The 72089-nt window shown below is 40.8% G+C and overlaps 1 protein-coding gene across 2 annotated transcripts; it reads right to left on the reverse strand.

Annotated features, from left to right (window-relative positions):
* Nucleotides 1-9606: 9606 nt before the first annotated feature.
* Nucleotides 9607-59060, reverse strand: BCAS1 (brain enriched myelin associated protein 1). Of its 2 annotated transcripts, XM_086474842.1 has the most exons (12): nt 58992-59060; nt 58805-58886; nt 48764-49347; nt 43105-43260; nt 42500-42544; nt 37645-37785; nt 34478-34513; nt 33930-34133; nt 25347-25514; nt 19048-19113; nt 15056-15322; nt 9607-9681 (listed from the first exon to the last, which is right to left on the reverse strand). In XM_086474842.1, exons 1-12 carry the CDS (start codon nt 59058-59060, stop codon nt 9607-9609), a joined length of 1893 nt encoding a protein of 630 aa, XP_086330968.1. The 2 variants fall into 2 exon arrangements, with proteins under 2 accessions (XP_086330968.1, XP_086330969.1); XM_086474843.1 differs by lacking the exon at nt 19048-19113.
* Between the last annotated feature and the right edge of the window lie 13029 nt (nt 59061-72089).

Raw genomic sequence — 72089 nt, forward strand, 5'->3', positions numbered from 1 at the left:
TTCTGATAATGAAAGTTAAATATCCCATCAAATGCAACAGGAAAAAAAGAGAAAAAGAAAAAGTCTGTCTTGCCTAACTGTGGACATATCTCACTTGAACGACAGCTACATGTGAATCAGGGCTACGCTGAGTCTGGAAACATCGTCGCCTGGAGACAGTTACCCAAACCCGTCTTGTGGAGAAATGTCTGACGTGTAATATACTTTGGGAAAAGTGAAAGTAAACACATATATATAGCTATCTTTTTACATGTTCCTTGCATACTGGTCTGGGAAGAGCCTGGCTTGTCCCTTGGATGGTTCAGGGTGTTCCACTTGGCTTGGAAGTCCCAGGTTCTGGGAGCTCTCACAAACAGCAGAGGATAAGCAAGCCCCACAGCCTCATTTTGGCCCCTTTGTGAGAGATGGTGTATAAGGCCTCCATCTGTCTCACACTGCACTTCGAGGAGGCTGTGGGGAAAACTGCCATCAACAGGGAAAGGCCCTGAGGGTGTCCTGGGTTGCTCTCATGGCACTGCAAACTCCCCTCTCTTGGGCAGTATTTCAGTGCTTTCTGTATCTCTGGCTTTAATATAAGGAAGCCCAATTAAATCTATGAAGTACAAGTTAAGTGTAGGAACAATAATGCACTATCTTACTGGAGGTGTCTATTTTGAAGGTAGATATTGCATTAACTTGCAAAACCTGATCCTTCTAGCAAGAGAAGATTTTTTTTTCCTCTACAGACAGTTAACAGCAAGATACAAATTCAGACTAACTGGAATAAAGATCCCACTAAATATCTGAGATGTTTATCAGTGATAACAACAGGATTACTCACATTAATTACCTCAGATTGCAAATTGAGATCTTTCAGAAGTACTTCAGTACTTCACGTTCTCCTGTTGGTAGGGCAGAGATCAACTAAATATATTAAGAGGAAGTCAGATATAAAAAGGTACTTAGTTAAATGCGATCAGTGCATGGAGTCTGACAAAAAACTTTGATCCTTAAATCAAAAACTATTCCTCAGAAACAATAGTAAATTGTCCCCAAACTTAGAAATCCAGTTCCAAACTAACAGCTCCCATGAAAGTTGAAAAATATAACACTACAGTCTCATGAAGAGTCAACTTGGGGGAGTAAATTCAAAATAAATAAGAAGGTTGAAAACGTGCTAATAATGTCAATTTGGGATGACCTTTACAATATCTCACTCCCAAAGAACCAGCATTCATAAAATGTTAAGTTCTTTGAGAAGTTACAAGTCGGAATACCCCAAAATTGAAGCATGCATAATTGTTAGTTGCTTAGGAAATTCTTGGCAAATGTGTGTACATAAGAACAAAGATACATCTGTGAACAAAAAGCTTAAGCAACACTTTCTGCAAAACCCTGAATACTATTTCCATCCTAGAATATAGACATTTACAAGTAATTCTGCCAGTAACCAGTAGTAATTTTAGTATAATGTTTGTTTCCAAGTACTTAAAAGCACCTACTCTTGTGTAATGGACTAGGAATAGTAACTACCATCTTTACCCTGTCTACAGCAATTACTTCTTTTTTTCCCCTTGAAGCTAGAAAAATGAGGCACAGACTTGATGGAAAGAGAGTAAATTTTTCTAAATTCTTCCACTTTCAGCATATGGTTTGGTTTCAGTTTTCTCCAAGTTAGAACAATATGCTTTACAGGAGACAAGATGATGAATGCTTAAATTTGGGTTCAGTTAAAACAAACAACTTTCTCTAAAAGCACATGCTTTGTTTCAAAGTGACATTTGTTAAAAGCCTCAGTGTCCATATTATATTACATCACTGCAGGTCCGCTATCATGACTGACACAGTGACATGGGACAATGAAAGAAGGCAGATTTGCCTTAACCCTCGCCACACCACATCTCCTGTACGCTCTGAACACACCACAGACCCACAGACTTCAGGTTCCTTTCACACTGTTTCTAAACCTCTTTGCAACAATCAAGAGAGACTACAAACTTACGATATGTAGAGATTTTTGCTTGTTGAGAAAGGAAAAAAAAAACCCCACAAAGCCACCCCCACCCCAGATTAACGCAAGAAACGATATTTCATGCTGTCTGGCACAGGCAGGCTTTCTGATGCTGACGTGCCAAAATCCAGCATCATTCTCTCACATCAAGATACTCAACACAAACCCTGCTTGGGTCTCTCAGTGATGCTTTAAATCAACATATCGCCTACGTAAGAAACACCAGCACATTTTACAGGGAAAGTCAACTTTAAAAAGTAACTTGTTATTTCTGTGATGAATGTACCTAGTACTTCTGGGCTTCAGTAAATTTACATTTTAGCATTGCCACTTACCTTTAAATAAATACTGATGGAGGTCAAAGTCGTTTGTGTTTTCAGCGTTGAAGTTAGGTGGCTAAGTCCGCATTTAGGCTTCTAACAAAAAGGCGGGACAGCATATTGCTTCCCTGGGTTAGAGGTGTACAACACTTTGAAAGGTCAGTTTTTAACAAGGGCTTGAACTAAGGCATTAACACAGCTCTTTCAGACAAGTCACACCGCAAACTCCAGAGTAGGCTGAACCCAGAAAAGTTTATCAAGGACTGGTGTCTCCTTGGGAAGTCATAAATGGATGCCATGTGAAAGGCTGAGCACATACTCCAGATTGAAGAGACAACAAAACAGTCTCACACTGGCCTGTCTGCTTGAGGGATGGTTCAGTAACTCGCAGCTCCTACCTTATCCTGTCCAAACCTGGCCTTTCTTATAGCAGCTACTGTGCTAGCTCTGTCTTCTTTCCCAATCCTTTTGAGAGCTTAAGAAAAGAGCTTAAACCTTCTCAAAACTCATATATGAAAATCAACTGGGCTGACTCCCCCTACTGCAGTAATTAACCCTTACTAAGTCTCTGTGGGACCTGCAGACCCCACCACAACAGCAGATTGATGGAGGAAAAAACCTAACTTTTACTTGGCACTTTTACTGGCAGGATTGCTTGGCAGGCGAAAGGGTGGGAGAAGAGAGCCAAGAAAGATTTTCAGGTATAGTCACAACACCAATTAAAGCCTTATCGTGGATTTAGTCACACTGGAATTAAATTTGTCTCTGGCAGGTGTGCTCTGCTAGCACAGTTGCAAGCACTTAGCTGCAATCACCAAAATGCTTCTAGTGTGCACCATTAGTGGGTTCTCTGTCTACAGGGAATTGTTTCTGTAACATCTAAGACCAGGTTCTGCTCTATGACTGGGCTTTTGAATATAGATATAGTCATTTTGTGTCAATAAATAGGTACTAATAAAGTTAACTGTCCTTGATTACTGAATTTGATGAAGGATGCCTGGTAATTTGTGCTGCAGTTATTTAAGAGGTTACTGTCTCCACCTACTTGTTCTCCTACTCTTCTGATAGCTGAGTGAGAGGATACTTTTCAGTCATCTTGGGTCACACCCAGGGATTTTAGTTTACAGAAGTAAATACTAAAGGCTGTGAAATACTCCAGCTGAAGAGCTAGCACAGGTTTACTTCTGCAAGTCTCCTATAGTACTTCCAGTGAGAATCACCAGGCCTTAGGAACTCACCAGGTATCTATTTATCTAGGTGTTTATATGAAACTGATCTCCTCAGCAACAAAGCCTGATGTGCATTCATTCATAACAGGGTATCACCTCCAGTGTGGTGACAACAAGTGCTCATGTTCGTATATTTACTAGAAACAGTGTAAGCTATACAGAGAGAGGAATTTATGGTCTCCTATACAGAGGCTGAGTGAGAAAGCTTTGAGAAGGAACAGATAGAGGATCAGAAGCAAGCAGCAGGACATCTGCAAGCTAAACTCTTGCTGTTCCTACAAGCCTTGCATTGCAGCAGCGATTACAGCACTGCCCACTGCCCTGTTAACCCACGCTCCTTCCCAGCCCACACAGGTGGAGGCTGAAGTTGGCTGCTGGCAAAATCCCACGGTTTCTTCCCAACTCTCTGTTTACATCCTTGAAGGGAGGCACTTCCTGAATTCAGAGCTCTATGACAACCTGCCTGAAGAGGAATCTTGACAGCAGTGTTTTGATTTGGGCCTTCTAAAGTGAATGAGTGATAGGAAGATTTTCAGTTCTGCCAGACAGACATATGTTCTTATTTCTATCAGTCTTCTGCTTATCAGGGGTTATATAATCTATTAGTGTAGGAACAGGGCATTTGATAATTATACGCTTTTCTAATACTGTGACTCAGTGGTTAAAAAAAAGGAGAAAGAAAAAAAGAAAAAAAGAAAAAAGATTTCAGAGGCAAACTCAATTTTACAAGCAAATTTTTCACAAGCAATTCTTCTCCCCCACTTATGACAGTCACTGCCAGTGCTCAAAAGCTGCAGAGAAAGCTTTCTGTGATGACAGTGCCTCAACATACTGGGTTACCTCAATCTCATTTACTCAAGTAATACAATTTCAGTTTATACCAACTAAGAATCTATTTCTCCAATTGCCTAGAAACTGCTGACTGGAAAAAAAAAAAAGTGAAAACTCTGTAACTTAACCCTCACTTCCCTTATGTTTTCCAAACGACTCTAATGAAGTAATCACGAACGTCCTTAAAATTTGTGAAGTACTGCAACAAAGATGAGGCTGCAAAATCTAATCATGTTTTAAATGTCCTGAAGAGTGTGTCCAGGGTCTGTCTTTATCGTTCCCCATGTATTGCGACAATCATAAAGGACCTTACTCCTACTCTGTGTAAAGGTAGGTAAAGGGGTAGTGTCCAATGCCGCATCACCTGCTTACAGTGGGATGCGATAAAGAAGGAATTTGGACTTTATACTTTTCCGGTTTAAAGTCAAATCGCTAATGCTTCCTGTGCAGGAGGCTGTTTTCCTGTGCAGTTTAGTAGGTGACAAATTTAATAGGAAATGATTAAGTAAAAGCAAAGAGTGTTGATAAGTGTTTTATTCTTCTTCAAGGCTTTTGATAATTTGTTTTCAGAAAATAATACAATCTTTAAGGAATTTATACGCATCTTCAACCTCCATCAAGGCTGCTGCAGAATTTCCTGTTTTTGTGTTCTCAGAACTACTAAACTGCTGAAGTTGCCAGTAAAGACCTGGGTGTGTTATCCAGAAGAGGTGGAGTCTAAAGCAAATCAAGATTCTTCACTAGTGTTCTCAAATGAGTATACTGAAGTATACTGAGCTATGCCATCTCTAACCTCACAAATGGTGTCAGTTCCCACAGCTACAACTCATCTGTGCACTAACCTTTTCTGTTTATCTTCTGTCATGCTATCTTTTCTATGTATGAAACCACGGATTTTGTTGCATAAGTCACCTCAAAGCCAGTTGTAAACATTTACATGTAAGAAGGTATTAAGGTAGTCTTAAAACATGTTCTAAGCCTTGCGTTCAGAGCTAGCAATGTGAAACTCACGAACCCTGGAAGCAGCTTTGTTACTGCCTTAGATATCAGATCCTGGTCTCAGCATGAGCAGGCTGACCCCTCGTCTCCTGAAGTGAAGACTCTCATAAGGGGCAAGATCCTAATCAGATTCCCAACTGGAAAATTGCTCCAGCTTAACACCAAGCTGAGGGTAGATACATGTCTGGCATGGTCAACAGGGAAAAGTCTGTGCATTCTAGAGGCTCTTAGAGGTGTTTATCACTTTGCAAACCTCCCTGGGAATGCAAATGCAGCGTGACTGATAGATGCACACAATTCAACAGAAGAAATGCTTTCAGCAGACAGGTGGCCCAACAGGAACCTCCGAAGATCCTATTATGCAGGAACAAGAGTGTAATTATGATATTTTCAGGCATATATTCTGCAGGAGCTGGGACCCGCAGAAAATCCTCAGCAGTTCCCCTGCTTTGTCGTGGACAGGAGTGACAGGTAGAAGAGGCAGAGAGGGACCAAAAGCATGTGGACAAGGTCACAGGGCACCGAGGTGTGGTGTCTGCCCGCACAAACAGCTGGCACTGCTCTGGCGTTAGCCTTTAAAGCAACACTTCAGCTCCCATATGTTGTATGCAGCAAGGTCTCTTTCTTTCTGTGACCCGCCAAATCATTCCTCATACTTCATGGCCCTTTTGCAGCTGCCAACAGGCCCTGTCCCAGCACTCCTGCCAGAGAAAAGCAGGTAGGGTCACGGCAGCCATCACAAACCTACTGCCCCTGAGCACGAACAGAGGCCAGGCCCAGCCCTCAGCACTGCCTCGGTTTCCCTCCCCTAAAATGTGTGTGGGGGGAAGTGTGACAGCTCTTCCAATCCCTCTCCCCACCCTGGGGACAGGGACAGGTGACTTCAGGCCAGGTGGCCGCCTGGACGTGGAGACAGGCCTGGCCACTGAGTCAGGCCTGGCCATGGAGACAGGCCTGGCCAGGCCTCGTTGCAGCCACCCTGGCCGCGGCCTCCAATGGGGCCCCCTCAGAGCGCGCTCTCTGAGACACACACAAGACAACCACTGGACAGTGCAGGCTGAAAAACCACCAGGCTTTTGGGTTGGTTTTTTTTAGGCAAGGGTCTATAGACAGTGTTTACACCAAATAAATAATAGCTGCTAAAGTGCCATTACCTGTTTTGTGTGTGCTTGTAATTAACTGCTGGTTATGTGCACAATTAATGGGCGGACTGTTTAATACCGGAAATCACATTGTTCTACTCGGGCTGAGCATTGTAAGAGCGCAGGGCAGTTTTGCCAGGAGTTATCTATAAAAACCTTCTTGAAGTGCAATGAAGTTAAACATCTGGATTGCTTCCAGAGAAGAACAATTGAGCTCGGATATACTTTCGTGGGAGATAATTTGCTTTCAGGTTACAAAGACCTGCAGCACCCAACCTGTTGCAAAGCTGCTCGCTTCTCTGTGCTGTGATGGCGATCTTGGACAGCAGGACACGTCCTGAACCTCACCTGGGAATGTGCTCTTTTATGGAAGGGGGGGATAAACACCTGTCTGTTGGAGGGAAGCATTTCTTAGACAAAAAGTAGCAATTTTAATCCAATTCCTGGGATTTTTATATTTATGAGATTGCATTAGCTTGTTAAAATTCTTCTGAAATGCCTACATGAAACACATCTTAAGGTCCTTGAAGCAGTCTGATCTGCTTCGGTTCCTTTCAAAAGATCCTGTGCATAAAACCAGAGCATATTTGTTGACAACAGACTCTAAATGCAATGTATTGCTTTGGCTGCTCTTTTCCTTTGTCTTGGATTGCAGCCTCTTCCAAAGCTTTGATTTCCAAATAACTTGTTAAGCTTCACCTTGCCTGAACATAAAAGCTGTACTTTTATGTTTCTTATATGGCATGTGGAATGCGGAAGTTCAACATAACTGTGGATGCATCTCCCAAGACCTTTCTTCCTCTTGGGGCTCCATGTGTTGCTGCTTTATGAGAAGGCTGACTCCCTTCTTCAAAGCTTGTGTTGTTCCTGTTATCAGAGAGGAATCAAACAAAACAGGGAGTTTCTACGTGGGAGGCAGTGCCAACACTAACCGTTATTTCATCTGCAATAATAGCTCAGTGGCATAAGGGGCATGCACAGCCAAACTTACTGTTTTTCTTGTTTTTCTGCCAAGAGGATTTCCTGATTCCTGAAATTAGCCCCATTGCCAAGTGATACGGTCAAATCACGTGGCCAGCAGTCCTAATAGTCTCGGGAATACAGAATTCAATTGACGCAGACCTGCTCCTGAAGCGTGGACTAAGGAAGAGTTGTTCTCTTCCACAGAAGGCCTGATCTAACCACAATATAATATTAATATCTACACTGTCTATAACATAATATTATACATACAGTTTATAATGTAATTATTTAGCCAGAGCATACTTTTGTTTGAAAATTGCTTAAATACCATACTAACACACAGGCAACTACAGGAGTATGAAGTCAGCAAATAGCATGATAGCTTATTCCTCTTTTCTGGTAACAGTCACTATGCTGACATCTGGCACTTTCATACCAGCATGTAACCATGGTGGTTGTCTCACTGTATGTGGCTTTACATGCATTGATTTAATTAAAGCTGCGTACTCTTGTAGTGTAGACAAAGCCTAAGACTTTTTTGTGGAGCAAAGCTGGATATAACAAGCCCAATTCTTCTCTCATGCTACCATAAATGGGGATGCACAGAAGTCACTGGTCCCGCACAGATGTAGAAGTAGGTCATTATGAATCAGGTTTGAAATCTGGAAGCAGTCACTCTTGATTGATATCACTTTATATGGCATCAAAGGCCCATTGTGCTAGGGAGGAGAACAGAAAGTACTATTATAACTAAAAGACCTTTTGTCTGTGTTCTCTGTGCACAGAACCAGTGGCAAGTTTTGGTCATCCACCACCAAGCCCACAGGTTTGCAGGGGCCGGTGCAAAAATACCACCTACTTACAATGGCTTGTATGGAGAAACAAGGCTCTTTTACCTCCGTCTTCTATGACTAGTTAGAAATGTAATTCTGCAGATTTTACAGAATTCTCATGTGATTTCCAGTTAAAATCTTTACTGAAATAAAGAAAGAATGATAGCTATTCACTCCACAGGCAGGGTTTTTACGTGTTGATTTATGCCTTAATGTCACATCAATCATCAGAAAACAGGGATGTAAATAACAAACTTTTTTCTAAGATTAAAACAACAAATTATTCTTTTGAAAGGATAAGTATTCGTTTATTTAATATAAGGAGGTCAAAATATACAGTACTTTATCATTCAGATGCTAGTGTGGATTAAAATGGCAGGCCCATGGTCCAGGTTAGCCCAGGGCTGAATAAACAGAAATCTTAATTTTCTGTAAAATTTATTAACTACAGTTATTACAGGAGTCTTGTGAAGCAGGGAGGTGCCTGGACAGCCTTGATTTTGGTTTTTATTAGGATTAATTACAAGTATGGATATAAACAAATATCTAATAAAACAACTAAGTTTCCTATGATCTGAAAAATATTAATAACAGGATTGTAGGTACAGCCTTGGAGTTAGGACTACGGTGGGGCCGCGGGTGCCCCCTTGTGTTCCTATTACAACCTTAAATAGCTTTTAATTTGTTATCCCACCTCACCAAGACAAGAGAGAAGTCGTCTCAATCATGTAAAGCCTTTGCATTTTAGCATTTTAATTTACATTAATAACCAATATGAAGCATAACTTTATAACCACTGATTCTATTATACTGCAGACTTTTTGCTAATTTCAGCTCTATGGAAAGCCGCAAAAGGTGACTTGGTTGTTTTTACATTTAAGTATAACATTTATCAAAGGAGAATTTTTTTTTCCTGGCTGCTTTAAAACTCTCTAAAGCTGAGGATTTGTTGCTCATGCCTTGCTGCACAAACTGCATTCCTTTGTCACATGCATTTTTTTTTTCTGCCATTTATTTAATTCACTGCCCCTCTCTTACCTTACATACTCTACCCTCTATAGACTTAAAACCATCCACATGACCTTTCTTTAAATATCCTACACGTTGCCTGATGATCTTTAGGGTTGCTTTCTAAATCAAATGAACAAACCCTGTAAATGATATACCTTAAATGATACACCAATGTTTGCTTTAGCCTCAGGCATTTGATGACAGCCATGAACAGGAAAATAATGCGTCATCTCTACTGCAAGGGAGCTTACAGAGAGCCGCTGATCCTTCAGCAGCCAAGTGGACTCATTACTTGGATTTCCCAGCAGGTAGGATAGACACTGGATCTGTTTGCACTTCCGCATCAGACATCCTTTTGGAACCCTGTGGAATAAGATACAGAAATTTATAAAAATTTTCAAGCATTTCAGAACAGTTAAGTTTGGGATTGTGTGTTAGAGTTTTGCTACCAGATATTTTCCACTCATTTCACCTCTCTGCTTTTCTTAATTTGCCCTTTATTTAATATGCATAAGTATATGAGCACCATCTGTATCATGACAATCCCAGAAGGCTACTGCTTGCAACTTTGCCTAAATGTGTTGGTTATTTTAACATACTTTTCCCAGTCAGCATGGAAAGCAATTGTCTTTAGAAACTGGAAACAGACTTGTTGCTGTGTACTTGTAGTATTATAGATTTGGCATAACTTTCTCTAGAATTTCCCTGGCCCAAACGGTTCACTGAAACCATGCTAAGAGTCCTTCGGGCATGATTAATAGTGTATAACAGCCAGCCTTGGTCTGCTCTAAGTTAAAGGAACATTAAATACTTTTATGCATGACGGGTATTTGACAATTTAGGGTGATAAAGATTTTTTACACTACAAGTATAATCCTGGTTTTGGAAACATTTCAAGACACTAATCCAGCTTAGAAGAAGGATATGTATAGATCTGGCTATACCAACTAGATTTTTTACAAGTAATTGATAAAAACTTGGCTTTATTTTAAGATGCCTTCCACTAATTTTACTGGCCTTGAAGGCACGGAAACTTCAGAACATGACAACAAAATGGATTCACAAACACTGTTTCAGAGGCCTCTGTTAACATTGGCTAGGATGCCAATCCTGTTTGTAGCCAGATGCCTAAATCTTTACATGCTAAACAGAAAAAAAGAGCATGACAAAGCTAAAAGTGACTGCTATGTGCCTTCCCTACAATAGGAACTGTGCAGAATCATATGCAAATTGTCACACAGTATGTTTAACACTGGAAACCTGACTCATCACTTCAGGGCACCCTAGGAGTATTCTGTGTCAGACTGGGAGAGTGAAAGATCTCAACTTCCTCATCCCATTCAGGGAAGTAAAAACAGTGGGGTTTTTATACTGATTAGACTCCACCTCACTGATAAGCTTTTAACTTTTCACCTTTGGAAATCTAAGCATAAAAAAAAAAGCAGTCAAAACCCACAATGGACTAAAAGAATCCCCTGTCTTTAACTGTGCAGCTCAACTGGCTGCAACGGGTTTGCTTCTGCTGATACTGATGTTGAGCTTGGAGGAGACTCTAGAACAGAATAATTTTTTTTTTTGCCACTTACATGCAGCAGCGAATGAAAGACACATGAAGAAATGTAACAGGTTCTAATATCCATCACACAATACCAAACGAGCTAGTCATTCCAAATCTTTCCAGCAACCCTAAAAGCCCACACATCAGTTAAAAGATTTCCCACATTACAAGAGGAACAGAGTCTGTCAGCTGTAGCTGTTCTCTGATGCATGAAGCCATTTTTAGACTGATCTAGGAAACAGGATGATGTTATTTGCCATCCTTCCTATAAATGGGTGGAGGGAGGAGTAGAGGAGGGGGACCTCATTTGAGATAATCCCCATTTTGACTCATTTAGCATATTTGCAGAAGTATCGTATGTTATTTGCCCATACTACAGTCTCCCTGCTGCACCCATTTTCAAGGTGGTTGCTGATTAAAGCAGGAGGCTTTGAGGCAGACTGGCTGATGATTCTTGTTAAACTGGAATTTCCAAGCCCAGTGTGAAATAAAGAACTTTGTTCCTCCCCTTTTAACAGACAAATTCCAGCTCTGCCCTCAGATTCAGAAGCACAGGTACCACCGGCTCACATCTTGCTTTCAGTTACTTTGCATAACCCTTTCAGTGCAGTGGAAGTTGCCTGCGTTTGTGACAGCTAAGCTGGAACGTATTTTGGGCAGAGCACTTTAAAGTGCATGCACAGGAATGTCATGATATTGGAGTATATTTTTTATTCCAGCTTGTGCTCAGGAGAAATTTGTGTCAGTATACCAGATACTCTGAACAGAATATGTCAGAATAGTTTCCACATGCTAAGAACTCCCAGCTTCTGACAACTTAAGTATGAGTTATTCCAGCTCAGAAAACAATGCCATTAATCTTCTTTTTCTTTATCTTTCTAATCTAATCTTTCTAAGATTCACTAAATAGCTTTGCATTTTATACAGCTTATAAATTAACCACTGGACCTTGTTGTCTGTGCTAAAACCACGCAGCTGGGCTGTAACACTGTTTGCTTGCATAAGTGGCTCCATTTGTATTGCAAGTTTCAGCATTTGTTAGCCCAACTGGGAGCAGATGCTTGAACTGCAGTGTTCTCATCATCTGCGTTCCTGCGCTACGGCCTCCTCTTACTCTGTGCCCGTTCCCAGAGGAATCAACAGATTCCGGGGAGAGCGGTGTTAAAATAGCTGCTATTGAAATAGCTCACCAGAATTTAGAAGGAGCTCGGTGGGCACAGGTTATGTGAGCAAGTAAGGTCTGATGGATCCCCTGTTATGTATCTCCTGCTTCCATTTTATCAGATTAATATTTCTGCTTTGTTACCAGATATTTGAGCTGTTATCCTGAAATGGAAATTCTGGCATTGGTTTGTGTGTGATCTAATACTTTTAGATTAATGATTACACCTTTCTAGGACTTAGTATGATCACCAAGGAAATGTGTAGATTATTTTTTAGAAGCATTGCAGAACTAGGTTTCTTAGGTGTGGGTGATCTTGGGGATGTTCAAAAGGAGGCAGTAATTTTCTGTGAGATGTTTTCCATACAGACCTCGTTGTGTGTGCGTGTGGTGGTTTTTTTTTTTTCTCTTCCAACTCAAAAGCACAATAAACTGACCAAATCAGCTATACTGTTACTAAAAACTTTTTTTTTTTTTTGAAGTGCCGTCTTCTGTTAATGGGAGAGGGAAGCTGTAGGAATGCTATCGGCCTCTATAACTGCAACAGAAGATAAGGGACTATACAGTCAAACTGTCTGGCTTGCTTGAGCAAGCAAAAATACCTCACAGGACATCTGCACTTCCTCTACAGTTATTCTGCATTTTTTTCCCCAAATGGTCTTTTTACCTCTTCAGTCTCCCCTCTTGATCAAAAAGCATGTTTTCTTGCCCTTTGAATCTGAGACACCTTTCCTGCCTCCCTCTGTGTCTTTCATGAACTTGCACTTGAAAGCAAGTTTCCTTTCTAGCTTGCACTTCCTCCTATCTCCCTTTCTAGAATAATTCTAAATTTGTATCTATTGTTAAACTCTATGAAAGATTTTTGGATACAGCTTGGATGAATGACACCATACAAAATAAAAGTGCAATTGTCAACAGACAAACCCTTTCTCACACAGTGGCTATAGTGAGAATTTTAACAAAAGAGGACTATCAGTGTTGAATTCCAACCAATCTCCAGACCAGGGAAACAAATCTCAATTATCTCCAGAAATAATAGAGGTAGTTAACATTTGCCCCATTTCTAGATAACCTATGCCAGAAAAATGTGGCTGTCTTCCTCCCCTCCAGTTGAAGCAAGAGAACTGTTACCACCATGTAAGTGGTTTGAGTAACAGAACTCCCGACTTCACTGCTCGGAGGAGGTTGCCAATACCCAGAGCAGAATATGACACCTACACATCATGCTTGTGAGCGTGGATCAGACGTTACACACGTGCACTAATGTTGTGAACAAAGGAAATTTCGTACAGAACTTGGAGGCAGAGGGGGTGAGGAAAGAAAAGTGCACATGAGCGTGCGTTTCATAACTTCAGTAAGATAGAGTAATTCACAAATACGTATAAAACAATACCCTGGCTTTGTCACATTGTGTTAAGCAAAAAAGATTTCTCCTCTTGACTTCACTGGGAGCCAAGGTGAGGGGGAGACAATGAAAGTTGTTATTTACTTCAGGTGAGATCCAGGGCTTCCTTGCTCCATTGAAACTACAGGAAAATCACACTGATTGTTGTGGTGGACCAGGATTTTACCTCAGAACAATGGGGTGAAACAAAGCAGAAGTGGCTGAACTGTTGCTAATCAATACTGCACAAAGTTATTTTTCTTTTGTTCTTAATTCCCCTTCTAATATGTAATTATTTCGGTAATGCAAATCGCCTTCTGTAGGATACATAGTAATTCTGTGAAATGTGTGCAAATTAAACACTACTTATGATGTGGAAAAACATCTGCCTTTGAGTGAGTCATACTGGTCTGCATGGCAGCCAGTGTCCTAACAGGGCTAATTTTCAAATCTGCATTACCATTTCAGTCTATGTCGCTTGACTTTTTTCCTTTCAGGCCTGGAGGATTGCCTAGCTGTCGTTTTCTTTCCGGACAGCCTTAGAAGGAGGGTAGGGAAGAAGGAAGAAAAGCTGTATGTCTCTCAAGGGGCCAGATTCACTAGGAATCATTGCAGGCAACAGTCAAATCTGTTTAGGCTCGTTACATCACTTGAAATTTGTGATGAAGCTCAGTTTACGCACAAGGGTTCCAAAAGATGCTAAAAATGACCCCATAGCTCTGTGGATTGATTGCTGTTCTGACCACGTGAGGGAAGAGGAGCAAACTGCATCCTTCCAACTGATTTATGAAAAGCAATGGAAATCTGCCCTCTTGCAGAGGCTGGAGAGGCAGTCCCAGGCCTAACCTGTGGTTTTAGTTCTACATTGGCCCCTGAATGTGGACAAAGGAGAAAAAAAGTTTCCATCTATTTAATGCTCTGAGGAACCAGTAGCTGCATCAGTAACACCAAGCCTTATAGAAACTGAGATTTTTAGTACACTGAATTCTTTCATTTCTACATTTCAGGCTTCATTGAAGGGGGCATAGCAAATTTAGGGTAAGATTTGACAAAATAAAGCAGGAAGAAAAAATGCTAGATGCTTTTTTTTTTGTGTGCTTTAACGAGTCTGTAACTGATTGCTAACACGAGGCACTTATGACCACTACGCTGGTTGCCACCCACCCAGTGGTCCACCTTGATTTTTTTTCCTTGCAGGGCTCTCCCACCTTGCAGGGATGCCCCAGCTGCTCTGAAGCAGCAGCTGAACCACCATCACGGCAGGCAGGTTACTCTGGTAAACCAGCATCACCTCCTCCACTTTTCCTTCGCAAACACACTGTAATTTGTAGGTGGTTCAGTACCTGCTACAAGAACAGTTGAGTCATCCCCATAGCCAAGGCATGAACCTCTAAACCAGGGGTGTGGGAGCAATTATAGCTCTCCCATAGTAAACCTGCCTGTGAATCAGTACCCTGAGGCCCAGGTTTTCCTACCTTTGCCCAAAATCTTACTGTTGTTTGGCCCTAGTCCTGCAAGCTGCTTGTGAAGTTGCACTCCATCCGAGCACAAATCTCACATGGTTAACAGCTTGCAGGCTGGGTCCTTAAATCAGCTGAAAAATGACTGAAAAGATAAGATCAAGTTAACGTACAAGGCCCTTAAAAAACCCTCCAAGTGACTGCCTCTTCTCTGTCTTCTTGAAGGAAGGTTCCTTTGAAGCATCTCCTCCGTTCTGGATGGAGTCGGTCTCGGCTGCTTGCTGCTCCCTGGAGTCTGGCTGCTCCCTGGTTTCCTGTTTGCTGCCTTTCTGCTTGCTCAGCTCCACGGAAGACTTCTTGTCTTTTGAACTCTCTTTGCTCTTTTGGCCCACAGGTTCACTTTCAGCTGGGGCAACTGGCCTCTCTGTGGAGTTTAATGTCTAAAGCAGTTTCAAACAATAGTTATTTTTAGTGGGAAAGGTAAACATTTTGGAAGGCAATCCATAAATACATTAAAAAATGAAAGGCCACCTAGCAGGGAGAAATCCTGCTGCCCAACAGGTTTTCATTTACAGAGTTTAGGACAAGACCCTGCAGCCTTGACTTAGGGAAGGACTCCCAGGGAGCCGATAGGATTACTTACATGAGCAAAGACTGCAAGACCACGCCATCCCTGCATAGATTTGCTTTATTTACATATGCATCTATGCTGAAGCTGTGTTAGGAGGCAGGGAACACGCATGGAAAGATGCACAGTCACAAGCATGCACTGGGACTCCCAGTTTTTGCATCCCAGGCTGTGGAAGCACCCAAAAAGTGCAAGGAGAGAAAAGAAGTAAAAGACACCATGAAGCAAGGGATAAAACCAACTCCACTACAGAACTGCAATACTCCACCAAAAAATTAACAACATAGGGTTTGGCTATGGAAGGCCACAGCATCATAGAAAATTTTACATACAAGTGTAGAAGAAGAGAGAGCAAATACTTCAAATACAAACACTATGACAGAGCACCTATTTATAGTAAAGGAAGAGATTCTGAAACTCAGAGAAGTACGGGATATGCTTGAAGTTCACAGGAGAAAAATCAGATCTGGCAAACAAAGGATAAGACAATCAAACTGTCACCATTTACAGAACAGTAAATGACTAGATACATTTTTTGCTAGAAGATCTGTTTGCAAATGGGGTTTTCTTTTTTCTTATGCAAAAAAAAAAAATCACAGTGCCTTATTTACTGACGTAATAATTAAAACAGCACACAAATTTGCCATGTTGAAAAGATGGAAATCTTACATTTGCCCTCAGGGCACAGCCCAGAGCTTAATGGGGATTTTTCCAACTTTGGTGATTTTACAATTAGTCTTGAAATATTTGGTGTTCTTCTAAAGGCGTAGGGTTATACACTTACATGACAAGCTTAGCTTTCATTAAAAATAAATGAATTTTTAGACATCATGACTTCAGAGAAAAACCTTAAAGCAGAAACTCTAAAGAAACAGAATGCAAACACACCCTTCATACCATCCAATTTTGGGGAAACAAGAGAGAGGGGGTAGCAACACTACCACTGGCCTTTTTCACCTTTCTTCCCCACTTAATCTTAAGAAAAACAGCACATCTAAATTCTAGAACCTGCACCATTTAATACATCGTCTTGACCAGCTAGTCCTCAACAAAATATGTGCTTGTATTTAACTATTTCCTTTTCCAAAGGACAGAACCTAAGTGGGTATATATTTGCTTACATCTGAATTTGTCTTCTTTTAGACTTAAAAAAAATACAATCATGAAGCTAGTCTTTGCTCTATTTCTGCAGGAAATACGTTAAAACAGCACAGGAAATCTGGAGATGCAGGTGATCAGTAGCCCCGTACACAACAGGCAGGCACTAGTGTCAATAGTTATTAAAGCAAATTCAACAGCCTCGGAGTAGAGGAGAACTGTTGTCTGGGGTTGCACAGACACCACACACTACCTGTGCCTTGTTCACCTTGCTTGAGGAGACATACCTGCTTGGATGCACTTCTGAGTGCCCAAGTGATGCAGGAGCTCTCCTAGCACAAGAACCAACACAACTTCATAAACTCCGATTTAGTTCTGTCTCTTTCTGACTCATTTTAACTAGCAGATGGGAAGCTCTCAGGTGCTGGCCCCATCAGTTAGTTTGACAAGATGCTTCTTACTCTTATTTGCCTTCACTCGCTTTTGAAATGTTTCTCTTTGGTATAATTGCAAATGTGCACATTCAATTCAAAAATAACCACAGCACCCACAGTACAGCTATGAGACTGGATGCATGTCTGAGTTCAAAGGTGCCAGAACAACTTCTGACCTTTATTAACACTCTGTGAAATCTGTGGGTTTACTCTGCAGGTGTAAAATTAGAGTCGAGTCTTCCTCACCACCACACGTGTTTGATTGTGTGGGTGCCTCATAGTTACAGCATTGCAGCCAAACCCGAACTGGATGCAACAGGACTATTTCTGTGAGCACATTTCAGCCTTTGATGTTAGTCAAACAAAACACTTTAAAAAATATTCATAATACATTTTCCAGGCAAAATAAGAAAAAAAAAAATCCAATCAGATAATCTCTTTGAGGTGTTTCATATTAACCTTGAAAGGCAGGAAATTGGCATATTTTATATTGATGGGAGCAGCTGAGGAAATACAAAGTGAAGCCTATGAATAATGAAACATGTTAACGTTTCCTATTCTAAAGCATGATCTGCACCTGACAGATTGCTTTTACTCTCTCAACATTAACAGTGCCATGGAAAAAAAAGATTGTCAGGATAGTATTTTTCCCCATCATGTTACAGGAGACCTTAATCCACAGCTGCTTTTGAAGCGCGAAAGGCAGACCCCTAAATTTCCACAGATTTTTGGATCAGCGTTGTAAAGCATTTCTGTAGCATACAGAAAGGCAGTGATGAAAAGCAAGCAAGAATCACAGCATTCCAGAGATGTGATAGCATAATTTAAGGTGATCATTTCACAGAAATTCTACAAACGAAAAAGTCAACAGCAGATACAGTCTTCCTTGAGCTCTTCTGTGTAATGAAACTGCTAATTTACACCAGTGCGAGCAAGAAAAGAAGGAAGACTAGTGAGTTGATTTAAAAACTTGGAAAGAAACTGGCTGCTAATTAAAACAATAAATTAATAAAAAGTAGATCCAGGACTGACTAATTTTTACTCACTTACCCAGAGCATTTCACAAAGCTACTGTATGAGATAAGGAATAAATGTCACAAGACAAGACCTTCTGTATTTGGGATGCTTTTAGAGAAATAATTCATAAAGATTAACCTTAGTATCATAGGACATCATGGAAATAGAAAGAGTGAGAAAATTTTACTAGTAATTAAAAAAGGAAATAAAAAAGGAATTATGAAAGGTCAGTTTTCAGTACAACTTCAGTTTTGCTCTCAGGTTCAAGGAAACCCTATGTTTATACCCAGAACCCGTGTTTTATCTCTCGTTACTGAATGCAGTTATTCTGGATATCCTGACTTGCAACAGGTGAGTGTTTGACTCAAAAGGTAACAGTATTTTTATTTCTAATGAAAATGCGATTTTTCTGAAGCATTTTTAAAGCCATAAAAATATAACATGAAGGTCACATCCAAAGTTTTGGCTTCGCTTTTATGAACACAGAATGAAAGAAACAAAAACAGAATAAGAAAAAAGTATTTTCCCCGCTTTTGTTAAATTGCAGTGAATAGTTCTCATTCTTACATTAACTTATCCTTTATAGAGTTTGCACCTAAACGAACCTTTCCTCATCAGACAAGTAAATCGACAGAGTAAAAATTATGGTAGCTGTAGTTAGTTTCACTGCCTAAGCCAAGGTACATGGGAAAAGTAAAGTAACAGCAAGAGAAAGAGGAATAAAATTGAACATAAAACCACTAATTATTTTAAGAAAAGCAACATACCTGGAAAAAAGCATTTTAAAAAATCTGATAGTGACCCTTTAAATTCTTATTTATTAGTATGAATAGGTAAAATAGATAAGTAAAAGAAATATGTAAATATATGAAGCTCAAAAGTGTGTAGCACTTTTCTTTCAGTGATTTTTACATTTCAAAACCTAGAGTTGTACGGAAGTAAGTGGCAACAACCCATCACCAAAAGATGAAAAAATCCAGGCACTTACTTGGTGACTAGGGCTTGGGCCATTTACCTCTTCTGAACTGGTTTTCCCTCCATCACCCTTGACTGACTAAAATAACAAAGGATTATAGGACTTCTAACTGGGTTCCTGTTTGAGGCATTAATTCAAAATGAAAACACACATGAATCAAAAATTGCAAGGTTTGATTTAAGGTTACTTTTTACAACACTAAAACAAACCCAGACATTTCAGAAACTCTACCAACATTTTTGAAATACCCACGTCTCCAAGGCAGATTTTTGCTCGTTCTTTTCTGTGTGAAGTGATTGTCTCTTGCAAGCCAATTTTCCCATTAAGGCCGGAGAAATATGAATGAGGTCTCAGTGGGCCGGAGATCATATCAGCCAGTAAACAAGACAGTGCTATCAGCCCCGCCACTGCCGTTTTCTAGGAACGAGCTTTTGCTTGCTTTTCAGAAGCAAATCTGTCTTACAAGATCTAGTGGGACTTCCCTTCTATTTAATGATCATACTAAGTGCATATCCCGTGAATAATTAAAACCTGCTCAGCTTTACGGATATATTTTTATATTTTATCATCAACATCCATTTTTTGCAATTTTTGCTTTCCCAGTTGATGCCTTTTCTCTCTATACATTTAAGTAACTGCCCTTGGTCCCCCCTCTTCCCAGCCTGGACAATCAGAGCAGACCCTGAGGCTGCAGGTCATTCAGAGCAAACCTTGACTCTGAAGTGCGTTTTTAAGGTACAATCCCCAGTTTCTATCTAGATTTAAAAATGAGAAAAACCTGATTGACAGAACTAGCTCAATATGAAAAAATTACAAGATTTGTGACCATTAAATTAATGTTTAGTTATAATTAGTAACATAAAAGCAACAAAAGGAATAGTGTGTACATGTTTAATTAAAAAGCATGGTGGGGAGTTCAAAGTAGTATTCTCCCGAGTACCATATAAGCCACAGAGCTTAGCAGTAAGGCATAAAATAAACTCCGGAATTTCAAAGTGCCCAAATTTAAATGTCATTTTTCATTGCAGAATTTCAGTGAAAACAATGAAAGGATGTGACTTCTGTTCTAAAGATAGATCAGGCGGATTTGTGGTTTTCTGCAGCTTGTAGATTTGTTACTTGAAGCACAAGAGTATCAGCTTGATCTTAGGTCCTTGCAATAACACCATACATATTTCAGTCTCTGATTTTCCTATAAAACCACAGAAAATCAAAATGTAGCAGCAGCGTGATAGAATTTTTTCCTACAATTTGTAACAAAAAATGGATTGTCATGGAATGGTTTAGTTTTCTTTCTGGAACATGCTGCTGTGCAGTCTCTTGCATGTTTATGCTCGTGACTGACTAGCTGTGTAAGAGGTTGCAGAAATCGAGGGGAGGAAACACAGTGTGGTCTGTCTTAACATTACAGGATAGGAACTCAGTCCAGAGTGTATGAAGATGTATTGTGATAAGATCTTGTTTGCACTTCTATTTCAGCAAGTCTTTAAATGCCTTCAGAGAAAAAAAGTTCATGCTGTAACAGCAACCACTTTGTTACTTTTCTTCCCTTAAAAAAAGAAAAAAAAACAACAGAAAAAAAACCTGCTTTAGCCAACCTTTAGTAATCCATCTCTTCTTTTTTTTTTTTTTTTTTTCTTTTACCAGAACATAAATAACAAAGACCTTGAGGTCTTTGCCTCGGCAAAGTTCCGTCTTGCCTTCAGTGAAATGTATATGTAACGAGCACAAGGATTTCTCTCTAGAGCACTGCTGACCTCTTATCCTTGCCTTTGGTCATTTAGGATTGCTGCTGCTGAAAGCTTCCTGAAAGGGTTTTCTACAGTAATAAGAGTGGATCAGCATATCTTTAAATGGAGGAAGGTGGGGACAGGCAATAGACTTGCTACATTTTCATGAATAATGAAGGAAAATTAAGGTGGGACAACATAAAATAGTTATTCTTGATTCAAAATGTTATTTATTATGTAAAAGTTTATTTACTCGGGGAAGTAGGACAGCACAGAAACTACGGATGATTTGGAAATAATCTTTTGTTATTCCAGCAGGATATATTCTCCATGGGAGCATCTTCATTAATCTAGAAATAGGACATTTTATTTGCAGAGACGATACTCAATGCTATCTCAGACCAACCAGCCAGTTGACTTCCTGGCTGCGGACAAAGGGTACAGCCTCAATTTACAGTTGGTAATTCTGCTCATTCTGACTTTAAAAAAAAAAAAAAAAAAGCCATTTTACACCCCTATCTCCACAAAATATCTGAAAATATTGAAAGGATTTATCTTAGCGAGCTTTGCATCTGTTTATATTCTATGGAGAAAAGCAGGAACTTTCAGGGCTCACATCATCTGACATGTCCTAAATCCTAAAGGGCTCTCAGACCTGCTCATCTCTACTCAGTGCCCTTAAAGGGAACCTGGGGTGACACGCTCAAGTGTAGCCATTTCTATCAAGACATCTGCATTGAGTCTGATCTATCCCATCCTGTAAATAATAAGATAGTATTTGATTTTGATTAATGAGGCATGAGTAATTTTCATCTGGAAGTACAGGATTTGACATTCATGTAGGTGTGGCTTAGATAAAGGAGCGGTGGCATTTCTTCATCTCTTGGTGAATCATGGGGTTTTAAACTAATACTTTATATTTTTCTATAATTTCCCAATAGCTTTTATAGCATTAGCCAACCCTCTCCCATTTTAACCAGAGAAATTACTTTTGTGACCTTTGCAATTGCAAACAATTCATCACAAATGAGAAGGGACATCTGTACTGAGAAAGTCAGCAGGCAGTCTTTGAGATACACACTGCCTTTTCCAAAATAAATGACTCCTAGTTCTCACAATGGCAATCCTTGTGTCAGTAGTGACAACTACAGTGCTATGGATCTAAACACGTAATTGCTATCAGCCTGTGCTTGTGCTCTCTGAGCAGAATATGTCAAAACTGAGGCACATGGAGAATGACTGACTTGCCTGTCTGAGGCTCACAGTAGACTGAAGTAGAATTAAACTTAATTTCTGAGTCCCAGTCTTGAATCCTAAGAAGAAAAGCTTCCTTTTCTTAGGCAACTGGGTGATTCATCTGTGTAACATAACTGTGGATATTTTCAGAATACCTTGGGATCACCTTCTGCAGTCAAAGAGAAACCCAGTAAACAATCATATTAATGTAAAATTAATAGTAAATTTCTTTCAGCAGCCAGAGCAATAATCCATCTATTGCCAGAATGGAGACTAAACAATAAAGGGTTTCAGTAAACAGGAACCTGAGTTTTATCAAAGAAGTCCTGCCACATTCCTTCTCACCAACAAGCACAGGTTTGTTTCAGAGACCATAAGTACCTGTGCTTGTTAAGATTCTATCTTATAAGAATTCATGGCTCTCCATCTGCAACAAGGCAGGAGGAACGCTCCAAGAGGACCTGCTGGATGAGTCAGCGACCCAGATCATGTGGGTGGCATGGTTTGTACAGGCTCTGATAACACTTCAAGGCATTTCCCGCACCTCCAGGAGCCTTCTGCCCCAGAGTCACCTGTAGGAGGTGGAACACCAGAAGGTACGTTTAGGCATTGGCTGAAGTTTGTCCAGACTTGCAAGTGAAAGATGTTGAATGGATGCAGCCACATGAAGATGACATTTTATCCCTAGTGCTTCTAGGTAAGAGGTGCTAAGGACTGAGTTCTTCACATAGGTAGAAAGCACAAGGGGATGGTCTGATGTCAGGCCCGTTGCTGTGCTTCTCAAATGTTTCTTGCAGCCAGAGCTGCAGCACAAACTCTCTTATGGCTGAGTTAGTTTTAAACGAACTAGCATTAGTATGAACAGCAGACTAATGACATTAGCATGAGGACTGGGGAGGCTGCAACTGGCAGCCCCCCAAAATGTGCAAATTACTCTGCTCTGAGCTCCATGGTGCCAGAATGACGTTGCTACCAGGACGTGAGCTAGCTATTGCAAAGCTGGCTTGGGAATTCCTCCACTTTAGGGCTGTTACTGTAGGGTAGCCAGACCTCAAGGAAAAACTACAGCGGAAAAAAAACCAACTCAGACCTTTTCTGAGTGGAAATTATACCTTCCAGTACACTGTCTGCCAGGATAGCTATTCTGAGCAAAAGGGCCCCATTAGACATCTCTACAGTACTAAGCCCTCCGATCCATAGCACTGGAGGTTCCCTTCCTTTTCCTTGTGAGAAAATCAAGCCTGTGTTGGAGTCTTAAACATTTCATGCACTTTCAGCGCTCACCACTAGTTCAAAAGCTCTACAGAAGCTAGTTGTTTAGCAGTGGCTTAAAATCCTTCTGTCTGCCTTCGGAATCAGAAACACTGATAGACCAGTTGGCACGAAGTTGTAGGGCAGCTACATAGCTCCGATTGTGCGCAACAGCATAGCAGTGATCCAGTAATCCGAAAGTTATTCAAAGGAAACAGCCTGGAACATACTTCAAGGACAATAAATATATTCAAATAATCCTCAGTCTGTTTGGAAATTGAGAGCCAGAAGAAGAGCAGATGAACACTAAAGGTTTCAAAAAGCTGCAAAACCAGTTACACAGTTAATACAATTCTGTTTCCCATGTGGGTGTACGTTTGCCTACACACTAGTTCTGTCTTTCTAGGCCAAAATCTGGATTAAACCTATGCTCTGATTAGAGCAGCATTACATTTACTGCTTTTAACACAGCTCTGTTTTCTTCCATGGTGACAAAGACGGGTGTGGAACAGCTTTATTTTTTAATCAGTGCTTCTTTTTTTTTTGGTAGGGTGACATGATTTGAAGTCATGGTTGCCATAGACATTGGTGCTTGATAGGCATTGCTCCTGAGTCACCTTCTGCATGCCTAGCGCATGCCATGGTGACAATCCTCTATGTCAAATGACCACAAGCCCCTTGGATTTAAGAAAAATCTCAACCTTATTCCAAGTTGACTAATTTTGTAAAATCTTATGTGGAAATAAAGGCACATTAGGTGCACCATTCTCGGCTGATACTAAGAATTTTAGCTTGGATCCTCAAATACACCAGAGTGGCTATGTAGTAAAGTAACTCTGAAGAACAAAAAGTAAATGCACCCATCAAGGGTTGGGCTGAGGCTAACAAACAGCTGGAAATAAAAGAAATACCAATCTTTTGGAAATAAAAAACAAATCAGGATTTGGGTTGTTGCATGTACCTTCTACAGACTGACTCAGAAAATTTAACCTTTGACAACGTGACAGTTCACAGCCTGTACCTGTGAGGTACAGCATGTAACAGCGTGTACCTGTGAGCAGATAACTTGGGCTATTTATTATATCATGTTGTAAGAAATTACATGTTTTAATGTATAAGCTACTCACACCACGCAGCTGCCCAAAAATAAACCAGCACTGATTAAAAATAGAAATCTTCCATACACTCTTGTAAACCTTGCCAAAATAGATCAATTGCTATATAAATCCTCCAGGCCTGCTAGAATTTTATTCAGGGAAGTGTTAGTTCTAGATTTGGATTTGGTTTTTTCTTTCTTGGCCACTTTTCTAGACTCTTTTGAGGAACACTGTCCGGCTGTGTACAGTACACAAATCCATGGGGATAGCTCTTCACACCTATAACCACAGGATGATGCCAACCACATTATCACCTCAGCGTTTCCTTCTTTCCTCCAGCCTGCTTCTGGGGGGGAGGATTACGTTCTACTTTATGTCTGTCTTTTTTTCCATCTAACATGTAACATCTCTGAAGCAGTAATGGTATCCTTTTACAGGCCAGTTTAGCTAACCTACACGAGCTGCCAAAAAAAAAAGTTTCGCTACTAAAAAACACGACCCCCTGAAGCAAGCGCGGGACGGCACAACGAGGCAGTGCCGGGACAGCTGATGCTGCCGCCGCTACCAGCGGACGGCTGCCTCCAGGAGCCCCTGCCCACGCCGCACATCGCCCGGTGCAAGCGGTTCGTGAAGCTGAAGGCTGCCCCGGTGGCAATCGCGACCGCTGGCTCAAGCCCCTCGAGCTGCCCGGGCCCACCTCGGCGGGGGAAAAAGGGCCCCGGGAGCGGGGAGCGGCCCCGGGAGCGGGGAGCGGCCCCGGGAGCGGGGAGCGGCCCCGGGGCTCTGCCCGGGCGAGCCACGAGGGGGCGATGCAGAACGCGGAATGCGCGGGGGGCCGCGGGGTGCGGGGGGCCGCGCACGCACCGCCTCTGGAAACGGGCAGAGCCGCGCGGCCGCACCCTCACAGTTCGTTTTCAAAGGGTTTTTCACGAATTACCACCCCCGGCCTTGCAGGAACACGTCACTCCAAGCTCTCGAAGCTGCGCGCCGTGCTTACCAGTTTAAAGAACTTCCGCAGGTTCGCCTTGGGGGTTTTGCTTTCTTCTCTCCGAGGTTTCACTTCTGCGGCTTCGGGGCTCTTGCTCTCATCTTTGTCAGGAGCGACAGCTTCTAGAGATGCATCTACTTTTTCATTGCTTACGATCTCTGCTTCTTCCGATGCGTTCTGGGGTTATTTTCGGTAAATAGTAAGAAAGTGGAAAAAACCATTCAGACTTAATCAATGAGTTTGGTTTGGTTTGTGTTGGTGGATTTTTTTGTTGGTTTGGGGTTTTTTTGTTTGTTTTTTTTAAGGGCTTACAATCAAAGTGCTTCAGCAGTGCAGTAAGGTGGTATGTCAGGAACAATTGTGGCATGAAAGCATTCTCAGCTTCACTGTGTCTGTGCAGGTTTCTTCTTGGGTTAGTCTTTCAAAATAAGGTTTTGAAATCTTCCTAAAACCTTATCAAGTTTTTTTTAAACCAACCATCACCACCAATTTCTCCTTCACAGGAAAGATTTTCACTATTTTTCTGCAAGAAAATGTTCCCTTCTTACATGCAAGATTCATCCCAATTCAGACAAGTGTATAAACTGGTACAAATCTAAGCACTTGTTTAAACTGAAGAAATAGCTATTCTTGAATTGCAGTACCAGTTCCCAAACACAATAATTTATCTTTGATTACAATTTAAAAAGAAAATTTAGATGAAGTTACATATAATAACAAGTGCCCTGAGTAGATTACACTCAGGTAAAACCAGTAAAAATGAGAAAGATTGTACTCGGGAGTTTGCACACAAAAGCAGGAATAGGATTAATTAAAACACACCATGGATATTATTAATTGCTAAATCTCTGTTTAGCACCCTTCTTGGCAAAATACAGAAGTACAATGTCCCAGCCACAGCGTTCTCAGGCTGGTCACGCAGCACTAGCTCCTCTTCCCGGTTGCAAAGATATAAATGACTTCTTGAGGTACAAGGTGGTTAAGTAGCTCATCTATTACTCCACCTAATCCTGTGATCACAGTCACCCTCTGATAGTGCTGACCGTCATTTGAGTTCAAGAAAAGCTGCTGGCTGCTCAGCAATGTTGCCTTTATAGAAGGACTTTGGGTCCCACTGAGCTTTTGTGAATTACTGGGAAGTTCCTTCTATTATAATAGTATTTCAGAAGCATGCGGTTTGTAAATTCCTCTGAAATATGGATCCCTGGAAGATTTATTGATTAATCTCCTGCATGTCTCATTCCACAGCCTTCTCAAGGCTATCCTGGGAATGCTCCATGTGTTTAACTGAACAAGACCTGTGCAGAGCAGAATATGTGAACAGAAGGCACGTTTCTGCTGTAGGAGGTAGAGGCACAGCAGGGTGGGAGGCTGAACATGCATTTCCTTAGCTGACTATTCTGCCTCTTATAAATCCCCTGGTAAATAACATTCTTCTGTGCCCTCAAGAACTAATTAGTTCCCATCGCACTGTAAATGTATAAAGAAGTATCTTCCTTTATAAAGAAGCTATTATGCTAGCAACCAGGTAATTTGACCTGGAGCAAGTTCTTCATAATTCAGCCTATTCCAGAAAGGTGCAGAACGTTATAAAAGCAGGATAAGTTACACCCTCAGCCTCCAATGCCGAATCAAGTAGAAGCAGTTACCCTAGATACTGGCATTTCAACACATGCTACTGCTTAAAAATGCAGCCCAGTTACAGATGAAACGTGTACTATGGTTACTATAGGAAAGAACTGCTGTAAATAAAGCCTCAATGATATTTCACAATTTTTACATATACTTACAGGAACTCATATGTGATTCATGCTCATAGTTACTTTGACCAAATTAATTTTAGCCACATGAGCATGAGAACAATTTAAAAGATAATACCAAAGATTCACCCTAGCCCCAGATCCTGACTCAGAGTGGCAAAAAATGGATACTGCCTCCAGCAGCAGCTTACAGTACAACTGCCCTCATATACTTTTCCAGTTGTCTTCAACTTGGTGATTCCCATGTAGTATCTTTGGTTTAATAGCCTTTGATAGATTTTTTTTTTTTTCTTCACCTACAGAAATTTAGCTAAACATTTTCTGAATTGATACAAATTCCTGACATCCAGCAGCAGGCTATGGAAAAGGATTCTACAGCTAAAGTATGCTTTTTTTTTTTAAAAAAAGTATTTTTGTTTGTCACCAGATAGTTTTATTTGATACTTTACTTCTTTTATTTTGAGCAATAACTGATCTTTCCTGTTCACCTTTTATATTACAGGAGTCATTCTGTATGCTGCTGTCATCTTCGTTTCTGCCAACACCTTTCTGAGACAAAAAAAAAATAAAAAATCCTGATTTCTGTAGTTCTTCATACAGAAGCCATTCAATATATTTATGCATTTTTGTCTCAGTATTATACCTTTTAGTTCTATCCTATTCTTTTTGAGTTAAAGGGGACCCCACATGCAAGATGGGGACTCACCATGGACTTCTACAGCAGCATGAGAGATTTTGCTTTGTTCTTTACTCCTCTCTTGGAAGAAACACCTTTGAGGGTGAGGTGGGAGGGGGGAAGAATGATGAGGGAATAAATATCCCTTGTATCCTGCTGCCTGAGATGACTGCAGCACAGCCCACTTCCCCACAGAATTGTAGATTTAATTTATATTTATGAACATTTCTGAGATAATCAATCTATAATAATTTTAATCTATATTTCTGCCTATTCGCACGTACATATAATCAATTCACGATCTATTTGCTTGAAGGAAGTGATTCATTGCATGAGTTGAAACAGTGGCTCAATAAAGCAGCAACCTAGCTTCTGGGAGCTCATCATTCACAGGTTGCAGTTTGCGATCATATTACTGCTGTGCTGCTGCAGCTGCAGCCCAAATGAGTTTTGTCTCTCAAGCTATGGCTATGCAATGGCATTAGTGTCACTGCTGAGAACAAATGCATCCCGGAATGAAATGCCAAACTCTGAAAAGCATTACTTATTTAAATAAAGAGCTAAGTGATAGCCAAATATTGAGAGATTGACTTGTTTGAAGTAGTCAGTGACTTTTTGTACATTTCTTGATAGATTCTATAGGCAGCTTTAGGAAAGTTTAAATCCTGTTTTAGAATATTTATTTTTACTTTTTTATTTTAAACTTAGATATCCAATGTGCCTATACAGTCACTTTAATTTGGTACTATTAGGCACGTCAAAGTTATTCCAGAAGTTACAGGTTATCTTGTTTAAGATTTTAGGCTTGCTGTTAAAAGTTTTATGATAAATTTATTGTGATTGCCTCCAGGAATCATTCTTGTATACCCATCTCCCTCTGTAAGACCGTACTAACTGATGCTGAAGATTTTCTTTTACAATTTTGTGATCCCAAAGATATCTCTGGAGGCCTAGTCCAGCCTCCTGCCCAAAGTTGCTGAGGAACTTGTCAAAATGAGCTTTTAGTATCTCCAAGGCTGGAGGCTGCACAACTTTTGTGCAATCAGATCAGGGTATTCAGATATGCTGGGACAAAAGGAAACTCTAGAGACATCACAAAATCCTCTTCTCAAATAAGACCAAGGTGGCAGATTCTTGGAGACTGATGACACATGGCCATGGTATATTGAATACTTCAGAAGGGCGAGGAGTGCCTATGCATAGTCTCTCAGCAGATGGGAAAACCCCTTCCAGCAAAGAAGGTTTCTGACATACGTTTAAGAACAGAGTTTTTCATCTTTGTTCCTATTTCCGCTAAGAAACTAGAAGAAAAATTTCCGTTTGTGCATTCAAGAGAATCACCAAGGTGTTTTTGGCAGGAATTGAAAGTGTAATAGGAAGAGCCTGACAAAGATGAAGTCAAACTTTGAATGATGTTACATTAACCTAAACTGTTCTCTAGAGCAACGGGCTCGGTTTCTTCACTTCACCTGGGAGAAACCCAAAAGTTCTATCAAGTTTTGTGACAAGTTTTAGAAAGAAACAGCAATTTGTATATAACAACTGGCAAACAACCCAGCTCTATCAGCTTTGTCTTTGATACGTAAATGTTCTCATAAAAGTAAGTTATCTCCTTATACCTATAAGTTGTACCAACCAAAGTTGCTGGATTCATGGGTCCAAATTCTGCCTCCACTTTCCTCAGACACAAATTGTAATAAATTTAACCTAAGTCAGCAGCTATTGTTGTTATGCAGTGCAGAGTCAGAAGTGCCATTGAGTTATTTTTCTTTTTTTTAAAGGCACTCTGTCAAGCTTAGAAAACATTTAGCAACCTGGTTTAGTGGGAGGTGCCCCTGCCATGGCAGGGAGGTTGGAATGAGATGATCTTTGAGGCCTCTTCCAATCCAAACCATTCTATGATTTCAAGATACAATTGTCTGAGGGAAGATAAGCACCATCCTTCATTCTTCCCGTTGCAAAACTACTATGTTGTTTTTTTTTTTTTTCCAAAATAATATTTTATTTTTACTACTGGTGTTTTAAGACTATTTCACTAGGCTCTTTCACTGTGTTTGGGAAGCATTTTTCCATCTTTTAAATTACAGTGTCCCTAATTTTGTTTTAGTAATAAGCTTACTTAAAACACTTGTGGGGAAAGCTTGTGTCTACTCTGAGTCATCTTCTGGTTCTCACAAACCCGCCTATTGTTTTGGGGAACTATTACTACACCATTTTCTCATCTAGGTTCCTGACCATACAAATTGTTGCCTTATGAGAGTGTAACTTATATTGTGACCTGATAACTTTGATAGGAGTTTTCCTTTTGCTTGCTGCATCTTTCTCCAAAATTGAGGTAAACACTGTGCCCTGCTTTGATCTTGTGCCAGAGTCTGAACTGGTACTCTCCACTGCATTTCTTCTGTTTTTCCTGGGTCGTACCTTCTTTACGAAGCAGCTTTTCTTTTATCTTAACAATGTATATGAGAGATGACCTTTTGCTCAAGAAATTTCCACTTAAAAGAGTAGTCATGCTTGAGATCTGTTCCTGCCGCTCACAGACTCACAAGCAGGAAGCAGAGAGGGTTAGAGAGACTTTAACCCACCTTCCTGCCCTCCTTTGCTAGTGCAAAGACCACAGAGGTTGCTGCAGTTAAGGTAGCTGAGCTTTAGCCACCAACATGCTCTTGGACCTCCACCCTAGATCTCCCTGTGACCTGCAGCTGCTGCCTGAAGGTGCCACTCAACAGATCCTGAGCTGTAACAGCTCAGACTATTAACCAATTAGTATTAACCGCTGTCAGCTTATGGTTAAACCACACTGGTCTGTAAACAGCCCACAAGCATGGTTCCGACTCACAAGTCCTATTGGTTTTATTTGGTTGAGGAGGTTAAGGGGTTAAGGCCCCTCCCTGCTGAAAGGATGGCAGCTATGCTGGTAGTCAGGTTGTGAGATGAACCCCAAAAGCCAGTTGCTTATTGTCTTCCTCACTCCCTCTACCAGGGGGAACTCTCACGTTCCTTCATCCATTTACCCAGCAAAAACTGGCAAGAATCTCCTTCTCTCCTGTCTGATAGGGGATATATTCCAGGATGGGAGCAGGTAAAATTTGGCTTGGTAGGTCCTGGGTAATTTTAACATTCATCTCCCACACTCCACCCAAATATTTATCTTTGCTTTCCTATGGCAGTGTATGGTTGCAGGCTCAGCAATAAAGGGTGTTATTCTGCTTCACTTAATAGCTAAGCAGTTTGCTGTTGTATTACCAGTGCATAAATACCCCTCACTAAAAAGGGCATGATTTTTCTGTGTTCGTATGGCAATAGAATTGCAACAGCTTAAAATTCTATTTAAAAAAAAAAAAAAAAGATGATTCACAGAGTGGTCTAAATAGTACTCCCTCAATCACTTTCTTCCATCATTTACTGGCATGCTTTGATCAGATATAAATGAAGCGTCATGTTTCTCTGCCCTGATCAGATACCTACAAGGTCTTGAAACCAGGTTTCCAATGCAAATATGTGAAATTACTAACTGTAATTTTCCATTAATATTCCTTAGTGTTAAAAAAGCTACCATGACAAATATTTGAGTAAGTCATGAAATTCTTGTGCAGACTGATCAGGAAATGGGGCAAATACAGTCAAAGTGGTTTCCATTTAAGGAGCTGAATAAGGATTTTTTCTCTGTTACGTATTTATTTGTCTGTAGTCAGAGCAGCAGCATTAACTGCAATGTGTTGAGAGGCACTTCATTAGCTTTACTTTGAAGTGAAAGCTCATCAGAAGAGACATATTTAAGAGACTGCCTGGAAAGAGAGAAGCTGGATCTGAATCCTGGATCTATTGAGTGTTGTGGTTGCTATTCATTAGTTCAAAAGAAAAGCTATGCATGACTCTGACTTACACACCTATTTGGAACAGTTGCTAGCTTCAGACCTCTATCCTAGCAAAAGGGCTGTACATTAAGTGTGCCAGAAAGAAAGATAAAAAAGGAAGAGTCTTCAAACCAAGCTGAGTTTGAGGCTAACCTGTAGTCTAAGTATATATATATATATATATTTTTTTTTACATCTATCCTTGTTTTTTTAGCTTCATGCTGACTGGGTCACCAGGGTCTTTCATCAAAGGAAATATAATATTGTTCTCTGTCAAGAAAATCCAGTAAAGCAACATCAGCCTTTTATAGGTAAGGATTCAATGCTTGAGCAGGCAGTTTTTTGGTTGTTGTTGTTTGTGGGTTTTTTTTGTTTGTTTTGGGTTTTTTTGTTTGTTTGTTTTTAATTCTTAGGACCAAATTCAGTTCTCTACCGTGGAAATTTACTCCAGAAACCTTGCAAAAACATTTGGTCTCAGCATGATTCCAGACCCAAGAAGTTCTAACAAAGCAGAAATGGGCTCATTTTACAAAGTTCAGTTTTTGCATACTATCATAGCTCAGTGCATTTGCATAAATGATTTAACCAGCCCTTAATATTTTTGGTAGCAACTAAAACCTGCTTGGACTTGTAGAGAGTTCTCTACAACACTTTCAATATCCTGGTGTAAGCAGCTGATGGTGATATAGGATAAATCCAGCATCATGAACAAACAGAAGTGAAAGACAGTTTTGGGACAAGTTTATACACCTGAGATGTTTGAGATCCCAGGACTTCACATGAAGATCGTTATAAGGTTAAAGAAACCTAAACTAGGTACTTAGACCTAGTTTAGCTTAGCTATAATACAAGATATGGGAGCTGGTGTTCACTGTGGGCAGAACCTATATTATACAGAGCAATAAAACGTCTGTAACTACATTAGTTTGGGTTAATCTTTCAAAATAAGGTCTTGAAATCTTACCAAAGCCTTATCAGATTTTTTTTAAACCATCACCACCAATTTCTCCTCCAGAGGAATGATTTTCACTATTTTTCTGCAAGAAAATGTTCCCTTCTTACATGCTTTTTCTTCTTCAAACACAAAAGACCTAACAAGAAATTACGGAACTCCAGACCAGATTTATTACTTTAATTTTTAACTGAAACTGCATACAACCACGTACCAGAAACAGCCTTTCTTTTTTCTTGTTTCATTCTGATATTCAGCATACATCCTACTTCCATTTCTGCTTTCAAATAAGCCAGACTACTCAGAGGAGGAGGTTTCTGTAGCAATAACAACTGTATAAAAACCCCTCCTTCTCCCTCCTCTTTACAGCTTTCCTCTCGTTCCAAGTACCTGATTTGCCCAGTTCTGCAGGAAATTCAGTCCCAAGTAACAAATGTTTCAAGCTTAGATTGTTTTCAAGCATGTTCACTCTGTAAATATCTAAACACCTTTGGTGTTTTTTAATGTAAGTAACACCCCCAAACTGTGTCTTCAGTATCACTGCTCAATAGGGAAAACAGAGCTAAAGAAGCTGCAGGACTAGTCACTCAGCATCTGTGTGTTTGGAAGCAGTTCATTTCTGGGATTTGAACTTGAACAGAAGCCCAGGAAAGCAGTTATTCAACACACAGTGATTCCATAAAGTTTAATACAGCTCTTCTCTTAAATAAAATGAGAAAAGAATAAATCTTCAGCTTATAAACCATAAGGATCATGGAAACAGGAACTGTGTTTTCAAAGTTAGTCCTAATTTTCATTAAAATAATTATTTAACTTGACGCAAAATGTGTCTTAGGCAGTCAGCCTCCATCCCCAGACTTAAAGACTGATCCACTCTGATATGAAACTTTTTCTATTGAGTAAGAATAGACCCAACAGATTGCAGGTTTTCATTTAGAACTAAAGCATATATTTTTCAAAAATGAAATGCTGTTTTTTTTATAGCTGTATCTCTATTAATGATACAATTTGTTAAAGTGCTATAATCTGGGATTTTTAACAAATGTGTGAATGGACAGAGAATATCATTAAAAAATACTACAGACAGGTTTGAAAGACTATGTTTTATAAGATTCTTCTGCAGGAATCTAACTGCCATTAGTAGCCACATACATATGTGACTGCCCAAAGCTCACCTATACGTTTGTACGTGCATATATTGTTTATGCCCCTTGTGCCTTTAGCATGTGGAATGTGCTCAACTGTGCACATTTGACTGCTTTACTGTGACTTTATGCTTAGCAATAACTCTAAATGCTATGTGAAGACAGAGCTGTGGGATGGACCAGCTCCAAAATTCAGACATACCTTTTTCCAAAAGAGCTTGCTCAGCGGCGTAGGAGTGGATGATGCTTTCTCCTTCGTCACCTCTTTGGGGGCTTCGCTGGCCACTGCCTGCTGTAGGGCTGCAGGCTCTGGGCCTTTTGTATTCTGCTTAGTTGTCTGTGGCTCTTGAAGGGAAGGGACATTTTTGTCTGATTTTACAGAGGTAACAGGCTGCTGTTCAACACTCTAAAAGGAAACACGAAAACAAAGGTTGTTGGAAATGTGTGAAGGACAAGACGCTCACAGCAGGTCCAGGCATCACCTGGTGCAAGAGGTAAACGCACAGCAAACCACCACTGCACAGGACAGGCAAGGCAACAAGACACAGCTTATGAGCTGCATCCCTGGCCTTTCAAGTGAAGTAATGTCTTGAACAGAGGAAACGAATTATGTAGCAGCTCACCCTTTGTAACAGAGATGGTTAACTGATAAAGAAATTAAAACACTGTCTTTGAGACTGAAAATGACAGTGAGAATAATTACCCTTTGACTGCGTTATTCATACAGATAACTTGAATCATCCTACTCACTTTGGTATTAGTTGTCTGTTGGGTCTCTTTTGCAGCCTGAAGGGAAACAAAACACAAAGACAAGTCTGTCTCTGGCAACATCAGTACTCAGTTACACAGTTCAGGAATTGTCTGTGTCAAATTATTTTATTTTTAGTGAATGTTTGTGAAAGTCCTGGCTCCTGCAACCATGGAAACTGATCCCTGGCAGAGGCGAGGCTGCCTGAAGGAACTGCCAGCTCCCATCCTTCTACCTGCAGCAGCATTACAGCCTTGTGTTGAATTGCTCTGTGCTCACGCTGCTGTTCTTGCAGTCTTGTTCTTTAAAAATGTGTATTTACATCTGCATTCCCAGTGTCTTCAGGTAATATGTTACACAGGGTTTTAAGATATTAACAGGGATTTTTGAGCTGGGGCTGCATGTGCAGCTTTCAGCGGGTCTTTCCCACTGGGGTAAGCGCACACGGGTCAGGGACGTGCTAACGTCACTTCCAGAGCGGGAAGCTTTGCTTTCTGGGATACAAAACATAGGCAGATGGCTGCCTGGAAATGAAGGGCACAGAACAGCAGTGGCTTTATAACTCCAAAGCAGGAGCTGCAGCACTACAAAGAGAAGCTCTGCAGGTGCTGGAGGTTGGTTTAGTCCATCCCCTCATGCTTTTATACATTAAATGGGATTTATCCTTTTGTTAAAAAAAAAAAAAAATCATTCAGTGACAGGTCTTCTCATCTCATCAGAATACACAAAGCCAGGAGGGATCCAGTTTATTAAACTCCTTCCTGGCCAGCGATTCATACCGGGATCTGCTGACCCTAACACTCAGCATAGCTTCCACTGAAGATGAATATCTGAGCTGTACAAAGAGAGGAGCAGCAATCCACAAACTCAAGTAAATGTGAGCCCATTACCCCTGGGTTTAGGCAGCCTGCCACACACTTTGTGGATTTCTTGAAAGAATAGGTGAGAATTATTCTGCAGGAGCCAAGAACTACTTTTTGTGGTTAGCTCTAATGAACAAGATCCAGAGCAAGTGGTAAGAAGTAGTGTACTTCAGTACTAATGCTGAAAATGCAATTAACTCTTCTCTTCCAAGTAAAAATTCCGTAAATCAGTACAGCCGTACTGCAAAACTGACACGCAACGCAAGGCAAATATACACGGATGGGAATAAAAGAACAGACAGGACCCAAACTGTCAAATGCCATCCAAACTCGGTCTGAGGTCAAATGGCCAAATCACAGTTCATTGCTTGTGTTATGGATTTGTATTAGGATGCACCTTGCTGTTTGAAAACAACATTCAGAAGTTGCTTTGAAGTTAGCGTTCATGTAAACACAGGGCACTGAAAAACTATGTTTCTGTTAACATAGTGGTCAATCTATTCTTAGCTAAGGTATGGAGAAGTGCATTTTGGAAGACTTGCAGAGAAAGAACTTTCAGAGAAGACAGTGAAGTGCTTAAAATTAAATATGAATACATGTATTAAAGTGATAAATTCAAATAAAGGAATTCATTACCTATTCATCTAGTTGACACACCACAGTAAGGCATTTCAAATGAAGTGAGATAAACAGAACTACTTTTTTTTTTTTTACTAGAGGTGATAACTTCAGGGCTTAGCCTGTCACATCAGTGCTGATTTGAATTTCTACTTTCAATCAGCCTTACAAACAAACTGTTGGCACTGTTTTAATCCATCTCCTTTATTTTTAATATGCCATAAATGATACCTAGTTATTGCTTCTGTATTTTGTATATGGAAAGAAAGCTGTGAAAATAAACTTAGAAACAAGAAAAAACTATTTAAGAAGTAATGACATTTTATAAGACAGATTTTATCAGTATAAAAATTTAGTGCTGTTGCATTCCTTCAAGGTAACTGCTTTCATTCTAGACTGAAAGCCTTTAAAATTCCATCAAATAGCCTAATAAAAAAACCAATCATCTCTCCTAACAACTCATTGCAAGAATTTGAACTGTTGTAGAAGAGGATTAGCACCTTAAAAAATGCTAGCCAGGTGTGTTTTTTACCAGGAAGCCCTAATCCGTTATGAACAAGTAATTAATATTTTATTGAATTAAATATCAAAACTATTAGCTATCAATGTAGTATGATACAAGATGAGATCTAAACTTTAAGCTGTTGGCAAGAACCGTAGACTTCAAACCATTGGGAAGACTATAATTTCTTCAGTAATATGCAGATGACATCTCAAAAATGAGACAGCAGAAAGACATTTTTGTTTTGAAATTATCTTAAAGAATTCCCTTTGCCTTGTGCCCTTGACTGTAAAGCCCCCCTACTCACCAGAAATTCCATGTGGGTGTTTTGAGTGAGCATTAAATATTAATTACTTTCCTCCGTCAGTGAAAGGGTCTCTGCTTCTGCATTCTTTGGCCTGAAAGGCTACAATTCTCTGCTTCACTGCCACAGAACATCATAGCAGATTATCTTCAGAGAATGCAGAAATGACCAAATACGGACCTTGAGACTAAAAGTTTTCAGTGGTTTTTCTTTAAGATAAAAGCTAATGTCCTCTGAAACAATCATTCACATGAACAATGTGCATTTTGAACAACTTTAAAGTATCCTTGAAAACCAGACTTTCCCTTCAAATTGAACTGAGAATTCAATCAACAATTACTTTTCTTGTTTCCAGTGAAAAGTAACTATTCCTGAAGGAAATTCCATGTTCCAGCCTTCTCTGTGCTATATCAGATGCCCAAGTTCACCAAATCACCTCTTTTAACCACATGACAGCAAATGTTAAGGCAATGTGGATCATAAAGCCTTAATTGTAGTTGGACTGAGCTCTTACACCTCTCCTACAACTGCAGGTGCTGTTCATATCAGCATAATCCATTGTTTGTCAGTACCTTTGCTTTTATTTTTAAGTAGCCAGGGAGGTTTAGTCAGCGTTAGTGAGTGTAACTGGGAAGCCTGTAGCAGGGAAGGTTAGAGGAATTGTTTCAGAAACCTGAATTCACAGATGGTATAACCAGAGAAATGTTGCACGTGAAGGTCGTTTTCATAGTGTATGGCACGAAATGCTCACGCCAGTAGTTTTCAGCACACTGCACAGCTGGCCAGATGCTGATTTCAGTTACCAATTAAGTAACTTCTCTCTGTGACAGGAGCCATCTGTTACTGCTCAGGGTTCTGCTCTTGCTAGAGTTTCATACAGACCTTGTGCCTAAAGAGTTTACTAAATGTACTGTGTCCTAGCTTGGGACTCTCTGCCTTCTTTTTCTTGGCTCCTTTCGTCTGGGATTCTGCTGCTGTCTTCGGAGCAGGTTGCCCACCATGGCCTTTTTCCGCTTTCGATCCCTTTTGCACAACAGCATTTGCAGTTGAGTAATTATTGCAAAGTTCTTATTTGGTTCATGAAAGACATTCAAACAGTCATATGTGTAGTATTAAAAGCAAACATTCCCTTTTTGCCCTGGACAACAAATTATGTTTTCTGAGTGATTACTCAGTTCTGCTTAGACTTCCTTTCACATAGGTAGCAAAATAAATATAAAAGCTAGAGCAATCCAGTTGACTCAAAATTAAACCACAATCTGCCCCCCCAAACCTCCATTGAGTCCCAAATTCCACAGACAAACTTCTGTACCTTAAATTCGTGAATAATCAACTGAATTTGGGATTTACAATTTTAAAGCAGGCAAATGTATAAATCTTTAAAAATACTTTCATTCTTTTTGTTGCAGTATTATACGGACTTTAAGATGTTTTGCATAAAGCATTTCTTAGGAAAAGGGCAGTATGAGTATTCATGAGATACTACATAAAATATTCCAAGTTTGCAGTAATGTTCATGAAATTAGTTAGAAATTAAAATGTCAGAAAAATAATAATGACAGACTGATACTAAAAGCATCGAATGAGCACTGCTTCCTTTTCATTCTGTTCTAATATCTGCAGGAGGCACTTGTTTTGGGAATCATATTCCCACTGATGTTAGAGACTGGATCTCTAAAAAAAGTAGGCAGCACCTTGAAAAATCCACTGCAAAGGGCTATAAAAGAAACATAGATAGATATGTATCTATATGGGAAGAAGCGTTATCAGGCTATTTTAAAAAAGTAGTAGCAGACTCGCTGCAGTCAATGCAGACTGAATTACCCTGCATAGGGTAGAGGTGGACCTGTTCAAATACACGACTTATAGAAAAGTCTTAGAAAAACTTGAATTTCATTTAACTTTTTGCAGCATTGGGAAAAAACGTGTTTTTAAAAATCATAATTGGAGTAACTCCTCAAATCTTCACTCTTCAAGTAGTTGTTATCCCACTCCTCCCCCCCCATCTTCAACATAACCCTCTGGATTTTTCAGTGCAGGAAAAAGAAGCTTAGGGTTTTTTCATGTTATGAACAATAGGGTTTGCTTTTGTTGTGGGTTTTTTTTTTTCCTTTCCCCACCATTTTAATCTTTTCAGTAATAAAAAAAAGGTGAGGAGACAAAAAACCAGAAGTACTCAAGGTGGCTTAATTGAGCTTCAACATACAAACAAGTTAACACAAGAGTCTACACTGTGCCTATGCCCACAACGTATGACAAATCACGAATGCCATGGGTAGCATTCTTCACTCTTCAGTGTCTCAGTGTCAGGTTTTAAAGCAGTAAGTTGCCTGTGATTACCTAGTACAAAGGAGTATGTAGTATTTTTCACTTGCTACTGTCCTGGACTTCATTCTGCTCTCCTTTAGGGAATTTATTTCCTGATTTAATTAAGAATCAGGCCAATATATGGTGAAGTACAGATTTTAAAGATTATATTTTAATGACAACTGACCCAAGTATTTACCTCCCAGGTAATCAGCTTGCCCCTTCGCAAGCTTCATCCTGTTTTCTTTTACACTTGAATAAGGCAAAAATAAAAGCTTCCAATCAGTAAAAAGCTTTAAAGTGAGCTGATAAAAATTTCCAGGAACTATGGAAACATGAAGAGACCCAAACTCCAAAGAAACAATCAGCCTATGGTATTTACAATGGGAAGTATCAAGCACTGTGGTTGACCACAACTAATAAGGTAGGAGGAAAGGTCCAGAGATCAGATTGTAACACGTTTGAGCATGTGAAGTTGAGATCTAGGTCTCAAGATTATTTCGTTCAGTGCAATTACATGCTTCCTAGAAAGTGCTTTATACTATGAAGAGGCTGTGGCCAGTTGAGTCAAAATTGGGCATTTTTCCCTGCAATAGTCTGGACCATTGTCAGTATTCCCAAACGCACAGTGCTGCGGGAACAAGACGGGATCTGCTACAGAAGGGTCAGATAGGTGATCTGGGGCAGATCTGATCCGAACACCATGTTGGTTTGTGTAAACTTGCAAAGGATCAATTAATCCAAGGAAGTTGACTCAAGCCATATTAAACTCTGTTTACAGAGATGAAATGACAATCTTTACGGGTGTGCACAGGCTGCTGAAAGCATACATGTCTTTAGCCAGCTGGTTAAAGCCAGAGACGTCACTGCTGACAGCATGCTGCTACTAAAACCACCGAGCTCAGCTTCACTGATGCCTCACACCTTCCCATTTTGATAGGAGGGAGTATGCTGCCGTGCTTCACAGCTGCAGCGGGCTGTGGCTTTTTCTCAGATTTATGAGAAAGCTTGTCTGTCCTCTTAGCTATGGGAGAGCATCGCTGAGAGACGTTGGGAATGTACCGGCCCTGGCGTGATAAAACTCAGCTCCTCCCTGCAAAGGGGCACCCAAGCAGCCAAAATGAAAGCACAACCAGGACTCAAAGGCACAGCCGTCCCTGTGCCAGCCAAACCACGTGAAAGGCCCACGGCACTCAGGGGAGGCTCAAACTGCACAAAGGGGAAAGCCTCACCCAAGAACATAACTTCATGTTTAAAAGTGACCATTATATCTTTATGCGTATCAGCTGAAAAATCTGCAGCTTTTTTTATATGGCAGTTGATAAATGAACCCTTTTTAACACGTTTTTCCTTCATTACAGAGAAAATGTCATTCTTCGTATCAGGAAGATAGTGAAGACAAAGGAATTACTAATAAAAAAAATCCACTCATTTAAACTCTGTATAAATTTCCATATCCTGCTAGTCACCTGGATTTGTTTACCCTCACAGGTGTGATATCAAACCAAACCCAAACAGCATATTTGTTTCCAAATTACAGTACACCCACACCAACAGTCACCTGTTACAGAAGCACGTGGGTACGCCTGATAGTCAGGTATGCAAACAGGACGGAACAACTGGATTTTTCAGAAGTTGTTGAAAGAGCTACAAGTCTCACTGAAACAGAGCAATTTGATAGCTACCTTTTCTGGGTACCTTGTAAGACCTTAGCCTTGGCTGACATTTTACAGAATCATTGAGCTACAATTGGGAAGTGGTGTGTACCCCCCGTGTACTCACCAGGCTTTCTGGAAAGTCTGACTTCACTGTTTTAGTACTGGGATAATAAAAAAAATTGAATGGGACAAAAAGGGTGAAAAATAGAATAGAAAACAAAAATGTTTATGCCTATAGTGATTTTGGCTACCTAATAGTTGCGTGGAAAGACCATTTCCTTTATTAGGATTTTATTCTTTATGTGTTAATTAAATTTTATCACAGGCATTGCAAGAAAAGCTTTAGTTATTTTAGACATAACAATGTCTAAGAGCATTTAATCTGGAAGTTCCCAGTTATGCAATCAGTGATATGCATGCAAACCACTGAAACACTAGGAGCTAGAAGGCATCTTAAAGCAAATTGTCTCGTTTCTGCTTCTGTTGAAATTATTTTAAGTTTTGGTACTAACAGAACAGGAAAAAAGGAGAATGCAGAACTCTTTAAATACCTACATTTTTCCATTTAGAAGATTGTTTTTAACTGAATTTTTACAGTTTAGGTTTTTCCACATTTTTGTGTTTTGGATTTTTTTTTTTTTGCAAGTTTGTTAAATACATTGTATCAATCTGATACTTTCATATCTCTAATAACAAATGAAAGCTATAATAACGAAGATTTTCTGAATTCATGGATAAAGGGCTATCACTGCTCATGGATGATGAAAACAATTTGCCCCTTGCCAGGGGAATCCAAGAACAAATGGTTTGTAAAGGGGAAAGCAAGAGGCCACATCTGCCTGTTAGACAGAGGAGTGTCTCATTCTGGTTCTGTACCTGCCCAGCCAATACAGATTTGAGAGACCATCACACCCACTTGCAGTCAGCCTGATGCATTGTATTAGAACAGCTTGAGTGTTCAATTCACCCCACTTAAAAAAACCCTGATCCTCATCTCTGCATGAGCGGCCGGGGCAGGACAGCTCACCCTGCAAGTCCCAGTCCAGCTCAGAGCAGCTCCATTGTCTTCCTGAGGCTTCAGCTGCTGCACAGGAGCAGCCCATCGCCCCTGACTGTAGCACAGTCCATACAGGGGTGCTTCAGCCAGGTGAGTCCCAGAGAGGAAATGGTGGGATCTCTTTCTGCTTTTTACTGATTTCAGCGGGAAGTTGATCCTTGCCCATCCTCCTGCACCCCAAGGGGGGACCCAGCAGCAGCTGTGGGTGCACTGCAGGGCGGGAGGGTGGGAGCAGGCGCCTGCCCACACCCCCTGCCCACCTAGCCCCAGAGCTGCCAGAGGCAGGGGAACCTCACAAGTGCTGCCCACCAGGATGTGGCAGCTCCCCAGGTGTGGAGAGAGATAAAGGAGACATGTACATACACAGTCAGAAATGAAAAACCAGGAGCTTGGCACAGCTCTATGAGCAAATCGTGTTTTCTGCAGACTCAGGAGGATTTCACTGCAGGGACCTTGTCAAGGACAAGTCAGAATAACAACCAAAAGTATTAGCAGGTCCTCATCAACCTTGCAAAAAGTGCTACATTCAGATCTTTATGGTAACATGATATGAAGCATTGCACTGTTTAAGCTCATCTTCCTTTCAAATTTATTCAGGGGAAAATATTTCAAATTACTTCAAATAACATCAATTGGGGAAAAAAAGCAACACAAAGAGGATGTACCTGTGTCAGAAATATCTAGTGACCAGTGACAGAATGAGTAATCTGCCTACCTTGTCTTCAGAATCACTTTTGGCTTCAGCTTTGCTTGGGGAGACCTTAAATGTATTTGAGAGAAACAAACAGTTACACCCAACTCCGTCTCTTGTTTGAAAGTTTCAGTTTGAAACTAGCAGGTTTTTTCTAGCACAAAGATGAAAGAAGTACAAATATTGCTTTCCCCCCCATGTGGGAAAATTTATAATATAAATGTTTCTCGAGAACAACTTAGTCATGGCTAAAATGAAAAATATCTGGATCAAGGCTATATTATTCAAGCTTATACATCCAATTAATCTATAAAAATGAACTTTTAAAGATATTACAAAATAAAGTTTCCTCATGCAGAAAATCCTTAAGACAGCTAAATACCTCCAGGTCTACAAGTATATGCAGAAGAGGAAGTTTCCAGAGTAGGTGTCATCATTTGGTCGTGACTGCACTGTACTTACACATCTCTCTGTCACTCAAGTCATTCTCTAAGGCCCCTGTTTGGCTTCATTACTTCTCAGTGCCCATGACAGCAAACATGTTGCATTTAGCTCAACATGTCCACAACAGATTTTCATAAACAACTTGCAGCATACCCAGGGGATGAAAAGGAAAGGCAAAAGCTTACCAGTGTTTTAAGGAAACTCATGACGGAGTTATCTACTGCAGCAGCTGGTTGGGGGTTGTCTTGTTTTACCTCTGCCTTTTCAGGTTGCTCAGCAGTGAGACCGTTGACACCTGCCGAGCCCTGCTGTAGGTCTTTTCTGTTGCAGTCATCTATCTCCTAAAAAAAGGGGGGCAGAATTTCCTCAGTCCTAGCTTGCTTCATTTCCAGTGGAATGCAAGAGTAACATTTGTGACTTGCATTATGTTGCTCTGAGAGTCACAACCCCAATTCCAACCATACTTCTCCAGCCTACGTATTCAGAACAATGGAGCATTTATACATCTCTCTCCCCTCTTTTCTAATATATTCAGCATTTGCTGTTGGTTGGAGGAACATTGTCCTCAGCTACCAACTATAACAAACACAAGTAAAGTTGCACACGGCATCCCAAACAACACTGCTTTTCTCTTTCCAACACTGAACTTGTGAATAGGAACAAATGTTGAGATTTTGGCCTTTGACAGCTCAGTGTCTCATTGTACCATACAAAGATTGCTTCCGATATTCTGTATTCTGCAATTCCAGAAATAATTTTTATCTAGCAAACAGAAACATGTTACAGATTAAAATAAGGAAAAAAAGGAAAAACTCAAAGTAATTCTTCTGAGCCAGATGGAGCTGCCTCCTCTCTTCCTGGAATTACAGTTCCCAGAGTCCAAAAATAGTTTTCCAGTGCTCAAGCCCTCACAAGTATGTAATATTAAGTTACTCAATTTCTGTTTAGACACCTAAACAAGGGTCTGGTTTTTAAAAACCTCTTCCTGGACCAGTTTTGGAGAGCTTGGCACCCTTTTACACTGAATTTTCCTGCCATTCTGGCCACTTTCACCTTTAGCCTGCACAGGTGAAGCCAACACAAATGTTGTGCAGGGAAGAGCACCTTGAGACAAGTCCTCACATCCCATTCAGCATTTCCTTTTTTAATATTTAAGAGTACTACATCTGGCTAGTAACGTCCGAGTGTTACCAATAATCCTCCTCCCTCTATCCATCTGCATTCTAAGTGCAGGGCTGGATCTGTCAATTATTATTAAAGCAAATTGTGCCTAGCGTGATGGTGGCCTTGACTTTGGTAGGGGATTTGAGACATTATTGAACAGACAATCATACCAGTGCCATAATTCTTTGGAGGTTATCATCCCCAACTATTTAGACAGCAGTGCACATCTGGTCACTCAGGAAACAGTGACTAGAAAGGCGGTTGTTAGGATATTAGAGGCCCAGATTACTCCAGAGGAAAAATCAGGACAAGAAATAAAACTACTGAGCCTGTCCAGGTGTCTCCAGTAAACAACATCTTTGAATCACTGCTCCCAGACTGCCTGGAGGATTAAGTGACACCAAGGTTTTTTCCTAACCTGACAATTAGACAATCGTTCAGCGCCATTTTTACTAGGAAAAGTTAAAATAAAATTGTAATCTTTAGAACCTTTCCCTCTACTAGGTGATTAAAACCCCACGATATTTGTATATGATTTGCAGAGGACATACATTTTTGTAGGTCACTAGAGGAAAGAGTAGACTAAAAATGAATAAATGTTTTAAAACTTCAGAGGGCTAAATTGGCATCAGGAAAGACGAGCATGGAGTGGCCAGTCTCCATGCAGTATTTAAGGAGTTAAAATACACAAGGTTTTACTTGCAATAACAGACTTCTGTCTAATTCTCCACCCACCAGTCTCCAAGTTTACCCAGGAAGAAACACAGCACAGTAGTTCAGAGTGCTTCAACAGGCTATTTAGAAGTTTTACAAGGGTCTAACACACCACCTTGTCCAGCTGCCAGTTACAGGCCAGAGTGGCTCCAAGAACAATATGTCCCATGCAGAAGATGCGTGACCACGCCAGCCTCGGCAGCCCTGCTTCCTGGGCTGCCATCTAAAGAGCTCTGGTCATATGAAAAATGCTGGCTCTATTTCAGATGCTAAAGGGGCAACAAAGGCTCAAGGCAAGAGACCAAAGAAGCAGGAGGCAGAAGATCTGTTGCTAAACAAAACTAGCTTCATAACCAAAGTACTTGATGCTATCAAAAAAAACAAGTAATTTTTTTTTTTTCTTTTTACACACGCAAGCTGGTTGGGCACAAGGTGTTGGGCTGCACTCTCTTTGGGAGGAAGGGATCTTTCTGCTGAGCATTGTAGTGAACAGTGGTTAGCAGCAGCAAGCACCACCTGGGACAACTGCAGAAGTGACAGGTACCGCCACTGGCAGCACTAGCTGTTCCAGGGTATCTCCCTGCTAAAGCCACACTTTGCCTGGCAAAAGTGAAAGCTATTGCAGACTGTGCAGAGCTCGAGGCAGGACGCTATGCAAAAATCCCTGAACTCTGACTTGCAGAGCACAAAGTGGCCCCATAATGACCCACTATTGCACAAGGAACCCTGCTTTGGGATTCCCAAGAAAAAGCTTCCATTAGCTACCGAGATACAAACTCAAATCTGGACTTTAACAGATGCTGCGATCCATCTTGTTTCATGGGAATACTGTTGCAGGGAAGAGCACAGACTCAGGCCATCAGCCCCTAAATCAGGGACAGATAATGTGGAGTCCTACAATATCACATTTTCAGAGCCATAGTCAAATAACCGCAAAAAACCTGTGTAGCAGCTCACTGCATAATATGCTGCACAAAGCCCCAGAGGCAAATAATGAAAGAAAACTCTAGAAATAACAGAAGAAAGTCAGTATTAGAAGTTAACAGCTACTATGAAAATGTTCAATTCATTTCTTTGAGGAGCCAAATTTGGGGGTAATGAGCACCTTAAATACTTACACTGTAGTTTCAGTTCAGTCATTAGAAAAACATATCAAAAGAATGTATTCCTGCCAGCACTTTTGTTTGTATGAATCATGGCTCAGTGAAACATTTCAGGCATATAATTTATCTTTTCTTTGGCTTACATAGTAAATGCTTCATGAATTCATGAATTCTGTCCTTGTTTTAATTATGCTGTGTTCTGAATGTAGTTTTGTAGACCACAAAAATAAAGAGTGGTTCACCAAACACAGAATGTTTGTGCAGCTCTTAAGCTACAACTGTGGAGCCTCTCTCTTACTTACCAGCAATGCTGTTTGTTTTGTGTTGGCACTCAATTCAGGGAAACTTTGCTATGCCTTTAGATTTTACAGATACTACAAGTCATAATCCACCAAGAAAAAAAAAGAAAAAAAAGAAACTGTTGGCAGCAATATCTGGATTTTTAGTATGATTATTTGGTAACAGTTTGTAGTTACTACAGTAACAGCAGTTAAATTAGACTTGGTCATTCTCCCATCCTGCATGAGAACTAGCAACTTTAGAGGGAACAGAAGGCAACTGTGCTGCAAGGCAGAGCCACAGCCTTTGTTTTAAAAATGGAGTTAAAGTAAGTTTGGCAACGTATCAGAGGTGTTTAGTTGATGTATTTTTCCCAGAAAAGGTCCCCAACTCCTGTCTGCCCCCAATGTACACTCCTTTTCGTATTTGAAGACAGACAAAAATTATAGTCCAGAAATTCAAGGATGAGGTCAAAATTTCACTTTCCCCCTGCGATACAGTTCTGTCACTTATTTACACTGAGCAACTGGAACCCTGATTTTGTGCGTCCTCAAAGACTGTCAGTGGTACAGCTTCAAGAACACGTGTAAAAGTGTCCAAGCGCGTTTGTTAAACAGGACACCTGTCCTCAAGCAGGCCCCCAGGCACCTAAGAGCTGTTGTGTGGGCTGGGATCCTGCAAACACTCACACACATACCAAACATAACCTACAGCTGATGAGTGCTTGGGATTTCCAGATTATTCCCATTAGTGAGGTGCAGGATGTGGAAACTGAAGACTAGAACAGAATTAAAAATTAATAGGAAAACTAGGCATTATTGATATAAAAAAGTTTGATCTGAATGAACAGTGCTTCTAGTCTTTGTTTGACTTGTCAGAATAAAATTTGGGTTGTCTATCCTGTCCCCAGATGGCTGCTGATTACAAACACTTACTTGAGTTTTCCCAACGTGACTATTTACCACCAGCAAATATTTAGCTCTGACTTCTGGTTAAAACTACTTCAGATCATTATTTCATTTCGGAGAGTTTCACACTGTACTACAACGGCACTAACTGTGACCTTTCACACTCTGTAGTTTGCAATCAGAGCAAAATAGGAACTTAGGAGTTTTGCATTTGACTGTAAAAGTAACAATTCCTGTGAGCCACTTACTCTTTTTGTGTGTTAGTCAAACATATCTGCAGGAAATTACAGTATTGAAAAGCTTCAATCTTGTAAGCTACAAACAGAAGTGCCAGTATACACTGAATAGATTATTCATTCTGGATTATTCATCCTGTTCTGTTTATGTAGTGAATGACTTGATATTCTGCTAGGTTGGGACTATGGATTCTTTAAAGGTGCACCTGTAGCTGTGTGAAATACTGGTGCTGGGTGCCACTTTTAAAGTGAAATGGTCAAAAATGCAACTGTTTATTCTTACAAATGTATCTTCAGAAAAATATTACAAGTTTATACAAGAAGTGTGATCTTCAAAATTTGAGGAGGTATTAGATAGAGAAGACAAGGTAGAAGGGTAGAAATTGAAGAGATTTTGGGGGACAACCTACCATGTCATCAGTGCAAGCAGTGAGCATCCTGTGAACTATGTTCAGCACTATTCAAAGCACTAGTGAGCATACAGCAATCTTATTTGTAAGCCTCAACTAGGCCAATAAAAGCAGTTACTATTAAAATGACATTTACACATAGATTCTGATGAGGGAGCCATGCAGCTAATTTCTCCCTCCTGTTGCTGACATTGGACGGGATGTGAGCTAGATCACCAATTAGTGTATACTGGCACCCCTCCAGCAGAAATAATAAGAGTTATGCCACTTATGCCCATCCAGGGGATGAGCTTTTGCAGTAGTTAATTACACAAAAATTAATCCTATAGTATATTAGCTGATATCAAACTTTGCAGGAAGTTAAAATCTAAACTCGTGTCTATTTTCAGCTCCTTTCTTTGATTAGTGTACTCTCTCAGGTAAGTTAATTTCCTATATCACATTTTCATCCTGAAAAATCAATTCTAAGAGGCCATGTTTTCTTGACTAAAAAAAAAATCACAATAGCTAAGAGTGCAAAAGTTGCTACTGCACAATATTCCTTATTCTGGTACGCAGGATATGCATATTGCTCAAGAAGAGTGACTATTGTAAGAATGGCAAAAGACATGCTAAAGAATGTCTTTAAAACCACCCAGTGTTAAACTCCCAGCTCCTAAAGCATAAGAAACAGTTTACTTTCAGGTATTTTTGCTTTCATTTGTAACTGGCTGCTGTTCATCATCCTGGCAATCGGAGCACAAACACGGCTATCTTGCCCAAACCTTTCAGAGAAATACAAATGAAATTAATCTCAAGGTCAGGTGCCAGCATTTAGTCACGAGGCAGACATCAGTGCTATCACCACTCTGCCATAGGCTCTTCTCCCATACCTCTACCCAGCCACCCCTGCGGGGGGCTACCTGCAATAATTTTAAGAGCAACACCAATTCATTCACACAGCCATCATGACATCAAGCTGTCCCGCACTATTAATGTTCCTAAGAGGTTTCAGGAAGAGAGAAATGGATATTCCTACTCCAGCACTTGCCTTCCCCTGTGGGACACTGTTTGATGTGCTCTGTAATCCAGCAGCCTCTTTCGCCGTGATGCACCCGTCAGGAAGGTCTGAAGTCTGCCTTTCCTCCTGGGGATCAATTTGTGTTTTACTCCTTTCCTTTCCCTTCTCCAGTTTGAAGATCCTGTCAAAGAAGTTTACTTGTTTTGGCTTTGAAGCAGCTGCATCCTCTCCCTCAGGTGTCACCGACGCCGTGAGATCGATGTCATGAAGCGATGCTGCTGGCGGGGCCCGGGTCAGGTTTTTATGTGCCCCTTCCTCCCGCACAGCTGCTGCGGGAACCTCCGCGCTGTCACTCGGTGCTTTGTTCACTCCGGGCGCCTCTGAGCTGACATCAAGTTTTGCAGATCCAACTGATGAATCTGTAGCTGGAGCTTCAGTACGCCCTGGTACAGACCATGAAAACGCGAAGACAGAGTGGGATTTAGCAGATGGCAGAGCTGCCCTGGCAGCGCTCCCGAGACTCTGCCCGCCCGCCTCAGGAACGGGGCTCTGCTCCATTGTCTTCAGGGAAGAAATGGCCACATTATCCCGTGAAACACTTGCCTTTGCATCCACTACAAACAGAAGCATAAAACAGTAATTATCCGGCACAGCAAAGAAGTTATACTGGTTGTACAATTAATCATGGTGACCTTGCTCTTTAATAAACTAATTCTGAAACATGGAGCCTCAGGGAGGACCACACAGAATGCAGCTTGTTTAGAGACCCCGTTGCCTTCCTCTGCTAAATACGGCTGCCGCTCATCTATCAGACCTGCCTGTCTGATTTTCTTTCCTGCCATTCCTCATTGAAGTCAGTGCAAATTTTGAGTTCTTTGCCACCCCCACTCAGCTGCCCAAGTCAAATAATGGCCCAGGTGTTTCACTACTTAGACTAGTGGACATGCTGAGGATATTTTACTTTCCAATTAAAATTAAAGAAGTGCTATGCAAAAAAAAAAAATCGATAAAACTTGAGACAAAGTCATATATTAATACATTTCACTCCTCTCTGTCAAAGCTAAATAGGAAAAAAGAATGGAAACTGCGAGGACTGGTTTTGTTTCCTGGCTTGCCAAACTCCCCACAGGACATTGCGGTCGTAACTTACTTCATTCTTTTTTCCAATGCTCTTCCTCGCCTTGCTGCCTACTCTCCACAGTGCCATTTCTGCTTGCGCTTCTCCGCTACTGTCTGTAGGTTAGTTTAAGCCTGATTTGAATGCTTATAAATCACACCTGAGTCAGGTTTCTCCTTACATTTCTGACTCTTTTTACCCATAAACATTATAGCTCTTAATCACATTCCCCCCCCCCCCCCTCACAAATAATCCCCCCTTGTGCACACAAGGCCATCACACTTTAGATGTGAAAAAATCTTTCATCTTAAAAGTGTATTCTATGATTTCATGTTAAGTGGCACTTTGATAACACCGCTGAGATGAAAATCCCGAATGCTATATATGCAGACAGGAGGAGAAGGCTCCTGTTTTACAGAAGGAAAAGAAAATCATGTATCTCTTTTGCGGATGGGAGGCTGAATTACAGATTATGGGGTGTGAAGCCCCAATAAGCAAGAGGAGGCTTGTCGAGAGGTAAACCTTACAGCTCCCTCTCAGCTTGAGTTTTTCTTCCCTACTTTGACTGAATACATATTGGATTTCCCTGCCAATCATCATCACAAACCTCAAGGATGAATTTAGATCTACTTAATTATAACTGTGAAAAACTGACAGTCTTAAACTGACTTGCTAAATTAGAGTTTTAAAATTGTCAATTTCAGTGTAAAATTGAAATTATTTCAAATAATTGTCATAGTCTAGTCAATATTATGCACTTCACATTTTACTTTAATAGAAATAAAACCCCAGATACCAACAAAACCTGACTAAAACACCTGTCTTCCACAGTACAGTTCTTCAGTGTTCAGTTTCATTTTTAAAATTCCTTTAAGACAAGGAAAGCAGAACATTTTTAGATCATAGCTTTCAGAACTACCCTGTAGCTTTTCACAGTAAAATTACCCCAACTTTCCACTTCCCCCACCCTCACCAAGGGTTTTGCATAACAACAGGCATCAGCAGGCACTTGCACAATGTGTCCATATCCATTTGAAGTGTCATCCCGCAGCAGTGCTCAGGGACCCTGGTCATGTCTCTAGGCAAATGCAGGAGGAGAACAGAGCCCCAGCAACCAGCCACAGCATCCCCTTCCCCACGGCCTTAACTCAGTGACTGAGAGTCCCCGCTGGACCCTTGTTTCACAGTCCGGGCTTTGTCCCAACTAGCAGGAGGTGGGACCTTCCATAAACCCCAGAGACGAGAAGTGCCGGAGTGTGCCGGCGTGCCAGCGTGAATCTCAAGTGACTTGACTGAAATACTTGTCAGCAGTGGAGGCAACAGCTGACAAAGTAAGGGCTGCAGTGACAAGATTCACAACTGCAGCCAGCATTTTACCAGCTGCCGGGGACCTGGCTCCTAACTTCTCTACTTCTAACGTTTTAAATCTGACATTTGCTTTTTTTATTTTGTTTTTGGCATGTGCAATCATGCCAAGGGGCCAGAGCGCCTCAGTACAGCCTGTTCAGTCCAGGTAAACAGCTTTTTACTTCTTTGTGTGCACTCTAATAGAAAAAATTTATTTTCATGGGTTCTCTCTGTTACTATTCATGCAAGAAAATACCTCACACTGGCAAGAATCCTTTGCCAGTAATATTCTTCTGTAGTATTTCATAAGCACCTATTTGAACATACTGACATGCAAAGAAAAGGTACAAATAACTAGCTACTCAGCCACCTATTCAGCTATTCAGAGAGGGCCACTAAATATCAGTTATAGTTTCCTAAGCCTCCTATGAAAGAACTGAAGCACTAACTTCTAATTATAGTTGGAAACTTGGGAAGGAAGCAAAAAGCAAACCCTTCCCCAGCTGTATAAAGCAGAAACAATATCCATTGGAAAATAATTGTAATAGATGCTGAACTTCTGCTTTATGTAACAGATAAAAAATTAAACACAGGAAAACTGTCTTCAGTATAAAAATAGGAGTATAAGCTCATCATTAAGAAAACCAACCAAACAAAAAGTAGCTCATGAACCTATCAAGTTCCTTTTATCTCTAATTATCATGGAAGGAATGAAAGACCTGGAAAATATCACCAGCATGAGCTCTGCAGCATGTCTTTTGTGTCAAAAGAGTTCAAACTCTTTCAGGGAAGGTCTGCTCAGACACCAGGCAAAGCAGATCCCACCACCAGAGCCACAACACTAGTGTGATGGGCTGAAGAGAAAAGTGTGACTCATGCTATAGTCACAGCAAACTCTGGAGAAAGGCTTTGGAATGACAGTATTTGGATGAAAAATGTATGATATTTTTGTTTTCGCAAAGACACAGAAGTGCCATTCTTTCCAAAATTATTCCACAATCCAGAGGTAGAATTAGGAATAGAAGCAAAATCTCCCAAATTCTAGGCCAGGTCTGCAAGTAGATCAAAGCTGCTCACTCTGAATGAGATTAATAACTTCTTTGAAACTAAAATCAATATACAATTTACAGCACTGCTGTGAGGTTGCAGTTCATACTACTACTACACAGCATCTTCCTTTCAAGTATTTAACAACAGACAGTCACACTACAGAAGATTTGGTCTTCTTTTCCCTTCACTTCATCAGGATATGTTAAAAAGGCAACACTATAGCTGTGCAAAGTCCCTCTTTAAGAACACATCCGAAATAAGGATATTTTTTTCTTAAATTTGCTACATGACTGGCATTTTTTCCTTGACTTATAAGAAAAACTGTACAGAGAAATGGTTAGTGCAACATTATGTCAATACCATTTCCCTGCTCAGAAGGAATTGCTGACAGACTTTTCCCCCTTCCTTTCATATTCTTGACTTTAGCGTTTTAAAGCACCTCCATAGGCTGAGGATGAAGAACAGCACCATGTTTGCTGACACAGAATGGGACCAAGTCTGCAGAATTAGCATTGGATTTTAAGAAGCAAGTGCTTGGGTTTCAATAGACAGAACCAGCAAATAATATTGTAATGGTCAGAGCCTTAAGGGGAGCACAGACCAAGTTGATCATGTGAGCTGCAAAACTGCCCATATAGGTATGGAATTATTTCTGGTCACTACAGGACAGTGTACCAGAACGCTGTGGGCAGGCAGCAGAGCTCAGAAGGCATCGATGCAGCGTGCCTGCAGCGAAGCACCCATTTCACACGTGCTGGGGACCAAGATGCAGCACCCAACCAGAGGGAATGGCAGATGCGGGCAGGAATCCTGAGGCTGCAACTGACATGAAAGGAAGTTCAGAGCCACGAGCCCAACATAAATGAAAGAGCTGTCTGAGCTTTTGTCAGCCAATTTGCTTTTGCTGATCAGTGGGAACAGAACCAGGCTTCAGCCTGGTGCACGTAACAGATGGCAGCCAAACTCCCTCAAGTGGGACCAAAAGGAATTCTGTCCAGCACTTCCCCCTCCTCCACTATAACCTGATTTTTTCTGAAGCTTGTTTTGCTGTTTTTATTCCTGGCAGCAGCCTAAGCCATGCACTAGGTAGGCATCTACTTTTAATGCTCGATTTTCCCCAAGTTAAATCCTTCAGATGCTTTCTTAAAACACGCTCCTTTTCCTTAGCCTTTGATTGCTAGTCTGGTTTCAGCAGTTATGTGCACCCTCATGGCTAATACTTACACAGAGGGAACATATAAAATAAGGTCTGTGATGTCTTACGTTGGTAGTTTCTCACCTCCTGCCATTTATCCTACTGACTCTTTCATAGTACAAGTAATTTTTAGCTGTTGAATAAGGAACAACTTGAATTGACAAGGTCTTCAGGATAGACATCTCCTCCTGTAGGCCACTAGTACATGAACATGCCATAAAATAAAATAAATGCTAGGAGAAAATGTTTTCTGATGTTGCTTTTGGCAATAGAAGAAAATCAAGGTTTTTTTTTTTTAAACTGAATGGAACAAGCCATTATGTTGGCTACAAATATAGTTTTAATATCTTTGACTCTATTGAATACAAGCCAGTTAGAAACAGATATTTTGCTTAGCAATGTAATTATAGTACCACAGCATTATCTTGTTCCCTGGAGTTCAGATAATCATGGAGACAATAAATTTAATGGCCATGAAGGAACCACTAAGGGCTATAAGGCCACCATTGGCACTAAGAAGTCCATCAGTGTAGGCCAGCACAATGGATTAATAGCCCCGAATTAATTACTGCAGCAAATGCTAGGCTTATAAATCTAAATACCTAGCAACAAAGAGTGAATTTTCTAATTTACATTTCTGGTATACTTTTATAGATGTTGTGTAGGTTATTTTTTCATTCTGTTATTTAAAACTGAGTTGGTGTCATAATGCTACAGTAGATGTAGAATTTTCAGATCTCCAAGTATACCTTGCATTTGTGTGGGAAATCCCCCAAAAAACCTGTTGTGACAAGACTAAATGACAGTATTCAGAATCATTAAAGAATTCCAAAATAAGACATTTTCTTAAAAAGGAAAAACTATACTAATACCCTTTTGCTGAATCAGATTTATCCTCTGGAACAAAGGAGCTGCACCTTAAGTGAAATTTTCTTACTTGTGTGATCTTTCTTTTTCTGAGAGGGTCATTGTTTTAATTCTGCATGTAATTGCCATCCAAATACAAAAAAAAAATTCTCCCCATTTTGTTCTCCTGATACATTTCTGCTCTATGTAGTGCAAATCTGAGATATATGGCTTTTAGTTTCGGCCCTTTTCCCTTTACCTATTGGCCACCAAGTACTTAAAGTTCAAAAAGGCCAACACAAAATGTTAGGAAAAGTCAGGATCAAATTTGCTATCCTTTTCCTTGCAAAGCAGCATGTTACGAGGTAGCAGTAAGGGCACCACTATTTAAATGGTGCTGCTGGAGGAGGTGGGTGCTAGCACTACGTGCAATGTCTGCAGCCCTGGTAATCAACAGAGGCAGGAAAGGCAAGTCATGGAAAGACCCCTTAAGCCCACACATCTGTCAGCCTGTTTGAGCAGAAGCAGCAAATGTAGGGAGCCAGTCACCAATCTGCTCACCCAGATGTGAAGCAGATGGTGACGGGGCTCTTCCAAATAACATTACTTCCTCTGGTCATATTAAGTTAACTCTCTGGATTCTTTTTTCATTATATTAGCAGATATAGATTTCATAGACTCATTTATCAACTATACCATTTAATGCACAGCACATGGTCAGATCACTGGCAATCACAGAAATGCAAACTAACAGGACAAAGACCACAAACATACATCTAACACTATTAATAAAATCCTCCTGCTTCACTTGCCTTTTTTGCAGCTCTTTTGTCTTCTCCAGAAGTGCTCTCTTTATGACCATAAAATACAGTACTATTTCTTGCATTGTTTCATTTTAGAAATACTATCAGCTACATTTTCTATACAAATAACTTCTATCTCCAAGCAGGGCTTGCTCTTTTGTTTCAGAGGCCTTGACTACATTACACAAACCAGTCAGATTTCAGTGGTATGCAACAAGTTAATTATTTTAACTGCTTTTAAAACATTAATAAAGTTAAAATATGACAGGACAGTCCAATTTTTCAACTTGCTACTTAAACTGATTTAGTAATTACGCTAATTAGGTAATCCATTTAAGTAAAACAATGCCATATGTTTAATTTTATATATTAAGAGTAAAATGTACACTTATTTTCTAGGTCTTCAGACAGTGTAAATCATCTGGCTTTTATTTACTTCGCAGAACTCTGATGGTTTACACCAGCAGAAACACACAGCTATAGGCTTTTATTTTCTAGTAGGCAGCCATTTAAGCTGACTTATAGCTAGATGGAATTAGAAAATTAGCCATGGAACAGAGATTCTGAACTGTAACCAGTACCATCTGCATATTGCCATACCAGCCTGATTATTTTTGTCTAAGCTTAGATTATTTTCAACTGGATGTCACAGGCTAAGAGGGTTCTCTTAACAATGAATATTAATATTTCCTTCCTTACAGGGATTGAACTAAATTGTTGGGGTTTATTGTATTCTGAAAACAGAAAGAAAACGAATGCAAGAAAAACATTGGTACAGGGGATAGGAACTGAAGCAATGCTGCTCCAAATGAGTGCTGCTCAAAAAGGCTTCAAAGCCAACAAGAAATGGAAGGAGAAATGAATGAGGTGCTGAAAGGTGAGGAGAGAGACATGCGGATGAGAGCAATTGCCCATGAATATGTGGAGATAGCTTTTCAAAACTACTTGGAGCCTAATTTTTAATGCTCAGGCCGTGTAGTTCACACCACATTTTCAAGATGTCAGCCCTGGAACTGGGGCTCAGCTGCTGACAGGCCCCTTTCCACAGGGAGCTCAGGGTCCAACCTGCCACTGATGTGATTGCTGAAAAACCCAGTTGTGGTCCTGCTACCAACACCACCCAAATAGGTCTGAAGTGTGATGCACTCACTGAGTAGCAATTTACCCATAGTCCCACCAATGATTCAACTACACTGACACCCATAGTTTACACATAATAGCAGCGTATCAATTTAGTTCACTAGTGTAGGGAGAGAAACAAGTTGTCGTTCTGTCCCGCCACACTCTTGTTGCCCTGGCAGTAGCCAAGTAATATCTACCATGTCCTATAACAATAACAGGGAGAGGAGGCCAGGGTTGCAACATCAGTCTTGGACAGAGTTAGAATAAACTCTGGTAAATAGCACTGACCTCTTGGCAATAACGTTGTCAGCCATGCTGCATTCCCAGCTGTCACTTATCTAGCTCTATAAATTACTGTCCTATACCCTAAATTCTCTAGAATTCAAAACACAGGCAGTTGACACAGTACATTTTGTTTATGAAGATATCACTGCAGATCAGACATACTCTGCTCATTTCAAGAAGGGCTACTACCTCTAAAATGAGAGCAAGGTAGGATTCTATATATGAAAGGTACCACTAAGGCCCAGCTCAGGATCAGAAGTGGCATTTTGCTGCAAAACCTCAGGTCTAGAGGCAATTATGTTACAACAACATCTGCACAGGTATAATGCCTACCACCTTATGGTACTTTTCCCAGCCAATCACTTTTTCTAAATGACAAACAGGACAGACAGAAAAAGATATCCCTATACGTACTTCATTGTTAACAAGTGATTGTTTGGTATCTGTAAAGTCAAAGGAATGCACTTGCTCAAGAACACAAGACCAGAAATCAGAGAACAAGATGGAAATGCTTAGATTAACAAAAAAGTGCTCACATTTCTATCATAATTTGTTGAAATTGCTACTGAAAGGATCGGGAATATGGTTTCACAAAAAATTCAGAGATGTTTCTAAGACTTCACCATGTTGCGGATGAGAACATGTAGCTACAACCCGGATTTTATTTTTAATTTAGTTTCATTTTTTGTAACCAGCTTGCAAACAGTTTTGCAAAATTTTCTTTTATTAACATTAAACTGCTCAAAACACCCCCAGAAGGCTGAGCGCGTGCAGAGTGTTTCGAAAGAATGCCTTCAGTCAAAGAAGTCCCCCCAAGACAGCTTACTACTCCCTTTGTCACCTCAATACAATGTTGCTCGGGGCTTTAAATAATTTACACTAATACATTTCTTTTGGACATGCATGAGTCCATCACCCTTTCCTACACTCGATATGGTAACAACCTGGGACGCTTAGTAAGCATCACTTAGTCACACAGCTAAAACAGCAGATCAGCAGGGTGAACTGTTGTGCCAACCTCAGCAATCCCTTGAAACACCTTCCTCAAGCTCCTTATGACACTTAAATCAAGTGAGACACATTGAGCTCATTGGTGAGCGGATTAGCGTTACCTGGAGCAATACACAAGTAATTTTTCTGGCCCTTTACTGTCTTGCCTCCTCTATCCTTCCCAAGATACTCCATTTCTGCAAAGCTTTGTACTGTTCTAGCCTGTCTATCTTTAGACATCATTAATAGGCAATTTGGGGATAGACCTTTAATCTAGGTCACATTGCTGATGTCCTTTATAAACAGAAAATTGTAGTGGCTCTGCTTACACCAGCCTGGTTTCTGTATAGTCCCAGAGTTGTGCCCACTGTGACCAGAGAATGGCTTTGGCAAAGCAAAGCAGCCTGATCAACAGAGCAAACATTCGCCTCACAAAGGTTACTCCTCCACAGTAGTCGGAGAATATTTTAAAGCTCAACAAATTTAATTTCTAGCCTGCATAAGTTTATTTTTTTCAATGCATTCAGTCCATGTTCCCCCTCCTTTTTTTTTTTTTTTTTTAATAGTGTCCTACATCCCCTCCAGACTATCAGTTTCCACACAGTTGATATTTCAATCCAGCATCTGAGCACGAGGACATCACTTGGTAACTCCCCGCTAGCAGCAGGGATGCCATGACACTATTTAGAGACAACTTACTCCAGCTTCTGACACATGAACTGCTCTCTTATTCCAGTCTGCAAACCAACATTTCATTGTGTCTCTCCCAAACACAAAGCCTCACTACGAGGCCACCGATACTTGCATTGGTGCCAATGCTTCATTATGCCCCTTTCAAGAGCCCTGATTTGTGCTCCTTGCAGCGATGATTCCTCCAAGGTTTGTTAGAGGGGCTATTTCCACCAGAGCCCAAGCAGAAGTGGTTTATCACAGGACACCCTCAGGTTTGTGCAACAACCTGAAAGGGACCAGTGACAAACAATACCTGCCCTATAACATTTCACCCTAACCAAAACCTTCAGTCTATAAACCCACTTTTTTTTTGTTGATCAGGTGCAGAACTAAATTCTTAGAACAATTAAAAAAACCAGCTTCCAGAGAACTTTGGAAACATTATCTGATTTTACTCTGTTATCTTCAAATTTTCAAGCTTCTGAAAAACCGCATGTACCGCCTCACAAATAAAAGCTGAAACATGGGCTCATCTTTTAATTTGAGGCCATACACCAGTATTTATTGTTACTCCAGTCTAAACCTCTCTCTGCCCGTCTGGTGGCAAAAGAAGTGCAACTATGCCACCCTTTCCCAGTACATACCTTCACCATTCATTGCAGGAGAATGAGTCTGAACAAATGCAACAGATCCATTTTTAATATTGTCAGGAGATTCAGATAGAGCCTGAAATAGCAGATAGTTTAGTTCTCAGGACTGAGTACATCATGGAATTTGAAAATTACAATATGCAATAGCCAGGGAAGATGAGAGCGGGCAGCTGTGGCTTACCTGATAGCTCTTTACTGTGCACGTGTTGTCTTCTTCAGCCTCCTCTGGGACACTCACTGTATTCCCCATAGTTCCTGTAAGGTGGAGGAAAAAAAAATCCAAACCCAAATAACCCTTTCTTTCTCATTATTATGAATTTACTGCCTAATTCAAATTAAGAGACAGCCAATGGTGACAGACTTTGACAAATAGTTTAAATTCCTAATAAGCCCCACCTGCTTTCCCAAAGGCACCTGCCCTAGTCGGTCTGCACCAGCCAGTCGTACTCAAACCCAGTCACACATAGGTGCTCACAGCTGCTCTCTAAAAATGGTGCAAACTAACAAACTTCTCGTTTGTTGAGGAAAACTAGATGCAATCATGCCTCGTCGTTTATTAGGACTCAGCAGATAGTAACATGGAATTAGCAGCAGAATAAAGTGGAAAAGACCAAAATACATGACGGAATTACAGCAGCTTGGTGGGGTTTTATATTTTTGCTTGGTTTTCTTTTTAAAAAAGAAGAGAGAAAAGAGGCAGCATGTAAAGACATCGCACATTTAAACTCTGAAAATTAGGCCCTGTATGTCCTGCAGTTACATATAACAAATTCTCTGGGAAAAATTCTCGCCTGTGGCTGTGGGAGTAGAGAAGGTCTAGAGAGCTTCACCAGTCTACTGCAGCACGCTACGTTTCCTTGGATAGTTTGATCACTGCCTGGACTGTAGCTGCAGCAAGTCAGAGAGATCATGGACCAGTCACTGCAGCATTCATCTGTGGTCCTGGATGTGTTTTTTGAGCATCTCGTGTTGCCACAGCTGCAGCACTGCTGATACCCAAGCTAGCCAGTTTAAAATGGCTTTCTTATGTTCATACCTACTGGAGTCACAGATCTGACTAGAATCCAGGCGTAATCTTAGCTAGTTGATTACTGTTAGTCCATTAGATAATTCAACACTTAGTGAAACTTCTGATTTCTTTAAACTTTGTTTCAGGAACAATGTGTTTGGTTTAATTTTAGCCTCTTTCCTAGGTACAAGTACACTTAAACCTGTTGGGTTTTTTGTTTTGTTTAGTTTTGTTTTTTCTTTTCCTCTTAATTTAAAATACATTTATGTACCCTCTGAACTCACTGTGCTTTAGGACTGTAAATTCTTTGGGGCCAAACACACTCCCTGCAACATGGTTGAAGGGCAAACCAGTCTGAAGTCAACAGGAATGTTCCTATTGACTTTGGCTCAGGATATATGTGTGTATATACTGTTAAAGCTACATAAATAAACAATAAGGAGAAATATTCTGAGCCACACCTTGAAAGAGGAAGGTCTCCAAAGAGAGGAAGGCAGACGACTGGAGGCAGCTCCTGCCTCAGTGCTCATCCTGTTGGATGTCCTGCACAGACACCACGGGTACCAAGTGCTCTTCTGTTTTAATACTGCTCTGGTTTACACCTGTATGAATCAGTGAAGCTGCAGAGCTATGGATGAGAGCAACTTCTTTAGTGTTTTAATTAAACAACCCTTGGCTATTGGAGAAAAGAAGGAAAAGGATAAAGGAAAAACATGTCTACTGGAATTCGAATATGAGAACAGGGGCAGCTCTCCTTTCTGCCCACAGCCTCAAGGGTCTGCTTCTAGTTACTGTTTGCAGAGTTCAAGCTGGTTGTGTTTTTTTCCTAACCCCAATCTACAAACCTGTGCTTTACAGGAATGGTCCAGATCTGGCTTGTATTTTATGCTGCATCCAGCTGACACGAAATCCAAGCTGGGCCTCTCTCCAGAGATGGTTATTGTTTTCTGCTAAGTGCCTAATGCCATTGATGCTGAAACATGAACTGCAGTCGTGCACTGCTGAGAGTTGCTGCGTAAATAGTAGCTGCAGGACTGAGCCTTGATTTCAGAGTGCAGAGTTATTTTACAGGGATTGTATCTGCTCAGCTGATATTTCCACTATAAATCAGAACTTCTGATTTATGGTGGAAAACAGCCAATGTTTCCCCATGGATGTACAATGGCCTCTTGTCCTTGCTATGTAATTCTGTTTCCTAGCAACTTTAAACATTACCCTATCGGAAGAGAAGAAAACAAGATTCAAATCCTACTGCTTAGTCTCGACAGTAAATTTCGTATCTGGTTGAATCTGGAGGATTTACTTTTGTTTTCCGTTCACAAGGCTGCTTGGTTTATGCCAGGAGACAACTTAAGCAGAGGATGGAATATCTGCAGAAATATGTGCTTCCGTTTTCACATGTGTTGTAAAATCAGTACATATCTGCAGGGAGTGAGAGAAGCAAATTCCTTTTTTAATTTTTTTTTTTTTTTTTTGGACAATGATTTGTAGCTTGATTCTCAATTACTCCAGTTTCCTGTTGAAGCAGCTCTGCTCATGTCAGGTAAGTTATCTTTAGCTGATACAGAGCAGAGATCACAGGCTCTGATCTCTGGCATATTTTGTTCTAGGAGAGATACCCTTTCTCTACAATCAAGTTTATAATTCTCACTGAAATAAAACACACACAGCGGTCATGTGGAATTTTTAAAGATTTTCACTCACCAGAACCTTCTCTCTCATAGAAAGCTGGACAAGACTTTGAAGTTATTTTTGCTAAAAATGGGACAAATCTACTATATACCCTCTTGGGAATATGATTCCAAAACACCAAATGCAGTTCTCAACCACGTGTATATATAATATGTCTTCAGGCTTTTTCCCTCCTCCAACAGTAATTGATGACTGTATTGCATTGGATTTTGCATTATATGACTGGTATCATGACTGGTATCACGACTGCACATTTGGCATGCTCTGGGGCAAAGTGGATACTGAAGGATTGTGACAAGTCTGTGGCCATTCCTCTGGGTACAGAGCTCAGTCAACAGCACAGCCTTACAGTCCTGGCCCAGACCCTTCAGTAAAATTAAGAAGATATATACGTATGTATGCTTCTGCCCTATTTTAAAGAAAAAATGAAAGGTCACTGCCACCTATAGACAAAACTGAGTATCAGCAGAAGTGATAGTATGCACATACAAAATGGTATCAAATTGGCAGAGCTTCAAGTGCCAAGCAAGTAGTGTCAGAGCTATTCGCTTCTGCCATCATATCTAGAAATTGCTGATGTAAAGACTATTGCGTCTGATTGCACCCATACGTGACTCTAGAGCTGCATAAACGAGCAACTCCAGCTCTGTCATGAACATGAAACGGTTACATTTTTCCTAATGTGCTCAGGCCTCTAGTTTGTATGAACAAATCCATTTTTGTCTCATTTGAAACACCTTCTCTTGAAGCTAAAATTATTAAATGTGGAGCCAAAGAGGTTTTCTGAAACATAAGGGCTCCCACAAGTCTCTCATTTGGAGTCTTTTACCATCTGTGCGCTTACGAAGACCACCATTTTGAATGTGGGCTGCCAGAAGCTGAGCACCAAGCCCCATCTTGGCACCCAGCTAAAATCCTCACATGAGCAAATGGATTTTCAAAAGATGCTGAGGACTTCCAGTGTGCAGTGACTTGCCTGAGAGTCGTGAGTCTTCGGGAGCTCTCAAATCTGGCCACACACTTGTTCCTAGAGGGAAGAATCAGACATTGTCAACCGCTGAGGACCTCTGTCCAGCTGTGAACCCTACACTATCTCTTGGGATAACTTGGGATGACTTGGTCTCTCCATTGAGTGTTTTTGCTGTCTTGGTTATTAATCATGGTTATTTACTAGCAGTAGAACCACGAGGCAGGACCTATTTGTGCCCTTTGTTCTACGTCTGAAAAGCACAAAGCTGGTCTCTGTAGTAAGCTGTGAGTATGGAGCAGACCTCCAACAGACCTGGGAGATGTTGCTGGCAAGATGTCTGTTTTATGAGAGAAGGTTTAACAACATTTATAGGGACAAGAAAATTTTTGGGGGTTGAGAGGGGAAAAGAGATGATGCTGATGCAAGAACATTTTTTTCAAAATGGGATGGAAACCCTTAGAATTCAGGAGGAACTGGAATAAGCTCATTCTCATCCTTAGGCTTCCTTTCTAGGTACAGATTTTTTGATTAAGTTTCAAGGATATTATCCTTGCAGGGGGCTCATTCAGACCAGCTGGAATGCAGCTTGACTGGTTTAAAAAGGAACATGAACTGCCAGCTTCCAGATCAGACACAGCTCTGAAACAGTTCCTTTCACAAATTATGCTTCACTGCTTCTATTGTAATGCAGAAAATAATCCAAAAGAAAATTTTTATTTTTTAGATTTTTTTTTCTATGAACTGTAGTGTGCCCCATGCACAAGCTCAAGGCTTGGTAAAATTCTCCTTTTTCTCTCACTCTCAAAAATAATTGTTTTGGTCCTGGCAGAGTGGTAAAAGCTTTGAACTATGAGAGAAAATTACAACAAAATCTGTCACCTGCTGTGTACTCTGGCTAAAGCCAGATAAGCCTGACCTTTCTAATGTATTGACCAACCTAGAAAATTACAATTGCCTGTGTCACAGTGTCTATTAATAAAAAAAGTACACAATTAATTCCTCACTAAAACTTGCCATGTGTTGTCCTTGAATTGCAGAAAAAAAGAGACAACTTTACTTAGTTCTCTTTGCATCTCATTTCTTTATAGGTATGCCCACTCTGCTGGTGTTGGGGAAAGACTTAAACAAATTCGCGTTTATTCCAGAGGCAGAGGAAGGACCTAGCGTGCATTAATTCATGCAAAAAGCAGCCTGCATTGTGGCCACAGGGCAAGGACTGGATCTTCAGCTCTTCAGTCCACCCCTGCCCTTTATCCTTCCTCTTGGAAAACGGGTGAAAACAGGGACATGTCAGCGTCCAGCTAGAAAGGCAAAAGCTCCTGTTCTGATTCACGTGAAGCCAAAGACGGACTATTCATAGGACAGAGTTTTAGAAAGTCTCCTTACCTTCCTTCAGTGCAGCTCTCAATTGCTCACCTGCAGAAAAAGATAACTCAGGCACATACAGGGTATGATGAAACCAGGGAACTAATGTATCTGAGCATTGTCAGTGGCTAAGGAGGAGAAATGGACACACAATAGACAGTAGAGAAGGGACAGGAGAAGGAAGGATCAGGATGACTCACCTAGAGCAAACAAGAAACACCCAAGAACAATTTGAATAGCAACCTGGCAGCTGGCCGTGCATCCAGGACATGCAGAATTATAGTCCTTAAGGCTCTCGGGGCAGTTTTTAATACAATTCTTTCAGCCACTCTGCACTGCAGCCAACTGGGAAAAGCAAAACAGTTCAAACATTCACATCCTGGGCTTTCAGGGAGGGAACAGTTCAACAATGCCACAAAGGTGAATAATCTCAACCCAGCTGGTAGAAACGCTCTGTCAGAAAGCTGATCCTTTTATTCTTCTGTCCTTTTGCAGAAAAAGCCAGTGCACAAAAGGGAAAATTTATACCAGGCACTTTAAAGCCCAAACGAAATAAGCCAAGCACTTGCAGGAGCTCCCAAGATCATTTAGCACAAAAGCACATGCAGGAGTCTACTCAAGCATGGGACAGAAGTGGCAGCAGAGGAAGAGCAAAAGCAAAACCCAAGAAAAGGCAAACCAACAGCAGCAGCACGAGTTACCTGGGGGAGGGCAGCTGGGACACCCAGCACCCCTGGGAGCTGGAGCTGGTCCGGGCAAGGTGCTGCTCGCCCAGCCTCGGCAGCTCTGCCTCTGCCTCCCGTAATCAGCCCAGGGAGGGGTCACAAACACTGGGTGCAAACACACAGAGGGGTGGAGTAGTCCACCTTCCCAGCCCTTCTCGAAATATTTTCTGTTCTTGAGCACTCTGGCCACCCAAACCTGTTCAAATGCATACTTGACTTTATGGTTTAGGGGCAGCCCAACACAGACACTCTGTTGTTGGAAATCATGACTTTGTACTGAACACCTAAAACCCTTCCAAATACAGATTTTTCCCACAATGGCAGAAAAAGCAAAGTACATTTGGTGACATGACTGTTTGCTGTAGTCAAAGCGAATCTTAATATCATTCCATAACGTGCAGACTGACTGTTTATATTTTAAACCTGTTGTCACAATATACTGCTCCCTCATGTGAGCCACTAAGCCCACACTCAGACTCGGGGTGTCTGGAGCAGGGAAAGGCTTTTTGTTTCAAGTTTTCACACCACCTCAGCCAATAAAACTTGGTTTCGGGAACTGGGGTTCCCACAGGCTGTTGTAACACCAACAAAAAGTTCCTTACTTTATAGTTTGAGGAAATGATAGTAAAGAGTTGTGAAAGGCTCACACAGGACAATGCCATCAACCAGTTTGGAGACTGGCTGGAGATCCTGCTGCAAGGCTCAGGGAGAGACCACGCTCCTCCCCAGCACAGTGGATGACAGCAGCTATCCTGTTAACGCTGTCATGATGTGAAGATACTAAAAGCACAATGTCAACTTCCCCTTAATTATTAATGAAATATCCTGAGGCCAGGGGTTCCCAGAAGTTCTTTTTAGACTTCCTTTCATTGAAGCCTGGTGTACATAGATCATTTGACTGTCAGCTTCAAGTGTTCAAATATATTAATCAGCTTGTTTCAAGTAGTGTGTTGTCTGCACAGAATGTGTCTCAAGATTCAAATAAACTGGCATACCATTGCAATCCCCACGATCTTTTTTCCCTATTGACTTGCTTACGTCATCTGGATGGCACTTTTATTTCTGTGTTGCTTTATGGGTTTTAATATAATTCTGTTATTAACCATGATAAAGAAACAGCTCTGTAACAAGGGTGGTGTGCTGGCTGTGAACAGTGTCAGATGGTTCAGGGAATGATGAAGGAACTGTAAGCACGAATACAGAGCTTCTGATTACATCCACCACCTCAGCAGTCCATGGGAGGATGACTGGATATTCTGATTCCCTCGGGTCTTCAAGCATTAAGCATCTTTATAATTCTTCCCTTATTTTATCACCTTAGATACTGCAAATCCTTGCCTACTACAAGCTTGGATGATACCCCACACATTCAATCTCATAATCCTGTCCAGAGAAAGAATATAATTTGGGGAATGGTCCCTGGATGGCACATGTGGTGTTGGCAGCAACGAAACTTACCTGCGACCTAAGGCACGAAATATCAACATGGCCGTGAAACCAGTCACCCATTCAGTGACTCTGGCCTAGTTTTCATTCACTTTTTTTTTTTGATAGCTTTTGGTCTTTCTCCTTAGGTTTAAATATTATCATGAAGTAATTCTGAAATGCAAGAGTAACTGTTTATTTCCAGAAATTCTTAATTTCTTTAAGAAAATTTCATTGAGATTCAGTGTATGTTTGCACCATATTTTGCTCTTAAAATGTCATCAAATTCAGCCTTAAAAACTTAATACGCATCATGAAAAAAATAATTTGGATTATCATATACTTCACCTTATGGCATGTGCTGTGAATATAAGAATAAAAATACTCCTTTTCCTCAAAAAAGGCTATTCTTAGAATTGAGCTCAAATAGATGGTAGTATTGCTGAAGGATATTTTCCTTTATTTTTCACAGAATTGTGCTTGCCATTATTTATTCAGTCATTTTTGCCCTTCATGATTTGGAATGTGCAGGAATAATCTAGATACTTTTAAAAGAAAAGGTCACTGCCTAGCCTTTAACATAAGTACTTAAGTGAGAGGACAAACGTCCTTTGGATGCTACAGAGGCTGTGCTGGACAAATCAGGAGGTTGTTGTGGCACCCGTCTGAAGTGCCTTGCTCTCTCAAGTCTGATCCCTGAATTTTGGCAGCTGAGTTGAATACCTGCAACCAGGCAATGTGAATACTATCAGTGTCCCATGTATCTTTCCATAGTATCAAGGCTATCTGTGTTGAGATCAAAGCCACTTCTCCCCTCCTCCTCGTAGCTCATCCTTCTCTGTCCTGGTTTGGCAGCACTTACAACAACAGAAATAACTACAGCAAATATCAGAGGAAATGTCTTTCTCCTGTGACTCCTCCAGCATCAGTGCAATTATACTGAAGTCTAATTTGATGTGCAGTCACTGAGATGCTCTTCTTGATTACACTGGTGTAACCTTATTAAATTAGAGAGATCAGAGAGAGGTTTATACTGATTTAATTTTTCCCAGTTATGTGATCCTAATGGACAATTAACCATCCATTCTTTGAGGCATACTTCAACTCTGGTTTTGTTATTCTTTTACAGCCATTTCAAAGACATCCCATGTATTCATCAAGGACAGACCCGAGGGGCACACGGTGAGTTTTGTTTTGCCTCGTGCTCGGGCATTATTTAGCCGGCTGGCAGGGGAAGGAGGGCGATGGGCGCAGAGGAGAATCCTCTTCAAAGCAGGGGAAACTGTGTGCTTCTTTCATGATTTTTCAGTGATCAAAATTCTATTTTTTCTATCTAAAATCTACAACGAAACTGTCACCAAATAAATCTTTCTCCCCTGCAGGAAATGCTCAGCTTGTGCATCTGACAGCTGCATAAAACTTCCCGTTAATTAATGGCACAGAGCTCCCAACAATTATATATGATTAGCCAGCTTCTTTTATTACTGTCCAGAATAAGAGCCAATACCATTCAAATATTGACGATTGAAGAGCTGATTAATATTGGTCTGTATTTCCATCTCCTTTTGCTATATGCAGTCTTCAAAAGGGCTGACGTGTTAATTTAAGGTGAGGACTTCCATCTGGCTGTTACTTTCAAGGTTTATTTAGTGGAGCATGAGGGATGAGCAGTGATACAGCCTTAGCAACATGAGGGAGAGCTGAGAGAAGGAACCTGCAGGAGAACAGCTGAGGAAAAAAAAAATTCGGCACAACTCCAGTCAAATTCTGACAATTTCAGATAAAATACAAATGAAGCTTTGACTCAGCCTTTCCTGTTTCAGTCCCAAGAGGATGGATGAAGTGAGTCGTGGACCTCCTTCATTCAGACGAGGGAGGACCAGCCCAACATTTACCTTGCTTAATTTATCCCGGATCCCAAGCAGGCAGAGCCATGTGAGCCACCTAAATCCCAGAGCCAGGCCAGCCCCTGGCAGGACCCGCCTGCCTTCGGCACCTGCACAGGTTTGGGCTGACTGTCCAAGGGGTGACACACCGGCCTCCGAGGTCTGCGGGGTTTGCCCTGAACTGATGGCTGAGTAACAGCCATAAACAGGGATGAGTTGTGAAATAAAAAAGCTTCATGCACAGTGAAAAATTCCAAGTTACTTGAGTTCAATTTCATTTCTGTCCAAGAAGACAGTGGAAAGGGTAAATTTGGTATGTTTCTGCCTTCTTTGGCCAGAGAAAGAGGCTGAGGTGCAAGCAATCCAGAAGGACTGCAAGTCTGGAGTAGGTGGTTTGGTTCCAGCCAGCTCTGGAAGGAAGCAGACACCAAGGTAAATGGAGTTGGTGACGCAGAGTCATTTTTCATGGAAACTCAACAAATCTGTCAAGATCTACATAACCATTTGCCTTTCCACCATTCTGTGCTTTCAGCTTAACCTGAACATCCAAACCACGTATCACCTGAATATCCCAGTGGGCATTTTCCCCAATGAAAGTGTTGGCCAAATGCGTCATTTAGCACCGTGTCTCGGGGAAGGCTGTCCTGGTAGTAAGAGCTTTTGCTCACTGGTGCAGCCATTTCAGAAGAAACGGAGAGACTTTGTCCCATCTGACACTTCAGTGCAGATGGCAGGTGGCAAACACAGCAACTCTTAGTCTTCAGATGTAACTTTGCATTGCTAAGAAAATTTGAGTGAGACTGCTGAAGTTCAGATTTGTCAGATCAATGTAAGTTACTTCAGTAACCCACGGTAGAGTAGGGTTCCAGAAGCTCAGAGGCAGTGCAATGACTGATGTTCTTACAGACCTGGGGCTCCAACAACTGACGTACCCTGAAATAAGATGCTGGCACTCCTAAACACCTGATCCCTGGAATGAAATCCATAATCCTTGGGACAGACATGAATTCGAAAGATGGTCCAGGAGTAAACTCAGACACGTCACACCACCAACGCAAACATCCTCATCTTTCAGAGAGCAGGTGCTCTTTTAAACTCGACAACAAAAAGCACATCTGAACTCATGTGCCTCCAAAACTGATTCAGAGTTACAGGGAAGACTGTTTCTGCTTAAGTTCTGCTTAAGTTTTAAGCTTTATTGGATCTGGCTCCTTTACAGTTAGTGATTACTGAAGAATTATGTTTTCAGCAAGTAGGTTTTCCCCACTGTCTCTTATGGAGTCCATATTAATTGTTGAATATATCTTGCATTTAGCCAATGTGGTCTGAATGGGTAATGAAAAGGAGAGAATAATTGCTTCAGTGCGGGGAGCTCCAGGGAAGCAAAATCATCAGTAATTATTACCATGTTCCCCATACCTCTCAGCAGAGACAGCGAGCAAGGCTGCAGCCTGAGTTACTGTGGTCTCACTCTGCAATAACTCCACCAAACCCAGTGGAATCCCTCCAGTTTCACATTAATGTGAGTGCAGAATTTGGCTCACGCGCTTCAGCTGAAACACCATGCTGAATGAGAAACACTCGCTCATGCTGCTTACCAGAAAGAGCCTGAACGTGATTTTTCAAACTATGTATTGCAGCCTCTAGTTTCTCCAGACACTGACTGGGGTTCACAGTGTTGATGTAGGAAGGGAACTGGTAGTCTGTTGTCTCTCCTTCACCCATCACAAAAAAAACCAGGTTCCTGCTGTCATTGTTTTTTTAAAGAGGGAGAATTACAAAATAGATACCAGCTATTTCTTCATGTGGGAGCTTCTAGAATAAATAAAAGATGACTGTGTCAGGACTGAAACAGAGGGTTATTGTATACATAGTGCCTTGGTGGGTGGGACAGGCATTTGAACCACAATTATTCTCCTGTATGAGCATTTTATGTTTCTATCAAATATGCACTGATGATAACAATACTATGTCAAATATTTCACTTCATTAATACAGCTTCTGCAAAGGCTGGGTCATGACTTTAGCCAGCTGTCACAGCTTTGAAGCCTGCTGCCTGTACTTGCCCCCTGTCAGTCTATCACCATTCCCCTTCCCAAGCCTGAAATATAAAATGTGAGGAGCTTGGCTTACTGAAAAGAAAAAGCAGGGGGAAAAAAAAGCCTTATTTTAGACCACGGATTTCATTCTTCACTTTAGTCAGAAACTACTGCGGTTGCAATCAGCAACATTTTTAAGAGGGTGCTTGATCCACGTGGATCATGTCTGTGATGCTTTTCTGTCCTGAGGAGGAGGCGGGTGTGAGGTTAGGACTGTACCAGCAGACGATGGGACGGGCTGAGCTGGGGATAAGTGCTAGCTTCCAGTCAGAGGGCAAGTCCCTACAGTCAGGTTTTGGCTTGGCAAATGCCTGGTGCCAACTGCCACTAAGGTGAAGCAGTGTCGGTGGTCCTGCCTTTCTGTCACGGTGTTGATTTCAAACCTTTATTTCACCACCATCTGCCTTCATGGCTTTGGGCTGAAGAAAATGTCCAAATTTCCTTTTCTTGAATTCTCTTTTGAATTCTCCCGAGAAAACAATATTGACTGTCCTTTTAGGCATCTTGTTTGATGCTTCTTACTCACAGGGTGTGATCTGGGAAAACTCTACGTACAACTCCAGTTGTGAATCTGTGAAGCTGCCACCGTGTGCAGAGTTAATACTCCTCTTCAACGCAGGTCACTGAGAATTAGGATGGCTGGAGCTATTTTTTCTTCCTGGAAAAATACAATTTTAATAAGTGATAAACTTCTGTCAAGTGAAAACGTAAGCATGAATAGCCCTAACTTTAGTACACTGAAGGGATAAAAGCTTTAAACTAGGCAAGGAAACATTAATTTCAGTGAATGGCTATGAAGACTAAGAATATTATATAATTTTATTGCTACCACTGGGGATGAGCTTCCACTGAAATATCAGATATAACCTCTGCCAGCTCCTGCACTGCCCCTCTCCCCTTCTGAAATCATCGTCTCAGCACTTCAGTTAAACTCTGTGACCCCGCCGTATTACTCAGCAAGTTCTTGATTGTTATGAGCTAAAGCTTTATTTCAGGATAATTCCCAGCTTTAACAGAACAGGCTTGTCCTTCAGCACAGCTCCATGGAAGTCTATGACATTACACCAGCAGATTAGCTCAGCAGATAGTGAATGTGACACAAATCAGCCGGGAGAAACAAAGCAGGAATTTCAGGCAGCACGCGAGGACTTGGAAATCCTCCTGGTTCATGAAACCAGTTGTTTCATATACAAAAAAATATGACACACAACTTGGGATTTCGTAGTTTTATTTATCGGTGGTACTTGTGTTTGAATGCATTTAGAAGTTTGATAGGTTTGGGTTTTTTTTTTTAATGAATTATCAACGTGAAAAAAAAATGTCAGTGTGTAAAAAAGAGGCAAAGTGGACTTATCAAATATTCAGCATTCATACTGCAATGTATGCAACAAAATCTGCAGTCTAACTGTAACTTGTTATCTGTAAAATCAGCAATACTCAAATCCAGTAATAGTATAAGTTTTTGAAGGGGATAATATTACCAGTAAGTTCATAACTAAATTTAGTATTTAAAACCGTACATTCTCAAAAGCAAAAGTGAGAGCTACGCGTAAGAAAGCTACCAGCCAAACAAATTTCTCTAATACACAGTTCTGACATTGCAGTTCAGCTCTAACCTCCCAGGATGATTCCTCCCACTGGTGATCAGGGCTGCATGAAAGCTCTCTGATATTAATTTTGTAGTGAGAAGCAATATTTCTGGGGCAGAAGTGAAACTGAGTTGATTTTAATCTGTCACATCTGAATTCAAAATGAGTAAAAAAATAAGTTAGAAGATTTCTAGGCTTGATATATCTTGGAGCAATTACTTCTGGATTCAAAATCATATGTTAGCTTTTGAGCTTTAAATGACAAAGATTTACCGAATTTAAATGGAGCTTTCCAGGACAGGTTACTATCTGACATACTGTGCCTTTTGATGACCAGGGTATGACCTGACCTGTCCTCCATGACCAAGGCTTGGGATTTCTACTTTCCATGTAACCTTCAACTTTGTCCTTCATTTTGCCCACTTGTAAAATGTAATGACAACTTTACCTCCAACCACATGATCAGCATCTATATGCACAGCCTTGGGAAGCACTAAGATATTACTGCAAAGGGTCTCC

Source organism: Leptosomus discolor, chromosome 17 (genome assembly GCF_034619465.1).
Source record: "Leptosomus discolor isolate bLepDis1 chromosome 17, bLepDis1.hap2, whole genome shotgun sequence".
NCBI classification, from domain to species: Eukaryota; Metazoa; Chordata; class Aves; order Leptosomiformes; family Leptosomidae; genus Leptosomus; species Leptosomus discolor.

Coding starts and splice junctions, on each gene's coding strand:
- BCAS1 (XM_086474842.1), bottom strand. CDS start 59,060: ATGGGGAATACAGTGAGTGTCCCAGAGGAGGCTGAAGAAGACAACACG. Junction 37,786..42,499: donor AAAGTGATTCTGAAGACAAG/GTAGGCAGATTA, acceptor GTTGTGCAAAAG/GGATCGAAAGCGGAAAAAGG. Junction 34,514..37,644: donor GTAAACTCTTTAGGCACAAG/GTCTGTATGAAA, acceptor GTTTCCCTTCAG/GCTGCAAAAGAGACCCAACA.